The sequence below is a fragment of the Lolium rigidum genome, chromosome 1 (assembly GCF_022539505.1).
Source record: "Lolium rigidum isolate FL_2022 chromosome 1, APGP_CSIRO_Lrig_0.1, whole genome shotgun sequence".
NCBI classification, from domain to species: Eukaryota; Viridiplantae; Streptophyta; class Magnoliopsida; order Poales; family Poaceae; genus Lolium; species Lolium rigidum.
The window spans coordinates 294123391-294195479 of NC_061508.1; the positions used below are offsets into that span (position 1 = coordinate 294123391).

Sequence of the window (72089 nt, forward strand, 5' to 3'; positions counted from 1 at the left end):
CGGAAAGGCTCCCGCCCATAGGAGGGCGGCGGCAGGTTGTGCGGTTCATGTGACGGCGAGTTCGCCTGGCAGGTTGTGCGGCCTCCACACAGTCTAGGTTCCGGCGATGGCAAGCTCCGAAGCTCGCCGGCAGGGGCGCGGCCTCCAAGGTGTAAACGTGCGCCATTGATTTTGCTCTTCTCATGACCTTGTTCAGCTGTTTCACCGCAGATTTTTCAGGCCAGAAGAGTTTGGGGGAGATCGGGTCTGCGGGCTGCGGCGATTTAATTGGATCGGGAAAAGAGTGTTGGGATTTATGGGAGATTGCGATTGCGGTGGCTTGGGTCGAGCTTAAAGTCTACCAGGACTCTAGACACCGAAAGCCACACGATTTGGTTCCTGTTCGATTGCAAAACGCGTCGCGCGGTGACGGATGGAATAAAACGAACCGGTACAATGGCAATCCTGTGTATTATGCGATTTGGTGGGAGGGCAAAACGGTCCAAAAAAAACGTTGACGAAACTTTTTGGCAGAAACCTTACCTCCTTTATTATTAGGTATAGATGACGGATGTGGAGTTTACGAACTTGCTTTGTACTGTATTTATTAGCTATACAAGCTTTTAATCTATTCTACGTGGTAGATTAGTCAAATAGTTGCAAAGGAAACGGGAATAGAGAATTTCACAACTTATTCTCATCATCACATGTATAGTCTCCGCTTCCTTCCTTTGTACATATAGCATAGTTGTGTATCCGAATACAAATGAATGACATTTCAAAAAAAAGTGTAACTGCTCATAAATTGCTCTTATATATTTTATTTTCTATAGAATATGGAATAATATTTGCATGTTTCATGCTTCAAGTTTTAACTATAGTATCAAAACGTTTTTTGTAACATATCAACAAATTATTGTGCAGCAAGTGTTTCAATATTTTGTAGCTAATGTTTCCGCAACAACGTGCGGGGTATCATCTAGTTCATATAAATATGTGAACACAGGACCCTGTCTTTCCTCACTACTTTCATCTCACATTGGACGCCTCATTATTCGTTGGAGATGCTCCTTTCTTAGGTTTGTCTTTCCGCTTTACTGCAATCATGTGTTTTGATCTATGATTACATTGTCGCAAAAATTAGGTACCCAACTGTGACATATTCTTACTTGTCCTGGGAGTCTTCGTTTCTTCCACATATTCTTATTCACGGTTAACTCAGACCAGTTGTGTGACCTTCTTATTTCACAATGGTGGCTAGACAGGTACACTTGCTGAATCATTCGATTGCACCACTCTTTATAAATTATTTATTATTTATTTATCCATTTAAATTAACTTTATACTGTGTGGTACTATTTAGTTTGTTCAACCAAATATTTGCATCTAACTGCATCCTTCTATGTACCTCTTCGTAACCGTGTATACCAGAGGTTATGGCTGATGCGATAGAGAGCCCGCCTCCCCTTCTGATCTGTCGCTTGTGTGATTGAATCCCGTGTTATTCTTTCAGTTCCTGCAAAGCACTAATGGCTGTTATCGTGCCCAAATGGCCGGTTACTGTACACATGCCTCTCCTACCTTATATATTCTTGTGTTGCCTCAACCTCTTTCCAATTGTTTTCTGCTAGGTTGAATGTCTCTCCTGCGAAATCTCCATTTTCCCCATAACAATTGTACCCTTTTTCTATAATCTGAAATCATTTTCTTGCAGGTTGTGTTTATCCTCGTTCGGCTCATTTCATTCAGTAAAATCTTGGAATCTGGTCGGATTTTTTTGATTATATAGGATTGCTGGTCACCTCAGTATCTGCAATGGCTGGCAGTCAGGTCAGTTCTTAGATAACCTTATCTATCTCCTTCATATGTATTCATGTATATTTTGCTAAATTCCAGTCATTAGTTTCCACATATATGGTCTGCTTGTCATTGCTAGACCTGGAACTATGTCAAATCAATTCTTTAAACCCGCTCAAAGTTAGATAAGTTTTTTGTTGAGTTTGGACAGAACATGAAATGGAATCACATGGTACTATCAATTCTGGTTCTTGTATGTACTAGGTCAAATAGAACAACAAGAAGAAATTTTTGAGATCCTCCATAGTAATTTAGGCAAGTTTTGACTCTAGGTTTCGGAGGTTTTGGATTCATTTCGGAGTTCTCCATCTTGGTTGTACAAATCAAATTTGGATGACAGTGCAATGCATACATTTGGAAAGACCCCAGATGTATCCGTTGATATTACAGTAATCAGTTGATATAAGCATTCGTTGCCCTTAATGTGATCAATGATCTGAATGTGTGGCTATATTTTCCTACTGCTTGTCAGTTGGGTCTTCATTTCATGATAGATCTTCTTCTTTGCACATATTTATCTGATAGTCTTTCTAGAGAGGTAGAAGTACAAGAAAGCTACACAGTTATTTGTAATAGATTCTTTTCTTTCTCGGGAACCTGACATTTCGAGATCCACCCTTTAACCATATTGTTTGTAGTAGTTCTATCTCAGAACTTTTTTTCTTTATATGGTAAGCATTATTAGGGAAGCCACTTAGTTTATGAAATTCTTAATAGGACTGAACAAATTTCAACGACCAAGTGACTTTGTGTGATTCCTTATGGATATCATCCAGTAGCAGGTAGCAACGTAGAAGAAAATTAAAATTCCGAAAAACTCAATCAAATGTTCCAAAACAAACATACACATGTATCCTGTTTTCACTTACAGATAAGAGAAATTGCAATAATCCGTGTGTTGGTTCGAGGTTAATAATATGGTGTGCACTTGCTGAACTGGTATAATATTTATTTATTTGCATTCTGCTCACATCACTTTGTTCACTCCAAAACTGTAGATGGTATACACAGATAATATATCCATGTATGATGCCTTACAAAAATAAATCATTTACGGTTGACTACTTGAATCAATTCTGTAACTAGCATATATGCACGCCATCCGCATGTCCCGAGTTGGTAAGATCATGTTTCTCGATTCCCGTTAAAACTCTCATTGTTCTTTTCAGATCCTATTTCTGAAATGTGTCTTACAAAATATAATCCCGAAAGATTGTGCTATAATTGATTGTTGTTTATACCTAAAGCTTTGAACAACACTCTCACAAGTATTTGTTGCCTATACTGAAACATGGTACTGATTACTGAACTGTTTAATTTTCTGAGATATAGATAGTGATAACATGAGGTTCTTTTAATCAAGAAGCCATGGCTCATAAGTATTAGCTGTGTTTTCTTTATGTTTCTAGATGTGCATAATTATAAACTTAACTTATATTTGCAATTTCACTCTTATGATGTAACATTTGAATAAGAAAGCTGAAAGTTTTGTAGGCAGCAGATATGTTTTTTCGCACAGTGATTTGGCTTTTCAGTTCTCTCCACTTAATATATGATCTGCCATTTCTGAAATTGTCATATCGTCCAGCAAACATTTGTGGGTATAATATATACAAGTTTTACAATGTGTCATAGGAATCTTTTAGCTGTCTTCCAAACCCCCAATGACAAGAACAATCACTATTTCGTTGTCTGTAACTATGTCAACTTCTCATTTTGCAGGCTTCATATAGCAGAACTAGAGCTGATTCTGTTTGCTAAGAGATTTCATATCTATATGACAAAAATGGTTAAAGTGTTGGCATATAAGCTATTATATATTTGCAGAAATTCAGCACTGCAGAATACTTCTATGTTTTTCTGAATGTTGCACTGGATTAAACTTAATAGTGGTGGTGCTATTGACAACCGCTCAATTTAAGCAGGGTTGGGAGCTGTTGCAGCAGTGATGCTGTACATTTGGTTGGATTGGAACACACCTTATGGGTATGACAGAATGACCAAAACTGAGTTGGTTGGATTGGAACACACCTCATGGTATGACAGAATGACCAAAACTGATTTCCTGACTTTGCTCTATAACATCGCTCGTCCTGGGAGATGAAGTTAAGCCATCTCCACCAATCTCCAGGGATTCAGTCAGTTTGTGCTTTACCCGGCAAGAAGGAAACAAAGCAGCACATTTATGCGCTCGTGAAGCTCTTAGTTTAAACTCTGCAGCTATGAACTTCAGAGTCACCCCTGGTTTTGTGTTTGAGCTTGTACAATAAGAATGTATGTCGTCTATGGAATAAAATTCCGAGGCCGATTCTCAGAAAAAGAATTAGTCGTGTATGTTTATTGTTTACTATATTATAATGGTTCTTTCGTTTTGATCACTGCTATAGCGAGGTGATATGAATTTTTCGGAGTTATTTTGTTCCAAGCTTACATATAGGTTCACTTAACATGTTTATTTGTATTGCTATTGTAAATATGAGGCTGACTTGCTTCTTAATTAAATTCCAAACATATTTTCATCAATTCCTAACATTCTGCGGCTCTAATGGACGGGCGCGGCAACGCGCGCATACATGATCTAGTATCTCTATAAAAGACCAACCTCTAAATACTTTAGAAGTACCATTGTTTCTCTCCATTTTTTCTTTGTTATTCTATCACATCTATTTGCTGCCATGAGTGTGCCTTACTCGGACCAGGACCGTAGGCCGAGGAGGAAGAAGAATGCAACCTTGCCCCCATGGGATTCGAGCAGGCGTTTTCGTTGCGGCGATCTTGCGAAGGTGAAGGAGTTCAAAGATTTCTCTGTTATGTTTGGCATGATTTTTTTCAGGTGTGCCAACTATGATCACGATGCACCCGCAAGCTCGGCCTACCCTAGGCCTCTGATATGTTGTAAGCAAGTAGAATAGACACATTGTTCGTTTCATTTGTGTTTGAAGTAATATTCTTACGTTTTTGCAGTCTCCTCCGCCACTCTGCATGTGGTACCACTGAATTGACATGGAGCAGCCTGAGTAGGGTACCAAAGAGATTCATGATAGGCATCGTAGTGCGTGGTCTGATTTCATGGAAGAGGAGGCAGCAGAGAAGGCAACTGAAAAGGCCAAAGCAGCGTGAGAGAGATGTCTGAAGAAGCATCGTGAGGAGCAACGGGAGTGTCTTGATTACTAGTGGAAGAGACATGCGTAGGAGGAGGTGAAGTTGAAGGGACTGATATAGGTGCGCAAGGTGCTCCGTGAGGTGGAGATGCTGCAGAAGAGAGAAAAAGCGACTCAGGCAAAGGCAGCGGAAGAACATGGTGATAAGGCTGAAAAATGGCCACGAGTGAAACTCAGGACCACTAGATTTATGTATATTAATTTTATTTGTAGTGTAGCTTTGTATCTTAATATCAGTTATAGTGTAGCTTTGTATCTTAATTTTGGTTATATGTTTGTATCCTTATTTAAGCTGGAGTGTAGCTTTGTATCTTTATTCAAGTTGCATTGTGCGTTGATGTATCATTTTCGCACCTAAAAGTTCCCGCCAATTTGTGCGTACCAATATTTCCCGCCAAATTTTTCGCCCAAGATTTCGCATCAATTTTTGTCGCCCCAGATTTCGCATCTTTCAACAACTATCTGGGCTTAAGATCAACTTTCATATATATAAAAGTAAAATTTTCTGTTTTGGAAAGCCTAATGATCGAGAGGAACGCTATAAGAAAATTTTCGGGTGCAGGGCCGGTTCTCTCACTTTTCGATACTTGGGCATCCCAATCCACTAAACAAGACTTCTAAATAAGGAATAAAATTCAGTAGAGAACTGCTTTGAACCAATATGTGTTGCTAGCAAAGCAAGTTACTCTCGTACGGAGATAGATTAGTGCTTATTAATTCAATCCTAACTACTTTACTAATGTTTACGCTATCTTTTTGGTAGAAGTTTCTGTATAATAAAAACCCCTGAAATAGAACTTTGTCACAAGTGTCCACAAAACTCACTGAGTCTCTTTTCTGGACAGGACTAATGGAAGCTAAAGATGAGTTCTTCTCCGGGGATCTTTCAAGGTAGGCAACGGTCAGAAAACCGGGGTTCTTGGAAGACCCGAGCAACCACTAGCCTAGCAATATATGGTGGCAGACATTTTAACACGACCTCCATTGAATACCTATTTCAGAAGATCCCTATCCAACAATAAATGGGATGCTTGGCTGCACCTTCTCCATCACCTAATAAAGGTTAATTTGACGGAAGAACCAGATGTTATTGTTTGGAAATTAACTACCTACAGTTTCATTGTCAAATCTATTTATGCGGATATGATGAATGGGCATACAATTTTGGGTTTTCTATTTCTGTGCCCTCGGGTATTTAGTTGTACTCAGTTTTCCCTATCTCCTTAGTTTTTCCTCAATTTTCCCCAATCCCTTGTCTGAAACCCGCAGAAGGAGCTTGGACGGAGGATTTCCGTTAAGTTGACCGTTGGTTGGTGCTGGCAAGTGGGGCCATTGTTGGTGCTCCGCAGTGGACACATCTTCACTTATCCAGATCATCGTGGGACCCACAACTTGTCCACGTTAGTGCGCCGGACCCATAGCTTACCCAGGTGATCGTTGCAAAATGGGAGCCCGTGCCAGCCCCGCGCCCGTGCCCGTGCCATTGCTTCCCCTTTATTTCCTAGCGCCCGTGCCCATGCCATTGCTTCCCCTTTCTTTCCCCGCGCCCCATTGTTCTTCTTCTCCGCCAGCGGCAGCCCTTCTCCAGCAGGCGGGTGATGTCTAGTTTCTCTTCGACCTCCCGTTCTTCATGGCCGCAGTATGGACCCGTGCCTTTGACAAGATGCCCCGATCGCCCATGCCAGGAGCCTCTGAAGCGGTCGATCTGTAAGACGGACGACAACGGCAACCGTGGACGTGAGTTCCTTGCATGCGAGAGCTTGCCATATAGAGAGGGGGATATGGTTAGATCTCGCTCCAATTTCTCTGTTTTCTCTCGATTTTCTTGTTATTTTGGGATTTAGGGTTCACGTTGTTGTTTTCAGATCGTGAAGAAATGCAGGCATTTCGAGTGGATCGATGTGTACGTTCAGAGGCTTCAATTGCAGGAATCAGTTGGCGCTATTGGGGAGCGCAATTTGGGAGGGGGGACTTGCTGTAGAGAATGCAGCGGAGAGAGGAGCCATTCCGATTATGCCTAATGCTCCCAATGCATGACTGGTGGAAGTGAAGGGAGAACTGAAGAAAATGAACAAGCAGTTAAGGCAGCTGATCGAGTTGAAGAAGCAAGCTAATCTGATGGCTGGTTGTTTTTTCTGTTGTATTATTGCGATCGGATTCTTATCATTGCTCACCAGACGCTAGAAGTTGTTACAATGGATACCTTGTTACAAATCCATTATTCAGTTACATGTACTTGTGGTTATTTTCATAGTTAGTGTGTGCATTCACCGAAATTACCAACTATATTGGAATGCTAAAGAAAGTTGATAATTGTTAGAGGGGTGACAAATAATCCATTCACCGAAATCCCCCAAATATGTGAAATATGTATGTCTCATGTTTCTACCAAAATTACCAAAACTATATTCCCAACTATATTCCCTAAAAGAAAAGGAAAGCTAAAGATAGTTGATAATTGTTAGAGGGGTGACAATAATGTATTCACCGAAATTCGCAAATATGTATGCCTCATGTTTATACCAAAATTATACCACTTTTGGGCCGTTTCAAATTACCAAAACTATATTACCAACTATATTCCCTAAAAGAAAAGGAAAGCTAAAGATAGTTGATAATTCTTAGAGGGGTGACAATAATACATTCACCGAAATCTGCAAATATGTACGCCTTATGTTTATACCAAAATTATACCACTTTTGGGCCGTTTCAAATTACCAAAACTATATCCCAAACTATATTCCCTAAAAGAAAAGGAAAGCTAAATATAGTTGATAATTGTTAGAGGGGTGACAATAATGCATTCACCGAAATCTGCAAATATGTATGCCTTATGTTTATGCCAAAATTATACCACTTTTGGGTCGTTTCAAATTACCAAAACTATATCCCAAACTATATTCCCTAAAAGAAAAGGAAAGCTAAAGATAGTTGATAATTGTTAGTGGGGTGACAAATAATGCATTCACCGAAATCCGCAAACTATATTACGTGTCAAACTCGTTATTTCACATAAATAGAGGGGTGGCACTCTCCACCGACAGAGAGAGAGAGAGGGGTGGCCACGAAGAGAGAGAGAGGGGGGTGGCCACGAAGAGACGGAGAGGGGTATATTGCCCGTTAGATCAGTTGATAAACGGTTCGTGGAGTCGATCCGTGTGACAACGGTTCAACCAATCAGGATAAGTTTGGTCTTCTGAGAGCATTTGTGACAGAACTTGAGGGCAAAACTGAGTAGTACTAAGAATCTAAGGGCACATAAATAGTAAATAGACTAAGGGATTCAAACAAAAGAATTACAAAATGAAAATGCGTGTTTTGTACAATATAATTCATATTGGGCTACATCAAATTATTTGCAATTCAAATATACATGAGTGTGACAATTATGGCATCATTTAGACAAACTATGTTTTTGGGGAAGATGTTTTGCAAAGGGGTTTGAGTGGAAAACCATGCATCTTCATAGCTACACTAGTGATTATGAGAAGTGGCAATATATGGTAAAACTTGATTTATATATGTTTGTTAAGGTTTTCTAGGTGACAGGTTGCGTAGGAAGACTCCATGAGTAGATGCCACTATGTTTTTATTTTTTCGGATTTTTTTGCGCATGAAATGACTCAATTAGCTATGTTAATCTCATTTGTTGACTCTCTGTTGACCAGCTACTTGAGGGTAAAACTGAGTATATTGCACTTGCCAGTCTAAAGTACTCGAGGGGAAAACTGAGTACAGATAAAATTTCTGTATAAGGTCCGAGGTTATAACTGAGTACATCAAACGTCCTAGGGTTAGACTCGTATCGCGGTGCACGCTGCAGCCGTGCATAGCGGACGCGTGTTGCGGTACACGCCACCTTCGTCTTTATGGAGCCCTTTTTCTCTCCCTCGACGCACGTTCTCACTGCAACCGCCTCTCCTGTCCCATCATCTTCTCCACAACCGAAGAAAAAACCCCGAAGAAAACTGCCGGCGATGGAGAAGAATGAGATGCCCATTGTCGGGGCATCAGCCGTCGGCGCATCGGCCGCGGCCCCCGTCTAGGCCCCTGTCGCTGCTTTCAACGTAGCAGCCGGCGCATCAGCCGCCGACGCATCGGCCGCCGCCACCGTCCAAGCCCCCGTCCAGGCCCCCGTCGCTTGGAACCCGTACGAACCAGTACCGTACGTCGCGCCGGAGAACCCCTACGACACCAGCATCGTCGACGACGAGCCGGAGGTAACCCTTTGCTCCCTTGTTCTTATCCTATTTCAATCCTTTTGTGTTAGATCTAGCGTTATTAGGTTTCGTCTGTTCCTAGTTCAATCCATTTGTGTTAGATCTTGCGTTATTAGGGTTCGTTTGTTCCTAGTTCAATCATTTTGTGTTAGATCTTGCGTTATTAGTGTTTGTGATTTGCTTTTGTTTAAGATTTGTGCCGATGATGATAAATATTTGGGCACAAAATGATTCAGGGTTTGGTCAGTAAACAATTGGTGTGTGCAAATTTGTTGTGCATGATCTTTGGTTTACTGACTCAAATTCTGGATATAAGTGTGTCCAATGTAACTGAGGATACCTCTTTTTTTCGAGCCCATATTATCATGCATGACCTTTGTTCACTCTATGTTCCATCATCGTTGCAATTGACTACGTGTTTTTTGCACGATCTTTGGTGCTACGTGACAGGTGCAGAGCAGCGACGTCGACAGCGACGACGAGTCCTTCCACACCAAGACTCGTCACGTCCTCAGGAGGTTACAGTCCGGCCATTACGATGGCCCCTTTGCTCGAGGCATTTACAAGTGCCCCTTCTGCAACAGGAAGCTCCCCGCCACCGACATCAACTGTCTGGTGAACCATGTTGAATCCATTGGCAGATGCGGCGCTAGAGTTGGAACGATCATGAACGTGCATGCGTTCATGGCCAAACACAAAGCACTTGGGATTCACCTGCGCAACCTCCAAGCGAGTCACAGGCGCTATCTGGAGGCGTTGAACGTACCTACTGCACTCTCTGTATGTGACTGCTCTATCTGTAGAGCAGCTTAAATTCATGTAAAATGTAGCTTATGTTGTATCTATCGGTACTACTGTTGGATTTGTCGTGAATATATCTATGCTATGTTGGCTGCTGTATGCAGTTTATCCTATATTTTATCTGGATTTGTGCCCTAGATTTCCTACCTGCTTGGGTAAAAACGAAAGCATAAAGAAATGAATGGCGTTAAAAAACAGAAGGAGAAGCTGCTCTAGATTTGCTACCAATTTGGGCTATCAAATATGAATGAGACGAGCGAGAGAGGGGAAAAAGGTATATTAAAAACTGCTATCTGGTCGAAAGAGACAGAAACCACTCGTGCCCACGTCCCGGACCCACACGGCTCCACACGCTATGGCCCCACACGCTACGACCACACAAACACGGTCTCGTCCTGTCCCACACGGTCCCTTCCTACCAGCCCCACACGACGCGCCCCACAAACGATACGACCCCACTCGTCAACATGGAACGGTCAACTTAACGGATTCCTTTCGTCCAAGCTCCTTCTACGGGTTTCAGACAAGGACTTGGGGAAAACTAAGGAAAAACTAAGGAGCTATGGAAAACTGTGTACAACTAAGGACCCGAGGGCACGGAAATAAAAAACCCTACAATTTTCTTGTGGAAATGCATTTAAAGAGTTAAAGTACCAATAAATGTTAAGATCTTTATATAGTTTCTTTACAGAAAGTGATTTTTCCTAAAGATAACCTCGCTAAAATGAATTAGAATGGTTGTAATATATTTTATGATGCTGATGAATCTATCAAAAAGTTTATTCTTCAGTTGTCCGCCAGACTTATTTGGAGATGTACACTACTACTATTTAACTTTTTGACATAGACAAGCACATAGGGCATGAAACTAAATTATCACTACTGATGCGTTCACTTTCTACATTATATTTAGTCTATCTGATTCTTCCTCCAACCCGAAACAAATCTCCAACTCTGCGGTCACTTTCCGAACCTGCACTAACGATTGACCACGTCGGCTGAGAGCCTGAGGATCAAACCGGCAATTAACAATCAAACGACAGCTGTTAGTCTTGAGATCCGTCACAATACTCTCTGCCGTGGTTGCTTTTGCTGGCTCAGCAAGTCAGCATTTGTGCCAATCGTCAAGGAGATGGTGGACTTTCCTGGGATAAAACGGGCTGCTACTGCGACCGTGAGCCACCGCTTTTGGAAAGCTGATGACAGGGACGCTGTTCCAAAGAAACGTGACGATCTAGCTCCCGCACCTACATCCATAAAATATACTCCATCCATCCTGAAAAGAATGTCTTAAATTTATTTAAATTCAAATGTAAATATATATCATCTTTGCCGAGAAGATACCCGTAATGTTGCCCCCCCAAGGAGGTTACGACACCCACATGTATAGCCGTCATTGTCGCCGACACCACCTTCTCAAGGCCGTCAAATTCTCTCAAGTAGACACATGACTACTGCTAGGGCCAAAGCTCTCCATCAAGAGGTTAGCTCGCTCCTCTCAACCTATGATTTCGATACTTCCTTTAATGGAATACTACTTAGTGCAAACACACCCTTCGTGTCATCAGGTAAAATCCCCAAGAAATCCGTCCAACAGACCAAGGCATCAAACCCGGAAGGAAGAATAGAGAAGAAAAACCCGGAGCTTCCGGGAGAGGTACTACCGCCCGCACAAGCGGTACAACCGCCCCTGACACCCCAGGGAGGTATCAATTTGGCAATGGGGCCCCATTCCCCGATCCCGGTGGTTAATTCACCTATTAGGGGATAGTTTTGGTTAGTACTTGATCCCCGTGAGGGTTTTATTGGAGGCAAACTCTCCCCGTTAGGCAAGGTGGGGATGGATCTGTGTTACCACTATCTATACCCGATAACCGTGAAATCCCCGTTAGGCACATGACATGTGGCACTAGGGTACAAGATAGGTATGTATAGAGACCGGAAAATCCTAATCCTATTATGCTCACATTTCCCCTCTTGTCCCCAACCGCCGTAGCCCCCAAATCTCAAGTCCCAAATGCTCGCCTCTCCTTTCTAAACTCCCAGCCCTGTCATTCTACCATGTTGTCATTTTATTTTGGACTCATAGTTACTAGCTAAAGCGGGGATGGTTAACCGATGGTTATTTGTTTATCCGATGGGGATGGAGATGGTAAAATAACTGGCCCCATGACAGTTAGTGGGGATGGGGACGGAGAAAAATTTCCTGCACGGGGATGGTTATGATTGAGCAATAACCAGTGGTTACTGTCCCCGTTGCCATATTTAGGGAGGTACTACCATGTCACCTCCGTGCCACTACCGCCCGGCCCCAGGCCTGGTACTATTGTCCCTCCTACCGGCCCCATACCGCTTCAGGGGTTTTCACGCTCGGTACCCACACTAGCCCTGGACTAGCACCACCCCGGAACTACAGCTTATTGTGCATCGGAGAAGAAATAACTGGTACTACCGCTCTGACCCGTGGTACTATCGCCTATCCTGCGCAAGAATGCGTAAATGTGCTGGCCCAAGGCCCATGTTCCCCCCTATTATGGCTGAAGTAGCCATATTTCGTGGTTGGCCTATATAAAGATCCTACCCCCATTTGTAAACCCTACCATTGATGATGAATTAGACTTGGGCTCATGCCTCTACATCCCTAGTGGGAAAGCCCTCTCATAAGCTAATACTTTTTGAGTTGTGTCAGGGCTCCTCCATATCAATGATCTTTCCTTTTTGGTGAACTCTACCTTGGTTGATCTATTGTTTGTAATTATATCTTTTGGATATTTTGCTTGCAACCCTATCGATTTTGGGTCCATTTACCATTCTAGGATTCTATCTTTTGTTTGGCAATCTTTTTGTTCGGATCTCTACCGAAAGATCTCTTCCCGCAAACTCTATCGAGTTGGTGTTTTTGGCCAATGAGGAAAATTAGAATTTTGCATGTTTGTATGTGCATTTGTATCTCTGATACCATTTCCCTGTTCCTCATATCCATCCACCTTACTTATGAATTCACCCAATTCAAGGTCAATTCATAAGATCTAGTTACCCCATGTGGTTTAACCCACATCATAAGTGCTTTCACCCTGAAAAACCTTCGGACCACTCCCGATACTTCAGATCGCCCACTATCCCCGAGCCAGGCCTCCAAAATATGATTTGGGAGCTTCCTTTGCCAAAGTGTCGACAACACCAATATCCCTCATCTCCCACTCTACGCCATCCACATGAGCAAAGAGAAAGACTGAGTCTGCCTTCTAGGACCGCCACACGTGCCGACATCATGGACCATAGGCCAGGGAGCATAAAACATTACCGCAACATGCTGAGTAGTACCAAAATAGGAGTCTAGTGCCAGACATGGTTGTTAGCGAGGGTGTAACGAGCAGGCAACCATGACTATGTCGCCCGCAAGTCTCACCACGCAGAGCCCAGACAAGGATCGACTAGGTGGCTGCTAGATCTAGGTACGCTGGCTCGGATCTAGCGATCCATCCACACATCGCGACCAAGGTAGGGTGCACATATGCACATCGCCACAAAGTGTAACTGGCAACCGCAAGCTCTAGCCAGAGCCCGCTAGGCACCCAAAATCTAGTCGGAGCCACCTCGTCGATGCTTGTGACCCCGACCTCCCATCGCCTCCTGCTACGACGCCCCACGCCCCATCCCCAACAACCACCTGGCCATGCAATTGTCACGACGTCATCATTCGAACGGGCTAAGGTTACAGCCTTTTCCTGAAACTGCCAGGGTTGCCACGAGGGCAGCCGCCGCCATCTAGACGCGCTTGCACTCCGCAAGGCTGCCACACCATCGAAGACATCGCCACGCACCCCACACCGAGCACGCCTTCCACCACGGCATTCACCATTGCCTTCCCGCAAGGGGGAAAGGAGAGCCTTGGCGCCGCCAACGCTCGGGCGGCCTTCGCCCGACGGCGCCGTCCGACGGAAGCGAGGATGGGAGGAAGGGAGAGGAGGGGCTGGAGTTGGGGAGGTTAGGGTTTCCTCCCCGCCGCCCATGGTAGCAACGTGGGAGGGAGAAGGGGTCCTTTTGAATGTATCTAAACACTAAATTTTGTTTACATACATCTAAATTTTGACAAATCGGCCACATCTTTCTTTGGCCATTTTATAATTCTTGTCATGGATTTGGATGTATCTATCCAAGAATAAGTCTAGATATATTAAATTGGCGATAAGAATTATAATTATGGAATGGAGGGCATGAGTCTTTTTTTTTTTTTTTGACAGAAAGGGGACATGAGTTTTGTTTTGCTTTGGTTTCTTTAGATGTATCTTGAAACACATGGATACGGGATATGTCCTCAATCCTAGAGCAAGACGATCTTGGAATGTTTGTTGACTAATAAATTAGAATAGATTTTATACATACACATGAGTGTAGGTATGTTCTAGATCGTTGATTTATTTCTCGAGTTTTCTGCTCATCGTGATAGATAGAAAAAACTCTCTCTCTCTCTCCTACTTATATCTGAATCCCAAAGCGAAATGAACGGGGATGAAAATACTCATACCAATACAAAACCATGATAATAAGTGTTAGATTATATGTTTCGGTTAAGCTAGACTTGTAACGCAAGCTAGGGTTTTAGGCTTAGTCGGTTGGCTCTACTATTTATATCCCTTGTACCCCAAACAGTTTTGTATCAATTTGTGAGACATAATACAAACCCACATGGTATCAGACTAATCGATCCTGACCTATGGCGCCGCCGCCGCCGCCGCCTGGTTACTTCGACCAGCACGCCAAGGCCGCCGCCGCCGCCGAGGCCTCGGCCTCTTCTACCCCTCCCACGGCTACTCCTCTCTCCTACACAGACACCATAGCCGATGTCACCCCTTCATACCTATTACTTTAGATCTTGCCCAACACAACTACTACCATTGGCGCCACCTCTTTGAGGTTCACCTCGGCGCCGCAACCTCCGTCACCACGTCGCCGCCGACGCCGCCCTCGTCCCGACGACGCTCACCGGATCACAGATGATCTCGCCATCATCCAATGGATCTACACACGCGTGTCCACGGAGATTTTCAATCTCGCTTTCCGTGAGGTCGCCACCGCCGCCGCCCTCCGGGCGTCCCTCGCGCCGCCTCTTCCAGACAACTCGACGCCCGGATCAACAACCTCCACTCCGCGATCCGCAACACCCCTCGGGGGACTCCTCGCTCAGCGTCTACCGTCAGCCGCATCCGGACGATGGCGGATGAGCTCCGCGAACTAGGCGATCCTATGCCCGATCGCCGCCTTATCAACATCCTTCTCCAAGGGCTCAGCGACCGGTTCAAGACTCAAGCGGCCATGATTCCCTTCATGCGGCCTCGCCCTTCCTTCGCGGAGATCCGGTCCCTGCTGCAGAACGCCGATGATGACCTCACACGGCGGGAGGCGCGGCCTCACGTCTTCGCCGCCTCCACACGCGTGTCCACGGAGATTTTCAATCTCGTTTCCGTGAGGCCGCCACCGCTGCCGCCCTCTGGGCGTCCCTGCGCCAGCTCTTCCAGGACAACGCTGACGCCCGGATCAACAACCTCCACTCCGCGATCCGCAACACCCCTCAGGGGGACTCCTCGCTCGCCGTCTACCGCCGCCGCATCCGGACGATGGCGGATGAGCTCCGCGAACTAGGCGATCCTATGCCCGATCGCCGCCTTATCAACATCCTTCTCCAAGGGCTCGGCCGACCGGTTCAAGACTCAAGCGGCCATGATTCCCTTCATGCAGCCTCGCCCTTCCTTCGCGGAGATCCGGTCCCTGCTGCAGAACGCCGATGATGACCTCACACGGCGGGAGGCGCGGCCTCACGTCTTCGCCGCCTCCACCCGGCCGCCCCCGCTGCCTACTCCTCGCACCGGCAGGCCCGACGAGCCAGCCCACCGCCGCGGCAGGACCCCCGGTACCGTTTCCAGCCTCGGCCGGGCAGCCTCCTCCCGGCCGGCGTCCCAGCCCCAACTACAAGGGCAAGAATCCGATGTACCGGCCGCCGCGATCCGCCACTCCACCAGCCCGCCTCGACGCCCGCGCGCCGCCCGCCGCTCCTCCCGCTTGGCGCCCGCCACCGGCGGTACCGACGCCTGCGCCAGCACCTGCCGCGCCGCCTACCTGGCGCCCTCCTCATGATCCCTGGACCGGCATGGTTCAGGCTTGGTCCATGCCCTGGGCGGCCCCTCTCCGATCGGCGCTCCTCCAGCTTACACGGGTGCTCGGGCGCCGGGTCTTCGCCCCCACACCGGTTCCCCCGGACTCCTCGGCCAGCGCGCCCCGCCGAACGCCTACCACGCCGCCCCGGCCTACTACGACGGGCGGATGCCATACATGCCATATCAGCACCCCTGCATGTTTCAGCCTTCGCCCGTCCTCATGCCGCCCGCTCCAACCGCACCGCTGCATCAACCGGCCTCCGCTCCTTCACCGAGCTGGGACCAACTGCGTTCTTGCAGGCCATGAACAACTTCGCTGCCCAGGGAAACTCAGGTATGGACTGGATTTTCGATTCCGGTGCTTCTAGTCACATGTCTGCTTCTAGTAATATGCTGTCAAATTTTTCCACCACACCACTTTCATCCATAGTCCTAGGAAACGACACTACTATACCTATATATTGCACCGGCCAAACCACCATACCTACACCCACCAAACAACTCCTCCTACGTGATGTCCTTATTGCATCCGCGCTAATCAAAAACTTAATTTCTGTTCGTCAGTTCACCCGTGACAATCTTGTTTCTATGGAATTTGATCCGTTTGGTTTATCCGTGAAGGACTACTGCACCAAAGCGGAGATCGCTCGGTTCAATAGCTCCGGCGACCTCTACACTCTCCATGGCGCCGCCACCCACGACCCACCCACCTCCATGGCGGCGTCCGTCGACCTCTGGCATCACCGTCTCGGCCACCCCCACAACGCTACCTTGTCTTCTATACTTAGCGAATTTTCAATAAATTGTAATAAGGATAGTCATAATACCTCCATGTGTCCCTCTTGTCAGCAAGGAAAACATGTTCGCTTGCCCTTTAGTTCCTCTACTACCGTTAGTACCTTTCCTTTTGAACTTTTGCACTCGCGATTTATGGACATCTCCCCATACTAGTGTCTCTGGCTTTAAATATTATCTAGTCGTTCTAGACGATTTCACACACTTTGTCTGGACTTTTCCTTTACGCAACAAATCAGACGTACACACAATTTTCCTAAACTTTCACAAATATGTTGCCACACACTTCTTTCTTCCCATTAAATTTATCCAATGTGACAACGGCAAAGAATTTGATAACTTTCAAAACCGAAACTTCTTTCTTCAACATGGCATTCTTCTCTGATTTTCATGCACATACACTTCACCTCAAAACGGCAAGGCGGAACGCTCGCTTCGCACAATAAACGACATCATTCGCACTCTTTTAATCCACTCCTCAATGCCACCAAAATTCTGGGCCGAAGCCTTACGCACAGCCACCTACTTACTTAACATCGGGCCTCACAAGTCCAACCCAAACTCTACACCATTCTACTCTCTTTACCTTAGTCATCCCAACTACTCTGAACTTCGCGTCTTTGGATGTCTTTGTTTTCCAAACACTGCCGCCATCTCCACCAACAAACTATCACCTCGCTCCATTCCCTGTGTCTTTCTAGGATACTCTGATGAACACAAGGGTTATCGCTGCTCGGATCTCGTCTCCGGCCGCGTCCACATCTCTCGGCACGTTACTTTTTCCGAGCATATCTTCCCTTTCTCCACACGGACACCCTCCCAAACTCCCATTGACCCATCGCCTACCCTACATCATCCCATAGCTCACCCCGCTAGGTTTCCTCACCACTACACCGCTCCTACCGCCACCCCAGTGCCCTCCTCGCCTGCCGCGGCAGACCCTTCCGCCGACTCCACTGCCGCGACAGCGGGGTCGGCTGCTTCCTCTGCCGCATCCGCAGCTCCACCCGATACACCCATCTCCCCCGCCGCTCCTTCTCCACCTATTCCACCATCTTCGACGTCTGACTCATCCGCTGCGCCCGACGTCGTTGTTCATCCCACTCCACCTCTACCACCCCATGTCGTTCCTACCCAAGCTCCCACAAATGATCACACAATGCACACTCGGGCCAAAACGGGATTTCACGTTCCAAAAGGGCCGCGTCTCAATCTTCATGCCACCACTTCTCCGATCTCCCCATCCCTAAAACCTACAAAAGTGCTCTTCTCGATCCTAACTGGGCTGCCGCTATGCGTGATGAGTTTTCTGCTCTCATTCACAATGATACATGGCGCCTTGTTCCTCGCCCTGTCGGTGCAAATATTGTTTCCGGCAAATGGGTTTTCCGCCAAAAATTTCTCTCCGACGGAACTCTCTCTCGCTACAAGGCTCGCTGGGTTTGTCGTGGTTTTTCTCGAGCAGCACGGCATCGACTACGACGAGACCTTCTCTCCCGTTGTCAAGCCTAGCACTATTCGCACTGTTCTTAGCATCGACACTTCCTCTTCTTGGCCCATTCACCAACTCGATGTCAAAAATGCCTTTCTTCATGGTGCTCTCCAAGAAACTGTTTATTGTCAACAACCTTTAGGCTTCGAAGACTCCTCTCGCTCCCGATCATGTTTGTCTCCTTCAAAAATCTCTTTATGGTCTCAAACAAGCCCCTAGGGCTTGGTTCCAACGTTTTTCAACTTACATTCAAACAATCGGTTTCACTCCCTCTCTCACCGACACCTCTCTTTTTGTCTATCACACTTCCACACACACAGCTTATCTTCTTCTTTATGTTGATGATATCATTCTCACTGCTTCCACTAAGACTTTTCTTGATCATATTATTACACTGCTTAACTCTGAATTCTCTATGACTGATCTTGGTGTGCTTCATCATTTTCTTGGCATCACTGTTACACGTGACTTTAATGGTCTTTTTCTTTCCCAACGTCAGTACATTCTAGATCTTCTCAACCGCGCAGGCATGATTGACTGTCAGCCTGCTCGTACACCTGTTGACACTAGCGCCAAACTCTCTGCTGATGGCGAACCATTCTCAGACCCAACTCTCTACCGTAGCATTGCGGGTGCACTATAATACCTTACTCTAACACGCCCAGAAATATCTTATTCTGTCCAACAAGCCTGCCTATATATGCATGATCCACGAGTTCCTCACTACAATCACATGAAACGCACTCTTAGATATCTAAAAGGAACATTAGATTATGGCCTTCACATAAACACCACTTCACCTACCAGTTTGACAAGATACTTTGATGCGGACTGGGCTGGATGCCCCGACACTCGTCGGTCCACGTCCGGATACTCGTGTTTTTATGGGTAACAATTTGCTTTCATGGTCTTCTAAGCGACAGGTTACGGTTTCACGCTCGTCCGCAGAGCTGAGTATCGAGCTGTTGCACATGCGATTGCTGAGACAGTTTGGCTACGGCAGTTGTTGGCTGAACTTCATCGTCCCATCCAGCAGGCCACTATTGTTTATTGTGATAATATTTCAGCGGTTTACATGTCCAAGCAATCCAGTTCAGCATCGGAGGACAAAGCATATTGAGATAGATATTCACTTCGTCGGGGAGAAAGTTGCTTTGGGCCAAGTTCGAGTTCTTCATGTTCCCACTACAGCGCAGTTCGCCGACATCTTTACCAAGGGACTGCCGACACAGCCGTTTCATGACATTCGTTTCAGTCTCAACGTGATTGAACCCCACGTTGACACTGCGGGATGTTAGATTATATGTTTCGGTTAAGCTAGACTTGTAACGCAAGCTAGGGTTTTAGGCTTAGTCGGTTGGCTCTACTATTTATATCCCTTGTACCCCAAACAGTTTTGAATCAATTTGTGAGACATAATACAAACCCACAATAAGAACACGATGATTTTCAAAAGTATTTCCGATAATAAATCTCCTTTCTATTCTAAAAAGGAAGAAAAGAAAGTACACCTGTGATTCAGATTTTCAAAACTATGATGACAAGAACATTCAGTGAGTCAGATGTCCCACAGCCCAGGAGGTCATGCAACGGCAGGGGTGTGTAAATATTACAATAATTTCCGATCAGTTTTAAGGTATCTATGTTCGATTTTTTAAAATTCGGTGGATAAGGATTTCCAATTCTCAGGGGGTGCTCCAAATACGGTATAGTCTATAGTATAGAAAATAGCATGCATATATGAATTACTCAATATTTAATTAGGATTATTCAATTTTTTTAAAACCAGATATTTCAATGTTGAGTCAAAAGTCAAAGCCAATCTCACAAGATTATTACTTATCATGTTATCGAATTCATTTAGCTAGCATGTCTAGCTCTATGTATCTACCGCTGATGGATTGATGGTTCAACTATTTTGTTTTTATTTATGGCATGTCATCTATATTTGAGTTTTAGTGTAAATTGTTTCTTGTTTCATTAATTAATTGAATTCCAGAAAACTGTAAGTTTAAATCCGCCTTAGTTTGCAAGAATTATAAGAGCATTTTCAGTCGTCCTCCAAACGACATGTGGTAAAAATATGTAGAATTAGTCGTTTGGGTGGAGGGGGGCGTCTGTTCCTTGCCATGTTCCCAATACGACCCCAAAGAAAAATTAAGTGTAAAAGTTGTGTCCGGTGTTCCTGATAAAGCACTTATGTACAGGGGGCAGGGTGGGCACGCCGGAATATTTGAGACATGTATGGATCAAAGCGATGCTTGTGGCATGCGAATAGGGTATGTTAAGTGTCCGGTGATCTCCAAATCTCATTTGCGAACGTGACTGGAGATGGTCTATGTACCGATGAGAACATGTATCTAACTATTTTATTTTCGGTCCAAATCCGCTCTGTTTCGATTTAAATCTGCAATCCATATACCTTCACTCGAATCCGCAGTTGGTCAATATCCACCCCATCAAAATTCAAAAAAATGATAAAAAATATGATAATAGCAAAATCCGAATAGATTCAATAAGAGCACGTACAATGCGGTGACGTCAGCCTTCCCTTAGAAATGCCATGTTAGATTTTTGCTTAGTTGGATGAGAGAGAATGAAGAGAGAGAATGTTGCCTTCGCTTAGCTAAGGGATCATCTCTTAGGAAATAAGGGGAAATAAGAGAAGACTATTTTCTCCATTGTATCACATATGTCTTCCCTTAGCAATAAATTTCCTACCAAAATTTAATTATCCGTATTAATTGCTAGAGATGACTCTAAGAGATAATGCACTGTATACCTTATATCTAATGCCTTCTATAGCTGATGTGGCGGAATAAGAGAAGACATATCTTCTCTACCATTGTACATGCCCTAATGCCCAGCGCAGCGGGCACGGCGTCGTTACCGATAGAATCGATCGGGGAATTTTATAATATACCACACTTTACTTTGATTCTTTATTATTTACCACATGACCACCACCTGTCATTGTCACTTACATGTAGTGGTCACGTGGTAAATAATAGAGAATCAAACGAATCGATCGCATGGAAGACACCGTGCGTCGTACGGCGCGCACAAAAACAATTGCCGCGCCCTGGAGCACGAGGGGTTGAGCAGCCTGCTACGTTTATAAACTACTCGTCCGACTCCACTCGGCAGCGTCTGGCAGCTAGCCGGGTTGACTAGTGCCACTACATCAATACTCATCAGTATACTCACTGAGCAGAGTATTGTTCAGAGCGTGATCCAAGAGGCGACGGGCGGCACTGCGTTGGCGGCGGCGGCAGCGGCGGAAGCGGCGGAGCACGACAAGAAATGGCTGCCTGCACCGCCCTCCGCCCTCCCCGGCTACCAGGTGCGCCCGAGAAATGAATCTTGACCCAGTCTCTCTGATTCTGGCTGTAGTTATTCCTGGTTATTCAGAATCAGATTTTGATAGGTGGGCAAGAACCTTCCCTTCCCTTCCCTGCTCTTCTCCTCGCCCGAAACCTGTTCGATCCGTAGGTTTGTTTTCCCTGAGCTCGCGAAATTTTCTCGCCGTGTGATCTGGGTCTAGTTGTGTTGTGCTGTTATTCTGATCGAGAGGACGCAAACCAGCCGAACAGTAAGTCAGTAACCAAACTCAGATGGCCGACTACTGAATCCTGATATTATGACATCAACAGGTAGAGCATAGGTGATGATAAAACTATCAAACTTACTACTCCATCCCATCCATATTATGACATGTTGCTGGTTCAATACAACTTTGTAAAACTTGGTTGGGCAACTACTGAATCCATATATAGCATCAACATACAGAGCATAGGTGATGATAGACTATCAAACTTAGAGAGTAATTCTCCCCGCCCGTCGTTCCTGGAGTGTGTGTAAGGTGGTTATTTGGCAAAAAAATGGTGATCTTCGTTTTACAAGAAAAAACCAGGAGATCTTCTGCTCATGAGGGGCTGCTTGTGGAGCTGGATATAGGTCACAAAATCTTCAGTTAGATGTCAAGTCGACATCACGTTGGTCCAAGTTGAATGATGACTGATGAGTGTCTCTAGATGGATAAGAATATTGGTACTCAACCTAATAAGTCAGATTTCATGTCGACATATGTCATTATTTGACAAAGCTGGTGATCTTCGTTTTAGATGAAAAAAAGGAGATCTTCTGCACAACGGATCGATATTAATGAGGGACTTTTTTTGTTGAGAGGGGCTGTTTGAGGAGCTGGATATAGGTCACAAAATATTTAGTTAGATGTCAAGTCGACATCATGCTGGTCCAAGTTGAATGATGAGTGTCCTAGATTGACAAGGATATTGGTACCAGTAACTCTTAGTCTTTATTGACTAGGTTTCTGAATTTTGTTATGTTGTTTGGGACTGTGTGTCCAAGTCAGATGTCATTTGATGGACAGTTATCTATATTATTCAGTCCAGATTTAGGCCGCTAATCCAATCTTTTGTAACAATTGACAACTAGGCTCATTGGTTGCAAGTATTTCTGAATTCTGACGCTGCAAATATGAAGCTGATGCCCTGATAGACATTTCTACCTGCATTGCTTACAGCAGTCCCAGAGCAGGCCTCTTCAGTCCTTCGCTTACCAAAAAACAGAGTTGCTGTCACCGGTCGAAAGAGCTTTGCCAGTAGGGCCGGCTCGAATCTGGGCAATGTGAGCATCCCGAAGCAATGGTACAACCTCGTCGCTGACCTGCCGGTGAAGCCGCCGCCACAGCTGCACCCACAGACGCACCAGCCGCTGGTCCCCAGCGACCTGGCCCCTCTGTTCCCTGACGAGCTCATCAGGCAGGAGCTCACCGAGGAGCGTTTCATCGACATACCCGAAGAGGTCCGCGACGTCTACGAGCTCTGGCGCCCAACACCACTGATCAGGTATTACAAGCATGTGCTTCTTTGTATGATCGCCTGAGTGATAAATGGCCGCTGTTGGTGTTAGAATTCAGGTGAGTGTGGAGTAAGTTGTTTGGGATCTTGGCACGACAGGGCAAAGAGGCTGGAGAAGCTGCTCGGCACACCGGCGAAGATCTACTACAAGTACGAAGGGACTAGTCCGGCGGGATCGCATAAGGCGAATACGGCCGTGCCACAGGCATTTTACAATGCCGCGGCCGGGGTCAAGAATGTGGTGACCGAGACTGGCGCCGGCCAGTGGGGCAGCGCGCTCTCCTTCGCCAGCACCCTCTTCGGCCTCAACTGCGAGGTGAACCTGAATTTCTTGCCTTCCGATTGTTCAACTTTCTTCAATGCACCATCACAAATTCTTAGTCTTGATTGATTAGGTTTCTGAATTTTGTTACGTTGTGTGTGACTGTGTGTGCAGGTGTGGCAGGTGCGCGCGTCGTACGACCAGAAGCCGTACAGGAGGCTGATGATGGAAACATGGGGCGCCAAGGTGCACCCGTCGCCGTCGGACGTGACGGAGGCCGGCAGGAAGCTATTAGCGGCAGACCCGAGCAGCCCGGGCAGCCTCGGAATGGCAATCTCGGAGGCGGTGGAGGTAGCTGCCACCAACGGCGACACCAAGTACTGCCTCGGCAGCGTGCTGAACCATGTCCTGCTCCATCAGACCGTCATTGGCGAGGAATGCCTGGAGCAGCTGGCGGCACTTGGCATCACCCCGGACGTCGTCATCGGCTGCACTGGTGGCGGCTCCAACTTCGGCGGCCTCGCGTTCCCCTTCATGCGCGAGAAGCTCGCTGGCAAGATGAACCCGCAGTTCAAGGCCGTCGAGCCCGCCGCGTGCCCCACGCTCACCAAGGGTGTCTATGCCTACGACTACGGCGACACGGCTGGGATGACGCCGCTGATGAAGATGCACACCCTCGGCCACGGCTTTGTCCCGGATCCCATCCATGCAGGTGTTTTATCAGTGTGGCTTCTGTCATGTGCTCCTTGCTTGTTTCCACTAATTGGCATGTTCTTTCTTACTGATGCAAAACCATTTTCTGCAGGTGGGCTTCGCTACCATGGAATGGCACCTCTGATCTCCCATGTGTATGAGCTCGGCTTCATGGAGGCTATGTCCATAAAGCAGACTGAATGCTTCGAAGGTGCTGCTAATTATCTCACTTTGCTGTTCTCATCAGTTGCAACTTTTCTTTCACGGCATGAAACCGCCGTCTCTGAATTTTGCTGCTGATTTCTTTACCTTGACGTAGCATCTGAACTTAGACACTTGTTCATGAATTAACTGCAGCTGCCTTACAATTTGCACGGACGGAGGGCATCATCCCGGCGCCGGAGCCGACCCACGCAATCGCGGCGGCAATCAGGGAAGCGCTAGAGTGCAAGAGGACTGGGGAAGAGAAGGTCATCCTCATCGCCATGTGTGGCCACGGCCACTTCGACCTCGCCGCCTACGACCGGTATCTGAGAGGTGACATGGTTGATCTCGCACACTCGGATGAGAAGCTCCGGGAGTCTCTGGCCGACATTCCCAAAGTATGATGCTACATAGAGGTAGAACAATGGCGTGGGAACACAATAAGATGAACAATGTGACTCTTGCTTGGGAGTCTAGGCACGTCAGGTTAATCTGCTGGGGAATATGAGTATGCGGCCAAATAATTTGATGAATAAATGGAGTTATCCCTTTCGTAGCATTCACAGTTGGTTCCAGAAGGCAACATCCTAGCTTTCAAATTTCGGAACCGTCTTATATAAAAAAAAGTACCCTCTGAAAACTGCAACAAAATATAGTATGCCCACTGTTGAGTGTTGACTAATATAAGAAATTTTACCAAACTATAAGTTAGCTTGCCAAGACGGTTTATATTAGTGGGTCAGGCTATTTTGCTTTAGTTTTTCCTCTCCAAAGTTTGGCACCCTGTAGATGGCTAGGATCTCATGATACCCTTTCGTGGGCTAACTTATCACTTCAACTTTAATAGTTGAGAAACACGTGCATCGGCGTATATGGAGAAAAATACTTACTTGCTGGGTAGATGTTGACCTAGGCAACGTTTGTCCTCTTAAGTAAACATGCTGCTTTGGAATAGAAAAAAACAGCATATAGACACCAGATTTGACGTGCAAAACTTTACGTTTGTGGAAAAACAACGGACCAAAGCCACCCATTTATTGTCCACTAGTTGTAGATGTGGGATACAAGAAGCTCGTGTCTAGAGAGCACTACATTCTTCATACATTGAGAATTTCTTTCTTTCTTCTCTACTGCTGGCTAACCTAGAATTTCCAACACTTCTATTGGTGATGGCTGGGTGGGATGATTAACTTCTACCTTCTCTCATATGCAAAGATAAAGAAAAACAGGGCATAAACGTAATGGGTTGTGGTTTCTTGCACATGTTTAGGTTCATTAAAGGTTTCAAATTGTTCATATATCATCGATGCCTACGTTTAAGAGAAGGATATCCCAACACATCCCAAACTTTCCCCTTCCTCTTCTCCCAAGCTGCCACCGCGCTCAACAGATCGAAAAGGATTATGCATCATTTTGTAGTTGCAGGCAGCCACCTCTACAGTAGTGAGAGTTGTCGGGAAAAGTTGGGAGAGGAAATAGTAATGAGAGTACTTATGTGGGAGACGTCCACCATGAGATAAATAATCATCAAGCAAACACCTCGGCAGTGGTGGTCCACGCCAGTGGGACACACCTGACCAACACCCTCCATGGGACAACTGCGAACATCACGGAGAATCCATGATAGTAATTATTTATGCCTCTGCCAACCTACCCTGCATTACATAGCGTTGATCTGGACAGACACCTACTACGGTGCCAATATGGCTGGTATGGAATCCACCACAAATCCACTTTCATGTCGCACTAGCCTACATTACCGTGGCAACCCTTTCACTAAGCCATTAACGAAATGCCAATATTCCACAATGCTTCGATTTATGTGTAGAAGCGGTAGCAGTGAAGAAAATGGAGGGTGAAGAAAGAAATGATCAAACATGCGCCCATGTATGGACATTATCCTAAAAAAACATGAATAAGATTGAAAACATTAGTGCTTATCGGTGAGTGGACGGTGGGTGGCTTGTCTTAGGTGCAACCATCCATCTCCAAAAACCATTTCAATGTATTTCAAACTAACTTGAAGTTATGGAGTCCAAGTTAAACTGGCCATCTCAAGAATATTATTCAAGAGGAGAGAAGAAAAATGAATTAAACTCTTTCAAGAGTCATAAATGGCAAAGATGACTCGTTGCGTCCGACGAGCATGATGGCGACACATTGAGTTTGGCATTAGTTTACACAATAGGGGGGTGTAGACGAGGCGTGGGTATGGTGCGGTTACTCATAGGGGCGGCGCGGTCACTCATGTGGGAAGTTGATTTAGAATCCTTGTTAGGATTTTGACTCGGTGGAATAGGTTGATCCATATTCAGTTCTTGTTCAGTCTACTTTACCCATTTTGTGAGCCATATGTTGATCACTTAAGCATTTTTTTCTTGGGTTGATCATTTACGGTTTGTTTCCAACAAAACAAAAACTTTAGAATAAAAAGTAAACTTCCTCAAAAGTTAGGGATGAAAGTGGACTTTCTAAACCCACAAATGCATAAACAACCCTTAATAAAGGAAAAATCATAGCGAAGAGCCTTGCCCTCAAATTTCTCGCTAAATCCGTCAAATTCAGCAACTGAAGTGCCTACGATTACATATAGAGGATAAAACCACGATGAATCGCCGCAACAGTTGTCGCATACGTAGGATATATATTGCAAATCATGCCAACCATATCAACATGACACTGCCCTAATACGTAGTTGCACCAGTATCGCTAGACGAGCACAATCGTTTTTCTCGTGAAGGCTCGATGTAAAGGGTTGTTGAAGATAATATCGCTGCCAGCAATGATTCCTACAAATCAGCCGCGTCCATTGACAACAAGATCAAAGTTGTTGTTCATGAAGATCAATGTGAGAAAAACTTAAAAGCTCCTCGACAGTGATAGCAGAACGATAAAAGATTGGAGCAGGGTGATTTTAATTCAAGATAACACCGCCATCACCATCATTAGAGCGTCAACACTGCAACACAAAAAACTAATAATACAAGTCATCCACACACATAGCAAACGAGAGACGAGGATCCACTCCCATGTCTTGTAAGTAGATCCTACGATATCACCTAAAAGTTTAATCCCAATTTTTGTTAGGGAAACAACGGGAATCTACTGCATGGTTTTTATTACTCCCTCAATTCATAATAAGTATCGGCCTTTAGTTCAAATTTCTTAAACTAAAGTCCTAACACTTAGGAAACACTAGTTGCATTGGAGTTCACCAAGAACAAAACTATGAGGTTCATCAACCCAATTACAAGAAACATTATCATTAAAACAAGCCCTATCCTCATTTTGTCGCAATAAAATTTTGAAATAACTGGCTTAACGGAATGGGCCGTTCAATGTTATTTATCTATTAGTCCGGCCCAAGCCTTGAATCCCTCTGACAGCCCATCCCGAGGCTGCCAGGCACAAAACCGTCCCCTGAAAATGTACGGAGTAAAAAACGTACTCCGTATATTGCCTGTTTGGTAGGAATGGCAACGGGTCTGCCCCCGCGCGGGGATTGTCTTTTCTTCCCCGTCCCCGCGTTTGTGAAATTCTCCCATCCCCATCCCCATTCCCCACCTTGGGGACTATTTTTTCCCGTCCCCATAACCCACCGGGTATAGCAGACCCACGGGTTCCCCACCCCCATCACAAACAGTAGACAAATCATAAAAATATCTCATAAATTCAAGCTCAAAAATAACTTAATACGTGCAGACTGCAGAGTCACAGAACCACATAAAACATAACGAGTACTTATGTTTGACTCACATAGTTCACACGACGACACCACCGAATCACGTGATTACTAGAAGGTAAGCAAGCATTAGTGACGTGCGTAAATGCATACTTAGCTGAAATTAAGCAGGACAAGCTAAATTTGTGGATATTACCGATACATGCGGGGCTCCGCGGGGTTCGGGTATGGGGACTGCTAGAACGCTCCCCGCCCCGCTTTCCCCATCGGGGAGCATGTCTTGCCGTTAATACCCCATGGGGATAAATTAGATACCACACCCGGCCCCTAATAGAGGAAAACCCCGTCGGGTTTCGGGTAAACGGTCCCCGTTGCCATCCCTTGGTGGAGGACTCGAGGGTTTCCGCTCGAATCTCCTCGACGCCGGCGACCCGTGAGCGCGAGCTCCACCTCCGCGTCCGTCCTCTCGTCGGCGGCGTCTTCCTCCTTTCCTCGGTCCAGGTGAGGTCCCAAAGCTTCGCTCTTTTACTGCCTTTGCGATTTTCGAACGGAGTGACACTGACGCCGTTGTGGGCCGTGGGTAGGTATGAAGAGGGCCGCGCCGGCAGAGGAGCCGGTGGAGCTCTCTTCCGACGACTCGTTGAGCTCGGATTCCGACGATGAGGCCGGGAAGGGGAAAGGAGAGAACTTCTTTCGGCTGCCCAACTCCTCCAAATCTGCAGCTTCAGCAGAAGGTCAGAGCTATTTCGGTGACTGATTGTTTTCCGAAGAGTCGATTTGCACGCTCGTTAGTTGATATGATGTTTCCTAACGGCTCTAAGATGAATTAATTAATTAATTATAGATGCGTGCTTCGGATTTCCTTGTATGATTGGTGTGCAGGTCTTGGTAATTTAGTCCAGATACAGTGTTAGTTGCCGGATTCGTTAATTTCACCTTCTTAGAGTAGTAAGTATGTTTTTGGTCACCAAAAGTCCAAGAGGACTACTTTTCCCAGCCATATATGGATACTGTGGAGACTTGGGGTACCATCTTCTTGCTAGGATTTGATGTGGTAGTTAATAATTCTGTAATCTGCATGCCACCGAACAAACTTGCTTAGATTTTCATGCTAATCAAGGAGTTGTGTATTGAACCTCAAGCAGCTTACCAACCTACGTTTGCAACATATGGCCTGACTCCATATCTACAGACCCTTCAAACAAGTTATATGGCTTTCGTGTGATTGAATTAATTCTTAACATTTTGCAATATATAAATAATTTTTGATCTAATTCTTATCCCAGATGATCACAAGTTTTTTGGAGACATTGCCCATTTGTCCTTATAATAATCTTGACCATGAGTATTTTTTTTAATACTTGAGACTTGATAAGCCAGATACACTTTTTTTTTAGTTGTTACGGTTACTAAATGAGGAATACATTCTCAAATTAACCCATTCTCGGTTGGTTACCGGTTTAGCTTGTTTACTGGCAAAAACCAATATCTGATTATTGTTATTTGACCTTTTGTTTTTCCTGCAAAAAGAGCAATATCTGATTAGCCTGCTAATTTCCACAATTTTTGTTTGGTTTCTTTTAATGATAAATCTGTACAGATAAGAACACACTTATATAAAAAAATCCAAACTTCAATTCGTTTAGTTATGCAAATCATTAATTTCGTAATGTTCACGAGGGTAAAATAACTTCAGCATTTTTTCCTGTTCACTCCAAGGCATCGCTGAGTTGGGGGCTATACCTTCTGTAGATACCAATAGAATAAGACAGGAACTAGTGTCAGCGGAAATAGTTAACAAGTTCGCCTCCCCAAGCACTATTTGAGACCCTGAGCTAGAGTCTGCACCCCACCAGCCATGGACAGTAGAGTATTGCATTGATTAGCCCCTGTAGTTGTAAGATCATGTACTTTTTTCTGCACAGAGTTGCATATCTGTAGTCTTACTATAATGGGATACTGCAGGTGCACTGATCAGGAAGGCTGAAATGTATCAAGAGTACATGAAGCACATCCCAGTTCCTGAGCACTGTGGTTCCCTGATCCCATCCACATCATGGCTGGGACTTGGAAGATCGATGAAGCAGTTGTACAAGCAGCCCTTGCATTACCTTACCAACATCCTCTTGAGAGAGTGGGATCAACAGAGGTTTGGGAGCGATAATGAGCACCAGCCTCTGGATGTTATCATCCACCCTAGGAAAGCTGAAGCTCTCATTTGGGCCACTGAAGAAGTCCATAGGATGACCACCTCTAGCCACCACTTAGGGAAGCTCTGGGCATCAGACCCCACGTATCATGCTCACATAGATCCAGTGTTTCCCACCCTAAAGTTGGAGTAGCCTACATTGCAAGTTGGACTATCTTATGCTGTCTATTTTGTGTTTTACTGCTGTAATCGCGCACAATTTGGTTGTTGGTGAAGTAATATGAACCTGTTGTGAAAAGTACGATATTTTATTCTCAGGATTTATTATAGCCATGGTTTTTGAGTCGCTGTATAGTCGCTGAGTCATTTTTCGAAAATCATGGTATACAGCGACTTTGGTCGATTATACACTGAGTCACAGCCTTGGCGACTCACTTTTGAGTCGTGACACAAAAATCATGATTATAGCACTGATTTAGCTCTCTGAACAGCAGCCATGTCAAAGAAGAAGAAACCTGGTGGTGTGGATTTCAGTGCTTTGAGCCGGCATGGGTATCGTGGCGGTCCATCTGTACTGACAGTTGCTCCTCCAAAGGTCGAGCCTAACTGGACTTGGTCAACTGGGAAAGATCGCAATGAGAAGGAAGTTCTAACTGAGTCTTATGAAGAGCGGGAACGCACAAGGGCTGCAGTTACTGAAGGAGAGAAGCTTATCGGTGTGCGAAACCCCCAGCCAAGGCAGACAGAGAAAGAGAAGGAGGCTTCATTCTCGCAGAAGGAGAAGAAGAAGAGAGACCGTGGACAGGCCAGCAGGGGAAAGAACTATGTCGAGGAGGAGAAGCGGCTTCTGAGGGGAAGTGGGGTCTACTCTGGCTTTGATACTTGACATTGTCTAGAACAAGTGTAGTAAAGTTTGTGTGTGAGTGCAGTGGATGTGTCCGTGTTGTTACATTGCATCATCACTATTGGTGCCTTTGTTGACATGATGCTGGCGAAGGTGACTTGTGCTCAACGTTGTACCAGAGCAGTGTTGGCATTCATCGTCAATTCCCATTTCTATCTTCTCGTTTGTGCTCCCATATACATCTTTGGCTCCCATGTCTCTATAGACTATTCTTGTTTGTGATCCTGAGGTGTTGCGATCTGTGTGTTGTAACGAAGTGTTTTTTTCTTCTTCTCATTGTTCTTGTATGCTCTGTCATTGCTGTCTTGAAAGGCTCAACTGGCAACCCAAGTACACTACAAATATTATAAATGTACTTAAAAAATCACAAAGTTAAAAAAAACAGAAGAAATTAATTATCACACATAGCTTATAGTTCAAAGATGTACAGAAGCATCAATGCATACTTTCTTCCGATCAGAGTAGGCACCAAGACGGAATGAAATCAGATGTGGGGTGGAACTTTTTTTTTTTTTTTTTTTGCATCAATGCACCAAGGCATTGGTGTACATTTGATTTGGGACATTATATGCTTAACTGTTGGCCCGCTTCTAATATTTTATGTTTGGTTTGCTCAAATATCTCATGAGACTTCTCTCAAGAGATGTATCTATCTACAGACAACACAAACAAACATACTTTCCATGAACTTGCCTCTGTTCATCAGACATGAGCGAGTCGATTTCCCTGCCATGTTGCCGTTTCTTATCAGAATATGCACTTTTCTCTAGAAAACTGTGTTGTCCATGAAATTCTGCAGATGTGGACACATGTTTCATAGATGACTTGCTGCATGGCGTTTGAAGATCCCTGGTCATGCTGCAACATGTAAATTGGATCTCGCCAGCACCTAATAATAAAGTAGAAAAATGTGAAACAGAACTAGCACAAGTAAGCAATATTTCACATTTACAATGAGACATCTCAATTAAGGCTCGCTTACCATTTGTTTGTGTGTTGGTTATGTTGCTGAATGGGGTTCGTGGTGTAACTGGCAGTGAAGCAGCTGACATGTGAGACATGTCGACACTACTCCTTGCTGCATCTTTCTTTTGTTGGCGTGCTATACGCCGTCTCTGTAAATACTCCGCCTTATTTTCATCTGTGAACAATCGTGACCAGTCTATTGTTTTTTTTACCTTGACGACCCTGGTAATTACATTTGGTTGTAAGAACGTTAACCGGGACGGTCATACCATGTCGAGACCCAGATGCTCCAGGTTGATCGACTGTAACATTACTGCAGCCTACAATATCATCAACACCTGAAAACTGCAAACATTAGTACAGAATACATGGAACATATATTTCTTGTTCATTAAGAATACATGATGTCACATATTAGCTAACCTGATGTTTGGGAGAGTGATCCTGCCGTGGGGGCATTTCTTTGGCTTATAAGAATAGGTCTCATTCCTCGTGCAGTTCCCTGCATGTGATATGCATCATTTCTATGCATCCATTCAGCCTCATCGTCACAACCGACCAAAGAGATTGGAGATGCATCATGTTCATCTGGAGCCATACCTACAAGTCTGCAAATACATTGCAGCTACAAAATCAGTATTTGATATATGTGTATTTATATGTAACACATGTGTTCTATATGTTGCAAGTATAGAACACATGACCTTCACTTTGTATCTGTGTGACTCCATATTGTCTAATCTCCTGCATATCACAGAACTTGTTTTCGATATTTGCAAGGCCTGTTGGTGTTTTTTGAAGCTCCCTCAATTGTCGTCGGTGCTTTGAAATCTCATCTTTATTTTTTGCATACCTTTCTCTCTCCCTCTGCCTCTTGACTTCTTTTGGATCTACATGTACAACAAACTTTAGTATCTGATCCCATAATATTTTTCTCACTGTTGGGGTTGTTGTTTACTACCTTGGATTTGGCCGTTGGTTATATCCTGAAATGGAGTGCGCTTGGAAGATGACATTTGGATTTCTGGTTTTACTCTCCTACATTTGTAGCTGCATGTCAATTTATAGAACTCGATGTGAAGCACAACAGCATGGCAAAGGGTGTTTTGTTGACCCGCTTTCACCATTGAGCCACCAATCTTAGCAGAGCATCATTTGGTATCACAAACAAAGGTAGCTGCTTTCACATGTTTGTCCTCCCGCTGCGATTACCTTCCTTGAAGTGATGCTTCATAGTTGATTGTTTGCTGGAAACTGGTTTTTCATTACTGAGTGGATATATTTCTCGAATAGATATAGCAGCTGACTTCCATATTGATATTTTGTAACTGGTATGCATACTGTAGTCTTCTAGAGTAGATGATTATACACAGTTTCTGGTCATTTAAGTTTTATTATTTTGTACCAAAAAATTCAAGGTGCTTTATGTGGGTCTTCCCAATCAAAAAATCTAGCCGCACCAGCCCTGGAGGCTGCATACCAGGTATGTTACAGTAATATATGTTTTGTCACAATCAATATTATAAAACCATACTACCTTGCAGCTAGATTATATAATCATTTGTGTAAATTAAGAAACAGTTAGTATCTGAGTCCATAATATATGCATAGCTGTTGCGTTTGTTGTTTACTACCTTGGCTTTGCCCTTTGGCTATATTCTGAAATGGAGTGTGTTTGGAAGATGACATATGGATTTGTGGTTTCAGTCTCCTGCAATTGTAGCTGTATTTCAGTCCGCACGAGAACTGTGTGTTAAGCCCAGTAGCATAACACACGTTATGTTTACCAGCTTTCACCATTGATACAAATATATTAGCAGAGCATCCTTTTGCTGTCCAAAAAAGGTATCCGCTTCTATATATTTTTTATCCCTAGATGATTTGCTGTGTAGATGCGACGCTTTACTAAAGTGTGGTCATGCTCAGTTGTGCGTAGTTCATTGTTTCCTGGCATTAGGATTTTATTTGTTTACTTGATTTTTACCAACAATATTTAGAGAGCATGGAGCAGATTTCTTTTTCTTCATTGGGACTACTTAGGTCATGAAACATCATTAGACAGTAGTTGGCTATTGCATGAATCTAAATTGATCGTGTACCTCTAACACATTTTGTGTTTCAGCCAAGGAATACAGTTTCATCAGATTTGACATGATTTACTTGACATCGGCTCAAATCTTTTTATTCTCTGCAAACCTGACATGTTCAGTTTGTATCTTGATGGCTGGGATCAGCAAGAAACTGATGCAGCTAATAGCGTAATACTAACAATTGTTAATTATGTAGAACCGATGGTCGAGTCAACAGCTTATTGTTTCTAAAACTTTCACAACAGGTATTTGTCTTAAACAAAATCTTAGTGAATCATGATTTTGTTTAAGAAATTAAGGGCATGAATTTATACGGTCGTTGCAGCAGCTCACATGAAGTAGTTGAACCTGAAGAGTGTGAAGCTGGATGTGGCTGGAGCTTGTCGTCTGTGCATTGACGTGACGTCCAGGGCGAGCGTGGGTGCTATGGCGGCGCCAGAGTGTTGCGGCGCGTGCGCGGATGCCGACGGGAGCGCCACCCGCGCGTTCAAGGGACGTGCAGGGCGGCCTCCCGTTGAGGCTGTGGCCAATGTCTTGTTGGACGGCACCCGGCGTGTGTCGATGGCTAGGAGAACTGTTTGGACGGCGATCGGCGAGCGCTGGTGCAGGGCGGCCTCCCGTTGTCTGTCCACAGCTCCGGAAACTGCTTCGACGGCGATCGGCGAGCGGAAGTGCGGCGATTTGGCGAGCGGGGCTGGTATGCCAATCGTTTTGTTTTTCAACCGTTTTTTGGTTTCAGATCGTGTATCGTGGGCCCTATGTCAGAGGAGACAAATTTCTCCCATGAACTTCCGATTTGTGCTGGGCACCGGCAGAGGAGCACGACTGTAGGGGTCGCCCTTTTAAGGGCATGTGCATTGGTTCAGACGCACACTGTCTGCAACCTGCCTCCACGTCACCAGCAAAAAATTATACAGACGCAGTCTACAACAGGCTGTCTATTGTGGCCATCGGTAAGTACCCTAAAATCTGGATAAGCAGTTGAAGATTTAATCCTTGTGCGCTGCAGTGGACTAGTACATGCGGGAAAGAAAACGCGGGCAGGAGAGTTTCTCGCCCACGATGAACGACGACCTCCATACAACGGGTAATAGGCCGTCCATAACGAGCGATTTGTGCGGGACTCGCCCGTCTGTATTTCTACAGACGGATGTCTTCTCTCTCATCTCTTTCACTCTTCCACGTTGTACAGTTTTCCTATGTGGCTGCTTTTACAGACAGCTGATTTGGACTATTGTACATGCCCAAACAGTTAGCGTCGCAGACCACCTATGATTGGCACAAAGGCGCAAGACGGCAAGAGCTCATGTCCTGTCTAGTCGCGATGTCCGTTGTGCCGGCGCTGACTGCGGCGTGTCAGGGCGCCGGTGCTGCGGTCGCTGCTGCGTTGTGTCAGGCGCCGGTCCTGTTGCCGCGAATGCTCCACATGGTATGCGCCGTTGCATCAGCTCCCGGTGCGTGCACCACTATCCTGCTCACCTTGCACCGCACCAGGTCACGCAGCCTCAGCTCCAGCTTGCCCTGCTCAAACTTCCTTGCCGCTTGGAGCTCGGGGATCCAACACAACTCCGCCACCGATCTCCGCGGGAAGAAAATATCCTCTCGCGGCTGCCGTATTGCCATGCAAGTCCGTCGGCCGCCTCAAATTGGTCTCCGCTTCAAGAATTGCCGGGAGAAGCTGGTCTGCCACCGAGCGGCAGCGGCATATGCATGCTCAGGGAGTCGCTGAGACGAGTGATGGGGAAACAAATCCGCTACTCCGTATTGTTTTTTGTCTCCCTCCCACCCCACTTCCGGTCCGATCCGAGTGTATTGATAGTTGTATTGTTGATTGCATTAAACAGAATCGGCACTGCTATGGCACTATGGCAGAGACCACATCTCCCCCAGCCAATGTTCCGCCCGGAGCATGCGCAACTCGATTCATCCGAGCATTTTACGAGGGTTACATGCCTCCTAGGAGCTGAATTACAACATTTGTTACAAGACTAAGTGGACGTCCCAGGTGGCTGCGATGATCGCCCTGAGTCCAGCAGCTCCAGCTTTCGGCCAGAACGCTGCCTCCTCCCTAATTCTATCTAAAAGCAGGCCGACAGATGGCTGGTCCTTGTCAAAATTCCTTGCTTTGCCCTAACCGTTTCTAATCTTAGCTGTTTGGTTTGCTCAAATATCTCATGAAACTTCTCTCTACCTTCATCCTACAAAAGGTAAATATTTTCGATCATCATGCTCTTATGGCTCATAGACACACTATTATAAACACATGTGATGGCCTGACGGGTGCATATATACCAGCACAAACCATCCGCCTCATACACCTTTTACCCAGATCTCTCATGCATACAATTCCGTTCTGAACAGTACGATTTTACATATATAAGAGAAGCGGAACGCGCTTATGCAACAACCGGACTTGGTCCACTGACAAAGATCACACTATCTAGGACGTTTTAGCCGTGTCTTATGGAAAGAGGAAACGCACAAGGGATGTTACTAAAGGAGAGGCGCCTATCTGTTTGTGGAGTTCCCGACAAAGAAGAGAAGAAAAAGTTTTCATTCTCACAGAAGGAGCAGCGCGGAAGGAACCGTGGAAATGACAACGTGTGGAAGAACTATGTCGAGAAGGTAAAGCGGCTCCTGAGTCCTGAGGGGGAGTGCTGTCATCTACTCGGGCTTTGATCTGGCAGTGTCCAAATTAAAAGTAGTACTAGCGTGTTGGTTATTTGACCTTGTTAGTTACCATCGTAATTACTGATGCGTCTTTCAGTGTTTTTGTTGCAAAGGTGACTCATGGGTCAATGAGGTTTGCTTATTCATCCGTTAACTATGGGTCATGAGTCAGTTGTGTTCTGTGTTGGCTGTGTTGGGTTCGAATTTTAGACTTTGGACATGGCTACTATTTTACTAGAACAGTGCACCCATACGTCTGTACTCTGTACTCCTATATGTCCATTTTCAACTGGCCATTCTTACTGGTGAGATTTGTGGTCCCATAGTGAAATGTCTCCCCTCTTTCCTTTTACTGTCCACAAAAAATATTAGTTGAGGACAAAATAAATGACCCTACGCACTTGTAGAAAAAATAAATTCAGCAAAAAAGATAATATTATCCACAAAAGGAGATAAATTATCTTCAGAAGGTTCCCATAGTGCTCCAATCTGCAATTTTATTCTTCAGTGGGAGGCGACGTTCCCGTCGACAGCGAGGCGCCTGTGGTGACTTCGTCAATCTCAAGACCCGTCGGATCAGTTCTTCAACGCAGTCTCTTGGAGGTGCTCATAGGGGTAGGGTGTGCGTGTATGCGTTCACAGGGGTGAGTGTGTGCGCGCGTATGTATGAGCGTCTTTGATTGTACTGTGTTTCACAAAAAAAAATTCTAGGATTTTTTTTCTAATAAAATTGCATCGGAGGTATCAAAGTGAAGTAATGTGAAGCAACAGTCACAAAAGAAAAAAATAATTTTACAACCATCCTGAGCTATCACTCGACAAGACATACACGATCTTATGGCTGCGTGCCACACTATTTATAGTGACAAGTGAACGCTGCGTTCCAACACAGACAACTGGCCCATGCAAGTTTTGCATAAGAAAATCATAACGTGGTTCAGCTTCATTCGATTTGCTTTGGTCATCGTCAGATAAGGTAACACTGATCACGTCCTACTTTTTCCGAGGGAGATGAGCCGGACATAGATAATCTATGAGGCAGGCTGACAAGGGTAACTGACATCGACAAAAGAAAGTGAAGATTAGAGCACTAATTCTGTATGACCAATGTGCCAAGGAGGAGATAGCGACGATTTTTTTTGTCAATCTGCTCGGCAAGGCGAGTGCTCGATGGCATGACAGCACCCTCGCGAGCTTGGATTGCCAACGGTGGACCTAGCTGGGCTCGAGGCCCAACTCACCACAGAAGAAACTTGGTCTGCAATCTATTCGATGTCGGCGAACAAGTCGCCGGGGCCGGATGGATTCACCTGGGAGTTCTTTCAGTCATGCTGGGAAGTGGTTAAGGGCGACATCATGGATGCACTTCATGCCGTCTTCTATGGGTGAGGCCAATTCTTTGACGACCTAAACAACGCCCTAATTACCCTAGTCCCCAAGAAAGATGCGGCGCAAATATGAAGGACTTCCGGCATTAGCCTGGTCCATAGCTTCGGGAAACTGTTGGCTAAAATCCTTTTGCCACCCGTCTTTCGCCAAATATGCCCGAGCTGATCGACAAGAACCAAAGTGCATTTATCAAAGGGCGGTGGATCCAAGACAATTTTGTCTTGGTCCAGCAAGGGGCAACGGCGCTTCACCGGCGCAGATTTGCTCCTTAACCGACACTTCATGGTCTTATTCCCTGCTTGGAAATTCTGGCTAACAGAAACATTGCAACAAATAGTGGATGTCTTGTTTGTCTAGTAGGTTGCAAAGATATTGTGCATACTTTGTTTACTTGCTTACGTGCAACGAAAAATTGGGACAAACGGGGTGTTCAATCGGTTATAGATGAAGTTGTTACTTGGATAGAGCAGGGGTTGTGGTATTGGAGCATATTACCTGCACTAATTAAAGGAGCTTGGGATCCTCTTGGGGGAGTTGGTCTACCAGAGATTATTCTGACAGGGCATGGTACATATGGTGGGAGCATCGACAACATGTTCATGGAGAAAATGTTCAGACTACTCAACAATCAGCCATGTCCATTGAAGCCCTTGGTACTAACTATTGGCAAGCACACAAGAATCCGTTCAGAGAAAACCCGAAGCCTGGACTTGTCCACCTGAAGGGGAGGTAAAGATCAACGTTGATGCTGCTTACAGTAACTAATGAAGGATGTGGAAGTGTTGGAGTTATCATCCGTGGCTATAGGTAAATTCGTTGGAGCTCAAACTAAAGAACTTCCGTTTGTTGCAGAAGTTGAACATCTTGGCTTATGTCTAGCTCAACATCTTGGCTGCAACCAATTTATGGTACAATCGGATAATATGTTGATGGTGTAAATGATGCAAGATGGTGAATTCTCGACTACTTCTGCAGCATCGATCTTTCATGATTGGAACATTAATTATAACGATAGGGTTCAGTAAGGTTTCTTTTGAGCACTACCCTAGGGAGGCTAATTCGGCATCAGGCTGGTCATAGTGGTAAGTATCATATAGTAGTATCATGCATATGATACTACTACATGATATTATCTCTATAGTGGGTAGTATCATGGAGTAGTATCATAGTCATGCTACATTTATTGTTTTTTAGAATCTCAATGCAAATTTGTGTACAAGATTTGTTTAGCATTAATTTTTCTCGTTGTTTGCGCTATGATATAGTATCTACCTATGTTATTCTAATCTCCTCTCTCCTCCTTAATTAGCTGCCACATGAGTATTTTTGTGGGACCAATGTGCATGATACTAGCTATGATACTAGCACTATGGCCAGCCTCACACGAGCTTGCAAAGTTTTGTTTCCAATCTTTTAGTTCTTGTATCTGGGATGATGATCCGTCTTTCTTTATTTTGCCTCTTTTCATAAATGATGAAAGTGTATTTGATCAGCAATAAAGCTAGCTGAATAGCACTCCCTGAAAAAGAGGCTTGTGGTGGAAGGAGTCTGGAGTTGGTAGATTGCAGTGCGCTACTACATGTGATACCTGGGTTGGTTCGGACTTTGTGTTGTAATTGTGTTGTTTAGTTGGTGCCTTGTTTGGCAATGATTAAGAGGGGATATGGTCGGGGATTAGTTTTGGTGGTTAGTTCCTTCCGAGGTGGTTCAAGACGTCGTTTCTTGTGTCTCGCGTTTTCTTTGTGGTGTAGGGGAGGACTGCTTGACAATTAACATAAGAGTTGACTGGTCTTTGCTTAGTCCAAGTTCACTCTCTTGTCTCTTGCAATGTTCGCCATTAGAGTCGGCGCTTTCTAATCGTTGACACAGGAATTTTCCGGCATAAGTTTCGCTGGCTCCATTGGTGGGCGTTGAAGGCATTAATACCAACAACATTAACCCGCTAAATTTGTACAGAAGGTGTGGAAGTCGACTATATTTGATCGAGAATGTCTGCATGTCCAATGGTAGGAGGGTATTAAACATATTTTCTTCCAATAGGCACTATTCTTGATATTATATTTCTTCGTATTCGACCCAGGACAAGTTTGATGATCCTGCATCGATGTGACCACCTAAGGCAGTTATAGGAAATGGTAATTCTATTGCATCCAATGGGGCTTCCTCATATTAATATATTCCTTTTATCGAAAAAACAGATTCTTGATAAACTACACATCGTTCAACCAAAAGACCGATCTGATGGAGGAGGGCTAAACAATTATATTCAACACCTCCCCTCACATCTAAGCTGGTGGGCCTTTTTTTTTTGGTCTCACACGGGGGTTTAGATGTGTATCCTTCGAATTTTTTTAGGGAGGCCGTAAATATTTATTTTAAATACTGCGTTGCCTAGGATTTGAACATAAAACCTTGTAGGTCTGATACCATGTGGAATTGCATGCGCTAGCTAGTTCAACCAAAAGACCGATCTGATGGAGGAGGGCTAGATAATTATAGGAAAATGCTTCTTATCCCTCGGAGGAACAGCGCGCTCCGAACCTCCGCCTTAACAGTGCGCCACGCGTCCTCTGGGACCCACCATCTTCTCTCCTTCCTTATCTCTGTTTGGAATTGGAAATCCTGCGGAGCTTTTTGCGTGGATGGACATGGCCGCGCCCCGCCGCCGGCTTGATCTCCACGAGCGCAGCGCCGTCGGCTCCCATCTCCGCGAGCGCCTCGCCGCCCAGCTCCCACCTCCGCGAGCGCATCGCCGTCGGCTCCCACCTCCGTGAGCGAGCCGCCCCACGGGGATCCTCCATGGCCTCCAGCCCTCCTCCACGGCGAGCTGCCCCGCCATGGCCCTTCACCTCCGCGAGCTTCCTCGCCGTCGCTGCCCTCCACCGAGCGCGCTCTGTACTGGGGCCGGCACCGATCCGGCGAGGTCGTGCGCCGCCGCTTCCGTTCCCGGCGGCGGTCAACCTCTACAGGAGCGCGGTGCTAGCTCCTTTCCTCACGACGGCCAGCCTCGACAGCGCCGCATCCTTCCTCCGCGGCGTCGGCTTTGTCCGCCGCGATGGCCGCCGCCTCCTTCCCCCACGGCCTCCACCAGAGCTGCAAACGACATCGCCAGGAGCTGCAAATGGCATCCGGGTGAGCTGCCTTCGGCATGGCCGGGAGCTGCAACTGGCCACAGCTGGAGCTTCAATAGGCATCGACGGGAGCTGCAAATAGCCTCCGCCCGGGCTGCAAGCGGCCACCACCGGAGCTGCAAACGGCCTCCGACCGGGCTGCAATCGGCATGGCCGGGAGCTGCAAATGGACTTTGCCCGAGCTGCAACTGGCGTCCGCCGGAGCTTCAATAGGGCATTGACGGGAGCTGCAGACAGCCTCCGCCCGGGTTGTAAGCGGCCGCCGCGCCGGAGCTGCAAACGGCCTTCACCGAAGCTGCAAACGGGCTCCGGCTGACCTGCAATCGACATCGATGGGAGCTGCAAAGGACCGTCGACCGGCGGCGGCCGCTGCGCAACCCGCGTCGGGCGGACCCGCAAAGGAGCACCGCCGGAGCCGGACGCCGCCGCGTGGCGCATAGCGACAGGGTCGGCAGACCGCAGGTGACGGCCCTACCATCGGGTGGAGGCGGTATTGCAAGGAGAGGGCGTTGATGCTGCGGTGGTGCTGCCGACCGGAGTTGACGCGTCTCCGACGAGTTTTTTTGCTAGATGAACCATTTTATTTATTTCTAGATGAACCATTTTTTTTGCTTCAATGAAGCAAAAGCGGGACTTTTTTGCTGCGACAAAATAAAGTCTGAAGAATCATCGCAGCTCTTCTTTTATTTTAGTCGAACCGTTTTTTGCTTCAATGAAGCAAAAGAGGGGCTTTTTTGCTTCAATGAAGCAAAAGTGGGATTTTGAGACAAAACTGAGCTATTCTTCTATTTTTTAGTCGAACCGTTTTTTTGCTTCAATGAAGCAAAAGCGGGGCTATTTTTGCTTCAATGAAGCAAAAGCGGGGCTTTTTTGCTTCAATGAAGCAAAAGTGGGATTTTGAGACAAAACTGAGCTCTTCTTCTATTTTTTAGTCGAACCGTTTTTTTGCTTCAATGAAGCAAAAGCGGGATTTTGAGACAAAACTGAACACAGAAGTTGATCTAACGGTTCAAATTGATTTGATCCAACGGTGGAAGACCCGGAGGCTGGGGGGTTTGCAGCCTCCGGAGGATCCTCAGCACTTTCCATAATTATATTCAACACCTCCCCTCAAGTCTAGGCTATTTTAGTTCTTAACGTGGATTCGGTGCGGGCCGCAGAATCATTTTCCTTTTTATTTTTAAAACTGCGTGAGTAGGATCTTGAACTTGAGACCTCTTAACTTTGATACCATAAAATTCTGTAGATTAGATCCAATTAGCCACAAATAAATCCCCAGATCTAGGTAATCTCAAATCCGGCAAGAAATCTGTGCATCAGGACGCATGCATGAAATCTTCAGGATTCCCGATCGCCCGGCTCGACGTGCAAGATCATCAGCAGGCAGAACTGCCCACGCACGGACGTCGCTGCGTGCAAAACCATGCGGCTGCGCGCCTGTCGCTTCCCGTTTGGCAACGCGCGAGACCGCGCCGACGTCGCCCGCTCCAGCAGGACTCGGAAGCGTCGGCCTCCACGCGCGTGGGGCAGGGCCGTGACCGTGAACAGCGGTCTCCCCAAGCCAGGATTCATGGGGCACATGCATGTGCATGCCTCCAGCTCCAGGCGTCTGATCCATCCATGCTGCATGCACGACTCCAAGCTCCAGGTCAACTAGCAATATATACATGTAACTTTCAAGCTGCGTACGAACTTCATCAACACCAAGATCTACACTGCATCGGCTGAACTACAACGAACTCGAACAACTACCTTAAGCTGTACGACAACAATGTCGAGTTTTACATCGCCAACACATCATCGTCAAGGTCTACATCAACATGGTCTTCCTCGACATCCTCGTCAACGTTGTCGTCGCCGTGCTACGACACAAAACCCCCGCCGTCGCCACAGAACCGCTGCCGCCGCCGCGCTACGACAAAGACCCGCCGCCGCCGCCGCAGAACCGTTGCCGCCGCCGCGCTACGACAAAAACCCGCCGCCGCAAAATGATAGAAAACCCCGCCGACGCAGCAGATTCTTGCCGCTGCCGCACGAAACCTAAAATCCCAAGATCAAAAACGTGCATTTTTTGCGCCTTCGGTAAATACGGCTAGACCACATATAACGACTAAGACATCGACCATACCTCAACCATAGCTACATCACACTCGGCTACCTCGACATCGACATCAACAAAACATCTACGGCAACTCAAGAACTTCAGTCAACAACGTACGCATCGTCGCTTGCGCCTACGACACTCCTGCTGTGACTGCGGGAGGGAAGAGAAGGAATCAGCAGAGGACGCTGATGATGAGAAGGAGGAGAATGTTGAAAATATAAGCAAATATCCATATGAAATAATCCGTACAAGTAATTGATAAATCATGACTACGAAAATAATAAATAAACTAATCATGCAGACTAATAAGGTAGATGAACAGATCACATCTAAACAAGATAAACTGATCGCATCTACCACACAAACTAGAAGAAGAAACTCTAACAAAAACTGAAAGAGAAACGACAAGATCACATACTTTGCACCAGCGTCGTTGTCGCCCATGTTGATGTTGCCTAAGAAGTCGCTGAGGTCCGGGAAGAAGTTGTCGGTGTGGAAGAACTTGTCGTCCGATGACGACGTCGTGATGCCAGTAGTCGCGCCAGAGCGCTCCCCAAAAACCTGATTGCCCCTCACCCGTACAGGTTCACGAGAGGCAGGGTTCCGGAGGCCTACTATCCCGACAGTCGGTGCACGCCGACTGACGGAATGAGGAAGACGAAGGCGGCGGCGCAATGAACTGGAAACAGGTAGTCGCGTATGCGTCTGGTCACGGCGGCTAGGGTTGCGCAGGGTCTTATATAGTGCGGGTCGGGAAGGTCGTGGGGCGCAGCCCACGTCCGAGTCGGCACAGCCACGATCCAGAAAAACCGGAAGGCAAAACGGCTGAGTAACGTGTCCGTTAATGACTCAAAATTGATTACATAATTAATTTCCCAAATAACAAAAAGATAAGCTCGGCTCGGCAAGATTCCCGCAACTCGCGGCGCGTCGTGACGTGTTGTGACGAGGCGATGCGTGGCGTGGCGTGGCGAGGCGAGGCGGGCGGCGGAGGAGGAGGAGTGCGCGATGGCTCTCTCTCTTCTCACTCACTTACTAGGACTAGAACAGCCCACCTTAGATACCACTCCAACTCCCTCCCAACTAGCAATGTGGGACTAAACTTCAGCCCCCACTAGTGCTGCCACTGATTATTGGAATGTGCCATGTGAGTTTCAGAATTTGATAATGGGCCATGGGCCAAAGGCCAAATGCCCAAAATTCCAGCAATCCCCCACAAACTCTCATTTGCACTCATCAATAAGTTTCCAGTACATTGTTTTATATACCGGTATGTCGTGGAGACTGTTAAGTTGAACTTCCACTTAAGACTTCATATTACACTAGATTGCAACTTGGATAGTGGACTATGCCTTGAACTACAAGTTTTCTGCGCACTAGCTTCATACAAAACCTAGACCGATACTAGGCTGCCGCGAGGCTTCCTCGCGGTTTGGAGCTTATACGTCATACTCCAGGGCCTTTCATGAGTTTACTAGAGAGCACCCAACTCTCATAGATTGCGACGTTTAACAATCAGACTCATATAAGTGTGTTCTTCAAAAGATGTTCTGCAGGACAACATCTCTGCTAAAATAAGCCACTTAGGACACATTAAGATAATTATCAACCTGCCATGCAGATTAGGAGAGTATTGCATCTTACGGAGTGGTAAAATTGCTATAGGGATATATATACTCTCCTCCCAGCTGACCAACAGCTTGTCTCCCAGCTCTAATTCACGAGATCTCTGATCACATAAAGTGGGTTACCACCGTGGGCAGCTCATAGTGTGGGTCTCATACCCATCTCCCTCGATGCATTTTCTATCACATTTCATGATACTCCCTTTGTGAAGGGGTCTGCCAGGTTTCTAGACGTATGGATATAATCCAACGCTATAACTCCGGAGTTTCTCATTTTCCTGACAGTTTTCAGTCTCCTCTTCACATGCCTTGATGACTTCATATTATCCTTAGAACTGTTTACTTTGACGATCACAGTTCATAGGAATAGTGGGTATTGGTTTCTCAACCACAGGTAAGTCCATCAAGAGCTCACGAAGCAACTCTGCTTCAACAGTGGCTGTGTCTAATGCTGTGAGTTCTGCTTCCATAGTTGACCTCGTAATGATGGTCTGCTTGCAAGACTTCCAGGAAACTGCGCCACCTCCAAGTGTAAACAAATAACCACTTGTGGCCTTAGTCTCATCAGCATCAGATATCCAATTTACATCATTATAACCCTCAAGTACCCTTGGATACCCAGTATAGTGAATGCCATAACTCGCATTGCCTTTTAAATAGCGCAAAACTCTTTGAAGAGGATGTCAATGAACATCTCCAGGTCTAGACACGAACCGGCTAAGTTCACTTACAGCAAAGGAGATGTCAGGCCTTGTGGCGCTGGCTAAATACATAAGCGAGCCAATGATCTGTGAATATCGCAATTGATCTCTAGCAACTCTTTTATTCTTACGAATTATCACACTAGGATCATAAGGCGTTGGAGAAGATTTGCAGTCACTATACCCGAAGCGACTCAGGATCTTTTCCACATAGTGGGACTGAAGCAATGTAATCCCACCATCATCATCCTTCAGCAGCTTGATGTTTAAGATCACATCAGCTACTCCCAAGTCCTTCATCTCAAAACAACGAGATATGAACTCCTTGACCTCCTTAATCACAGTAAGGCTGGTCCCGAATATCAATATGTCATCGACATAGAGACAAAGAATAACTCCCTCTCCCCCACCATGGCGATAGTATACACACTTGTCAGCTTCATTTACAACAAAGCCTTCAGCGGTTAAAGTTCTTTCAAACTTCTCATGCCACTGCTTAGGTGCTTGCTTAAGCTCATACAAAGACTTCAGTAATTTACACACCTTTCCTTCTTGACCATCTACTACAAATCCATCAGGCTGCTCCATATAAATTTCCTCTTCAAGCTCTCCATTTAGGAAGGCAGTCTTAACATCCATTTGATGAACGAGAAGACCATGTGAGGCAGCCAAGGATAGTAGCACTCGAATGGTGGTCAATCTGGCAACAGGTGAGTATGTATCAAATAAATCTTCACCTTCTTTCTGGGTATAACCCTTGGCCACAAGACGTGCCTTGTACTTTTCAATAGTACCATCAGGCCTAAGCTTTTTCTTGAACACCCATTTACATCCTACAGGTTTGCACCCATAAGGATGATCAGTAATTTCCCAAGTTCCATTGGCTAAGATGGAATCCATCTCGCTACGGACAGCTTCCTTCCAGTAGTCAGCATCCAGAGATGCATAGGCTTCTGAAATAGAAGTGGGAGTGTCATCCACGAGGTACACAATGAAGTCATGTCCAAAGGACTTTGCAGTCCTCTGTCTCTTGCTCCTTTTGGGAGCTTCATTGCCATCCTCCACAGGATTATCAAAGTGTTCTATAGCCATGGTAGGTTCAGGACATAATTCCTGAGTAGATGAACCGGGCATCTCCTGAATTGATGAGCTAGACGTTTCTTTCATAGGAAAGATGTCCTCAAAGAAAGTCGCATCATTCGACTCCATAATTGTACCAACATGCATGTCGGATACCTCAGATTTTACTATCAAAAATCTGTAGCCAATGCTATGAAATGCATATCCTAGAAGAACACAATCCACGGTTTTTGGTCCAAGCTTGCGCTTCTTGGGTATCGGCACATTAACTTTCGCCATACAGCCCCAAGTTCATAGGTAAGAGAGTTTCAGCCTTTTCCTTTCTCATTCCTCAAACGGGGTAATGGTTTTATTCTTTGTGGGGACACGGTTTAGGACATGACATGCAGTCAATATCGCCTCCCCCCACCATGCCTTGGAGAGACCCGATGTATCTAACGTGGTGTTAACCAAATCAGTTAGAGTACGGTTATTTCTTTCGGCCACCCCATTTGACTGAGGTGAGTAGGGAGGCGTCCTCTCATGGATAATACCATGTTCCGCACAAAAAGAATCAAAATCGTTGGAAAAATACTCTCCACCACGATCAGACCTTAGCCGCTTGATCTTTCGATCAAGTTGGTTTTCTGCTTCAGCTTTAAAGATTTTGAAGTGATTAAGAGCTTCATCTTTAGATTTCAGGAGATACACATAACAATATCGAGTAGAGTCATCAATTAAAGTCATGAAGTATCTTTTTCCTCCTTTTGTCAATTCACCATTCATTTCACAAAGATCTGAATCTATAAGCTCTAGCGGTGCCAAGTCTCTTGCCTCTGCAGTCTTGTGAGACTTACGTGGTTGCTTAGCTTGCACACATACTTGGCACTTGGATTTCTTGACAATAGCAAATTTTGGAATTGTATTCATATTCGCTAGCCGCGTCATGCACCCAAAATTAATGTGATAAAGTCGTGAATGCCAAATATCGGACTCACTATCATTGCAAACGTGATTAATAATTTGAGTACATAGTCTGACAAAGATAAACGGAACAAGCATCCGCACACATAACCCTTTCCAACAAATTGTCCACACTTGGAAATTACAACTTTATTGGATTAAAAAACCAACTTAAAGCCATCTCGACATAAAAGCGATCCGCTAACGAGATTCTTATTAATGGAAGGAACGTGCTGCACATTCTTCAGCTGGATGGTCTTTCCCGAAGTAAACTTCAGATCCACCGTACCAACACCACGAACAGAAGCACGTGAGCCGTTTCCCATCAGCACGGAAGAAGTCCTTGCGACCTGATAAGAAGAAAACATAGAGACATCAAAACATACATGTGTATTGGCTCCGGTGTCTATCCACCAATCAGGAGAATTACATACTGAAAGGACAGCAGTAGAAGTACCGTACCCAACGTCCTTCATCTCAGTATCAACACCAATAACAACATTTGCGGACTTGCCGCTGTTCTCACGCCGATCATGGCGTTCTGGGCAATCAGGAGCCCAATGTCCAGGAGCGCCACAAACATGGCAGTTCCTTTCTTCTTATAAGGAGTCTTCCTCTTGAAGTTGGTTGAGTTGGAGGCTTTGTTCTTCACGTCAAACTTGCCTTTTCCATTGTTCTTATTCTTAGACTTGTGAGATTGGAAGTTCTTCTTCTGACCACATTGGCAGCAGGACCTCCCTCAAAACTACGAGCGCGTGTGTCCTTTGCTCTCGCCTTCTCTTCTACATGAAGCGAGCCAATGAGATCCGAAACGAAAAACTCTTGTCTCTTATGTTTCAGAGAAGTAGCAAAGTTCCTCCACGAGGGAGGAAGCTTGGCAATAATGCCGCCGGCCACAAATTTGTCCGGTAAGGTACACTTAAACTGCTCGAGTTCTTTGGCAAGAGACTGAATCTCATGAGCCTGCTCAACCACGGAGCACTCATCAGTCATCCTGTAGTCATAGTATTGCCCCATGACATACAATTCAGTGCCAGCGTCCGAGACCCCAAATTTGGCCTCGAGCGCATCTCACGCATCTTTACCATGGTCGAAAGCCATGTACGGGTCAACAATGTTGTCCCCAAGAATGTTGAACAAGGCCACCTTAAACATGGCGTCGACCTTCCCAAACTTTTCCTGCTCCTCTGCAGAGAGAGGCCCCTCAGGTCTAGCATCTGTGGCGCTAAAACAGCCTAGGTTTGTAAACCATAGAACTACCTTTGTGCGCCACCTCTTGTAATGCATACCATCAAAGAGGGGAGGTCGAGTAGCGGCAGCAACGCTGCTTGAATTGATTTGCCTAAAATCAGGTTTTTGGATTTTTGAAAATATAAGCAAATATCCATATGAAATAATCCGTACAAGTAATTGATAAATCATGACTATGAAAATAACAAATAAACTAATCATGCAGACTAGTAAGGTAGATGAACAGATCACATCTAAACAAGATAAACTGATCGCATCTACTACACAAACTAGAAGAAGAAACTCTAAAAGAAACTGAAAGAGAAACGACAAGATCACATACGTTGCAGCAGCGTTTCGCCCATGTTGAGGTTCCGAAGAAGTCACTGAGGTCCGGGAAGAAGTTGTCGGTGTGGAAGAACTCGTCATCCGATGACGACGTCGTGATGCCAGTAGTCGCGCCGGAGCGCTCCCCAAAAACCTGATTGCCCCTCACCCGTACAGGTTCACGAGAGGCAGGGTTCCGGAGGCCTACTGTCCCGGCAGTCGGTGCAGGTAGTCGCGTATGCGTCTGGTCACGGCGGCTAGGGTTGCGCAGGGTCTTATATAGTGCGGTTCGGGAAGGTCATGGGGCGCAGCCCACGTCCGAGTCGGCACAGCCACGATCCAGAAAAACCGGAAGGCAAAACGGCTGAGTAACGCGTCCGTTAATGACTCAAATTGATTACACAATTAATTTCCCAAATAGCAAAAAGATAAGCTCGGCTCGGCGAGATTCCCGCAACCCGCGTCGCGTCGCGTCGTGACGAGGTAGGCGGCGGAGGAGGAGGAGTGCGCGAGGGCTCTCTCTCTTCTCACTCACTTACTAGGACTAGAACAGCCCACCTTATATACCACTCCAACTTCCTCCCAACTAGTAATGTGGGACTAAACTTCAGCCTCCACTAGTGTTGCCACTAATTATTGGAATGGGGCATGTGAGTTTCAGAATTTGATAATGGGCTATGTGCCAAAGGAAATGCCCAAAATTCCAGCAGAGAAGCGATAAGAGCGCGTGACTTCTCCGGTCGCAAGCATTCGCTTCACTCCGCTACGAATGAGGGGGATGTTAGAATACATGTACGACGGAGATTAGACTAGGATTAGATCTTCTTGTAGTCTAAGTCTTCTCCGTCATTGTACCTCTATATATATCCTACATGGTCATTGCAATACAACACACAATATTCTATGGTTCTATATTTCCAATATTGTGAACCGTCGCAACGGCGAGGAAAGGAAAGAACACAACGTCTATCCTCTGATCAACGACAGCTCCATCCGTGAAGCCAAGGGGCAGATCGTCAGCGCCCACGGCGAGCACTGTCGCCTCATGTAAAGGTATCCACCTGGTCCGACCCGCATCGGCCCCATGTAAGCGTCGGCGATGTAGAGGTAACCGGACTCATAGTGGAACCGCGGAGGGCGCAGACGGTGGCTCCGGCCAGCGCCGCTACCACCGAGAGTGGAAAGCAGTGCAAGCAGCACAAAGGACAGCGAGATCGTGAGCAACGTCAGCTTCCTCGCCCACCCCATGGTCTTGAGAATACGTACGTTCTTCCGTAAGCAGAGGTGCACAAAAGGCATCTGCTTTATTGATGGATCGCTTCTGCCCCCGTTGGTATATATGGTTTGGTGAAGTAGGCCGAGTCGGAATGTGATTACGAAATGGAATCGGTCATCAGTTGCACGCATGGCCTCTGCTTTATTGATGGATCGCTTATTACGAGTCGGAAAGAAGAAGAACGTGAACCATTCACAGGTTTCGTCGCTCTATAAAAGGCTTAGCAGTTAGCTCCGAGAGTTTAGTTCTGCATGACAGCATGAGGAGAGTGCCAAAACTTGATGTGCTACACTCATGACTCGATACGAATGTTGCAGCAATATATATGAAGACGCCTTGCCGTCCCATTGATCAGTTCTCCTACATGTCAAAGATTTATGTTGTAGAAATGTTTGGTGTAGATCTTTGAAGTGTTATGTGGTGGTGAGATATTGGAGTAGGCCAAATAAAAAAGATATTCGTATGACAGTCTAGGTAGGTCCGGACAGTGCGATGTTGTTGGCAGCGGGGGCTGGAGGAGGAAGCTGCACCGTCGCATTGTTGTTGGCGGAGTGCCAAGGAGGAGTAGGCCGTACCACCACATTGTTGGTGACGTGCAGGCTTGGAGGAGGAATCAGCGCAGCCTCGTTGTTGTGGCAGCTGCGAAGCGGCTGCACAATTTTTGCTGTTGGGATTCATTGACGCGGAGCTGATAACGCCGAGAGGTAGTAGGACCAGCAGTTTTTCTGGTCTCGTTCAAGACGCATATCGTTCTGAGAAGGAGGTAGCGAGAACTGACATGAAACTATTCTTTTCCTTTTTAGTATATGTACTAGGAAAATGCCCAAAGTTGTTGCATTTGTGTTGCATTTTCCTTTTTAGGCAGCAAAATGATGACCCCAAAGTTCAGTTTATATAAACATGTGCGGTAGGAAATCCTAATGTTCCACGTCAAAAACTTTGGCAGTGTGGTTTATCCGAAATCATAAATCCGAGAAGAAGGCAAGACAATTGCCTCTTTTGCCCTCTGCAACTAAACAATTGCACATGTCCAACATTGAGTATTACAGTGCGCGCAAAAACACAAACCTCAACTGTGGCAACTTAGGTTAGCTTTAAGAATATGCAGAAAGAAATACAGCTCCACATAGACTGTCGCAAAAAGCCTCCTATAAAGTCTATCAACGATCAGCTCTCCCGACAAACCAAGACGCGTGATCAATCCATGGTTTGATGTAAGCCTGGTTCAGCTGGGCGATCAACCTGTCGTGGCGCAGAGACGCGTCCCAATGTTTGTCCGTCCAGCCCGAAACCTTTGCTGATTCACGACCATATAAGCTTTCCGATAATCTGACTACTATGGCTACATCTCCGGATGCACCGACCGGTGTTGTGAAGTGTCACAGCCGCGAGGAAAGCAACGCCTATCCCGTGATCAACGACAGCTCCATCCGTGAAGCCAAGGGGCAGATCGTTAGCAACCACGGCGAGCACTGTCGCCTCATATGGAGGTATCCACCTGGTCCGACCCGCATCGGCCCCATGTAAGCGTCGGCGATGTAGAGGTAGCCGGACTCATAGTGGAACCGCGGAGGACGCAGAGGATGGCTCGGGCTCCGGCCGGCGCCGCCGACGGCCCTCGTGTCGCAGAGAGTAGAAAACGGTGCTAGCAGAACAACGGCGGCCGAGATCGTGAGCAACGCCAGCTTCCTCGCCCACCCCATGTACTTGTGCTTGCCAATACGTTCTTCCGTGACCAGAGATGAACAAAAGGCCCTTCTTCCGTTGATGGGTGAGTTGTGCCCCCGCTGGTATATATGCTTCGCTGAACTAGGCCGAGTCGGAATGGACTACGAGCTGGAATCGGTCATCTGTTGCACGCATGGCGTACAAAAAATCAAGCCCATTACGAGTCGGAAAGAAAACCACATGAACCGATCACAGGTTTCGTCGCTCTTCTGAAAACAAAAAGGCTAAGCAGTTTGCAGCGAGAATCACTTATGCATGACAGCATGAAGACGGGGCCAAAACTTGATGAGCTACACTCATGACTCCATACGAGTGGTGCAGCTATATATATGAACACACCTTGCCGTCCCATTGATCATATCTCCTGCATGTCAAAGATTTATGTAGAAATGTTTTGGTGTAGATCTTTCAAGTGTTATGTTTTCGTGAGATATTGGAGTAGGCCAAATAAACAAGATACACGTATGATAGTTTTACATGATAATGGTTTACCGTTTCGTGAGAAACTACAGTGAGTAGGTCTGGGGGCACGATGTTGGTGGCGGCAGGGACCAGAAGATGAGGAAGAGACGTCGTCTTGTTGTTGTTGGTGGCGGGGGCAGGAGGAGTAGGCGGTGCCTCCACGTTGTTGGTGACAGGCATGCTCGGAGAAGGAATCGCTGCTCCCTCGCATTTGTCGCGGTTGGGAAGGGGCGGCGCTATCTTCACCATTGGGGTTCATTGGCACTTCGGAGCAGAGAGAGTCGGGAGGTCATGGGACCCGCAAAGTGTTGGGAGGTGATGGGACCTGCAGTTGTCATCGTCACATTCAGGACGCGTGTCGTTCTGAGAATGAGGAGGTAGCGAGAACGTGGGATACTCTGGATGGTTTCACCTGTTTTTGCTTCACCTGTTTTTGCACACCCTTACTCCGGACGAAACGTGGTCTTTTCCCCCCTCTTTTTATGTGCTTGTATAGTGGGAGTAATAACACCACCTTTTTTTTCTTGTAAACAAAGATTTTGATAAAACGTTGCAAGTATCATCTTTTTACCGATAACCATGCCGTGTTTCATCACGGTCGTCTCTCTGGCTTGGTGAACTGGTGATTCGGAAATGTGCATAGAAACATTGGTAGCACGGTGAAGTGAATGGCCATCCCAGCTTCAGGTCTGCTGGCCGTTGAGTACTCTTTCAGGAATATTTATTTAATTTAGTTCTCGTTTTTATTAATGAAACTTTTGTTAGAAAGATGGAGAGATTACATTGCACATCATCAGGAAAAGAGTTCACACTCGGTCAAGCACTCCTGCAACAAGCCACGATACACAATTGACATTTCTCCTACTGAATTGGTCCAATTCATGAACAGCAATGTTGGAACCTCTCTGAATTTCTACACGGGCATGCGTCTGGTAGAAGCTGCATAGCAACACTGATTCATGAACAAAGATAGAGCAGGAGCTCCTCCTTTTTTTATTTATACAGTTCGAAAAAATTATAGCTATATGCAGTAGGAACTACAACTGTTTCGCCTCAAAATGATTACACCAACCAGTTTCGCAGCAAGCCTGAACATCAAAACAAACAAACAAATAAGTTTCTAGATATCATTCACCATCATAGTCTAGGTAGTAATTAGCCTCAATTACAGCATACTGCAAACAATTAAACCAGACGCCATGACCAAATTAACGGTCTTACAGCTAATTCAGTTACACCAGACAAACAGACTCACTTGAACGGTACTGCTTATCTGAAACATAGTCTGGTTGCACACCCAAAACCTACATTTGTCTTGCTGATACAGGCTGATACACGCAGCAAGAGAGTCCTTTACAAGTCCAGGACTCAAGTAAGTATAGCACTCTGGAATTTTGACTTCCACTAACAGAGGATGGTTCAACCTTCATGACTGCATTTCTCTTTCAGACAGAGAAATGCATAGGGCATATGCAGAACCTTCAGAACAATATTATATGTTAGAACGGTTAGACCAACGAAACAGAAATCTAGTCAGGTTAAGTACCCAAAAAAATTGAAATGTACCAGTTGCAAAGCTAGTACTGCATATAGATACATGTAGGAAGATCACATTGAACATATCTTAATAGTAGTCACTACAATCATCTACGATTTTCAACAGGTTATAGCATGCAATAAAATGTTGACTGGCATCATAGTATGGTCCAACCATCAAGTGTACATTTTCTTTCAGAATTAAGATATGCACAGAACCAAGTTGGAATTCAGAACCTTGCATCCATACCTAATCTTACCAACAAACGAAGAAAAGTCCACCAAAATGGCAGCCAAGTCATGTTGATGAGCTCACATGTTCAAGGCAGTGGTGCTTTATGCCCATAGAATGATCTGAAAAGATAGAATACACACACATATGAGATGGCAAATCTTCCAATATCTCTATAATAAAATTCTTGAGGACAGGAACAATATATCTATACTTTCATGTCACTAACTGAAAGAAAGTACTTACAATCTGCCAAAAAGATAGTTATTCGAACAAGCATAGATTACTTGTAGGTGTTTGAAACAGGTAGGTACAAGATCAGTTATCAGTACCTAGAGTGTAGAAGCTGGTGTAGGGGATGATTTTGTCCGTGAATCTCATGTTGGTTAACTTCCTGACTCGGCCCGAAGTAATGTCAACGGTGTATGATCCAGCATGTGTGCTGGGGAAGATGACGCCGTCTGCGGATCCAACCAATAGGCCACCCGAGATGCCATCCCAGTCGGGCGTGCTGCAGCAGCCAGGACGGGGCACCAGCATGTCGAGACGGATGACCCTGCGTTGCGCCCACTCCACAGCGCCGTCTTGGCCGGCCTCCCTTGACCACACGCGCGTGGAGGGTTGAATCCTCCAAGCCGGCGAACAGAAGCACGCCGTCGTCTTGGACCGCGGGCGACGAGGACGGCGTGCCACTGGTAGTACTGGTGGAACTGGGTGTCGATCACCGACAGCCGGTTTTCGGCAATGCTGTACTCGAGGATTCTGTTGCTCATATTGCAAGGGACGTAGACAGTTTTCCCGTGTAGGACAGTGAAGCCGAGGCCGCTGTCCATGAACCTCGTGAACTCCATGCCAGGGTACTGCTCCATTGCGGCATCCGGGTAGTGGACGAAGACGGTGTCGGGATAGTCGACGGAGGCCGACGAGTAGACGGAAGCGAAGGCGTGCCTGTCGAGGCCCGCGAAGACGACGAGGAAGGGGTCGACGTGGTCGCAGCCGTCCGTGGCGCAGAGCAGGGTGGCGGTCCAGGAGCCGCGCGTGGGTGAAGTCGGGCAGGACGAGTCGGCACTGCTCGTCCGTGATGGGGTCCCAGACGACAAACTGGATGTCCGGCTTGGGCGGGAAGCTGTAGAGGAGGACGCGGCCGTGGCGGGAGTCGAGCACGATCCAGTTGCGGCGGTGGGTGCCGCCGGGCGGGCGGAAGGAGGTGGTCGGCACCAGGACGCAGTGGTGCGGCTTCGCCGCGCTGCCCTTGTTGTGGATGAATCCGAGCAAGGGCTGCGTCCCGCGGTGGAGCTCGCGGTAGGTGCGGCAGAAGACCGGATCCGAGAGGATCCCTCGCCACGGCTTGCAGCAGAGGGAGGCGCGGACGAGGCGCCTGGGGTCGTCCGGCGGGGTGCGGAGGAGTATGTCTCGGATGGCGTCATCGGGCAGCTGCGGCGGCGGCGAGAGGCGGCGGCGCCGGCGAGACGAACTCATCCTGCTCCGGTGGGCTTTGGGTGCGGCCTGCGAATGGGGATTTTTTTTTCTTTGGCATTAGCATTATTATGATGAAGCAGAGACACTTTTTGGCAAAAAAAAAGTGATTTGAGATTCCCGCCCCAGGGAGCCGCACTGAATCATCGGATTTTTTCACAAATATTCGAAAAGTGTTATTTCGTTTTCTGTTTTTGGAGTGATTTTTTGCAATATTAGTCCGTTTTGAATTATAAGATGTTTTACCTTTTTTTCTGAACCGTATGTATCTAGTACATGTATTTCAATGTGTATGTTTAGTCTTCTTAATATGTATGTTGTCTTTTCAAAATATTTTATAATTAGTACATGTATTTTGAAGCGCCTCTGCTGTCCGGCCACCGCGCCGCTGCTCCCCGGCGACCGCGCGCCGCTGCTGTCCGGCCACCGCGCGCTCCCCGACGACCGTGCCGCTGCTGTCCGGCGACCGCGCGCCGCTGCTGTCCGTGGCTCCGCCCTTACCCGCAGAGATCCCAGCGGCTGGAGGCTTCCCCTTCCCCTGCCCAGGCGACCTCGTCGACGGAAGGTTCGAGCTCGCCGACGGAAGGCTGGAGCAAGGTCGCGCCGGTGGAGGGCGCCGGAGCGGGGTAGCAAGGTCGCAAGGACGCGAAGGCCGCGCCGGTGAAGGACAAGCCGTCGGAGAACTGCAGCGCTTCCAACCTCGCCGGAGTATCCTCGTCGCTGCTGCCCCAAGGCAGGTGAGCTCGCCCTCTTCTTTACCTTGTGTTCCCGACTCATCCCGACGGCGAGAGAGGATCGGCTTCTTGGCCTGCATTATCATTTGACAGAAACAAAGGCTCAATATTCCTGCCCCATCTTGTTGGCAGAAACCAAGGAAGACATGAATGCATGCTTAGAGAAAATACAAACAGGCATGCAACTATTTATCAAGACAATGTCTCTGTTAGAGCAGGTCTAACAGGCCCCTTATAACCCGCCCACCCCGTAAAATTCCGGCGACATACGGGGCAGGCGCGGTTTGGGCCGTCTAGCAGGCCCCGTATTCGGGCCGCCCCGTTTCGGCGGAATACGGGGCCCAGGAAATCGGCCCTCCGCCCATTATTTATACTGGGCGCAGGTGCGAGTGAGGTGTTAACCCCTCACTCGCTACCCTAGCTCCGCCGTGCGCCGCCGCCGCCTCCACCCTGCTCCGGCGAGCAATTCCTTCCTCCCCCGCGCCGCATTCGACCCCAGCTCCGGCATGGACGCCCGCCGCCGCAGTAGCGCCTCTCCGGCGAGCGGATCGAAGCGATCCCGCTCGCCGGACAACGTGGAGGACGCGTGGCGCTTGAAATGCAAGCGCTCCGCCGTGGGTAGCCGCCGTGCGGCCTGCAAGTACGGCGGCGCGTACTACATGCCGGAGTCGCTCCGGTACTTCGCCGCCGGTGGGCGGTGGTACCGACAGGATCCGCCGCTCAAGCCGATGAGCGGCGCCGACTTCGACGCGTGGCGCGCTGAGTCGGAGCGTGATCGCGCGGCGAAGGCGGCATGGGCGGCGCGCATCGGCAGCACCAGCGGCGGAGGAGGCGGAGGCGAGGAGGAAGCGGAGGCCGGCGAGGAGGAAGCGGAGGCCGGCGAGGAGGACGCGGCATTATTGCGAGCGTTGGCCGAGTCCGAGGTGGAGGCCGCCGAGAAGGCGCGGGCGGAGGCAGACGAAGAGGCGGGGGCCATCGCCGCCGTGGGTGAATTCCAGGCGAAGGAGGCTGCCGCCAGGGCGGAGGAGGAGGCTGCTGCCAGGGCGGAGGAGGAGGCTGCCGCCAGCGGGCCTTTCGTGCCATACATCATCCTCGAGTAGCTAGGATCGCTATGTATATGTATGATCCAGTGTATGATCAATGAAGATGAACTATGGTTTCATTTTCCCGGGGTTTTAATTTTTAAAAATACAGGGCGAAATACGGGGTCTGCTAGACGGAATGGTTCAGCAAGACGCACTTTTGGGATACGGGGCGAAAAACTCGCGTTATACGGGGCAGAGAAATAAGGGGCCTGTTAGACATGCTCTTAGTTGATAACCTCTTTACGCTTCTCAGCACGCTCCTCCAAGCGGAAACTAAAACCAGAGGCAGCAGCATTCTTGCGTTGAGTATTGGTACTCCTGAAACGCAACGCCGAATGACAGCATTCTGTGTTAACATCATAGCACAAAATAACTGGCAAGCAATTATATGAACACAAAAGAAGGCTTTACGATGTAGTGGAGTGCACATCATCCTCCAATTTTGCTGGAAGCGACTCCCTGTAAGGTTTAGTAGTGTTCTCATTTGACCTGTTAAGGCATGTCAAACATTTCAGCGTAAGAAAACAACAAGACCTGATTAAAAAAAACGCCTTCATACCACTGATCAGTTAGTCCAACACTGCAGTGGATTAAAGCCTTGATAACTGGGTACAGATTAAGCAATGATCGAAATTGCAAATCCAAAAGCAAGAAAGAAAAAAAAAAGATGACCTATAATGTGGGAGTCTGGTCATTACAACCGAGCAAAATCAGAGACCACAAGCAACTCTAACTAACCATACAAGAGTTGACTGCACATCTTCAGGCTAAAAAAAAAGTGGGTAGAGAAGTGATTCACCTGAAGCCTGGTTTTGATGGTGTCGATGGGGTACACAGCCGTCTCCACCACGACGCCGGCGGTCCCTCCGGCTATGACGCCCTCTGCGAGCAGATTAAGCGAGTGCACGGAATCAGTCCCCTTCATCGGGTAAGAGGGGAGGAGGATTGGGGGGAGTTGGACGCACCTCCACCTGTCATCCTCTTGAGGATTTGTAGCGGCAACACTGGTTCAATAGCATGCCCTCCATGGCTCTCCCATCCTGCTCTCTCATGCCAAGCAAACTTTGGACGCACCTGGAGGAAAATGAACGGCTTCTCTTCTCCGCCGCCGCCCATGGCTTGGGTGGTGTCTCTCCCCGCCGCCAAGAACGCACCACTATGCAGGGAACAGAAGCTGGAGTCAGGTGAAATCTTTGCGGGAACAGGGGAGGTTCGCTGAGTTGTAGCTAGAAACAAAAATCTGCCGGAGGGAGAGAGGATTCGTACCTGAGGAGGGGAGCGGAGGGGAGCGGAGGAGGGGCCGCGGGGAAGAGGATGCAGGGAGAGTGGATTGAGGAGGAGGAAGAAGGGGCCGCGGGTCCATTTGTGGGACGCCCCTCCGGTTGCGCAGCTGTCGGCCACGAGCACGGCGATCGGCAGACCCTCCTCCTCCGGTGAGCTGGACGACGGCGCCGGCGAGGATTTGTGCAGCCGCCGTCCAAAAGAATCGAAATTGGATCGAAAAACATAGCCTTAACTGAGCCTCGGCTAGGGTTTGTGGAGGGGCTGCGTAGCCAAGCTTCCAGGCCATGGGATATACAGGGAAGGATGCGGTAGCTCTAGGCGGTGGTCACGCGGCGAAGGTGGTGGGCGGAATCGACCGGAGACGGCCTGGCGCCGGCGGCGGGTGAAATGGGGAATGGGAGGCGGACGGGATGAGACGAGGACGTACTGATTTCTTCAGGTGAAAAACTGCGGGGGCGTTTTCATAAAATTACCCGTCCGCCCAGTTTTTCGGGTCGGAGGGAGTACATGTATTTCAATGTGTATGTTTAGTCTTCTTAATATGTATGTTGTCTTTTCAAAATATTTTTTAATTCTGAAGAGTGTGAGTATTATTTAACAAAAAGTACCGGTACATAGAGGCCATCTATAAATATCAGGAAGTTAGAACTTTTGCAACTTATAACTATCCCTTCTAATTTTTCAAATATGTCGCACAACATGTAACATTCGAACAATTTATAATTACCCTCATAATATTACAATACCAACAAGCCTCGACAGATGATTTTCTCTTGTTATCATTACAAGCAATTTATTTTATTTTCATCCTAAAGATAATGATATGTTTCATTCATTTGCAGAAAGTTGCCTGGATACTTAGTATTTAGCTTCATGCTCTCATGGGATGGTAAAATATTTGTTCCTCCAGTTTGCACTGTGAGTATTCTATGTTCATGTTCTTACATTTTTATGTGAAGAAAACTTCATGTTAACATGATACATTGTTTGTGCAGGATGGCTAGGTTGAGGAAGAAGTTTTTAATACACATACTCAAGTACCTTACTAATGAAGTTGAAGACAACATTCCCGAGGTTGTGCGAGAATACATTACGCGCATCAAGGGACCATGGCTTTAAGAAAATCCGGGATAATATGTCGGTTCTTGTATTTTATACTCATTACATTGAATTATGTGAACTACACCTTAAGATCTTTTAATATTATGTGTTTTTATGTACTTAAATATTTTTCATTATACTTTACTATTTCTACACATTGTTTACACGTGTAACATGTGTGACACTAGATATAGGTAGGGAGCCGTGGCGGAGCACGGGCATTCCACTAGTATTTTATAATTCGAAACAGTGTGAGTATTATTTAACAAAAAATACCGGTACATAGAGGCCATCTATAAATATCAGGAAGTTAGAACTTTTGGAATTTATAATTATCGCTTCTAATTTTTCGAATAGGTCGCACAACATGTAACATTGGAGAAAAAATAAAGCGCTCTATGTTATGGTTGCCTCTAGGCATCGAGCGGGAAGCGATGTTGTGAGCGAGTGCTTTGGATTAGCTGTATCTGGAGTGTCTGACCAAATCTAGGATCTAAGTTGTTTAACTATTGTTGTGTGCCTCTCTTCGATGATATATTTTTATATTTTCACAATATCATCGTCATGTGAAAAACTAGAAAAAAATACCGTCGCAACATCTCCAACACACACATGCACCAAAAATTTGTGTGTATGAAAAAAATCCCCATTTTATTGCAGCAATTCACTAAGAATGAGCATCACGCGTATGCAGTATGGAGACGAATGCTTTCAACACTATGAGAAACTATTGCAACATAAACACGACATGTGTAATGAACAATAGAGTCGTCACAACATCTCGTATGCATGTTTACACTAGAAGACACATGAGTTCGCTACAATGTAGGTCAAATTTATGGGAACTTAATATCCGAAAATTGCTAAAATCTGTGATGAAGCACTGACCTTGCCTGCATGTCTCGTCGGTAACAAATTTGGGCTCACCGGGGACTAATCTAGGTAGCCCGAATTCATTACTATCACGCCTTGTGTTTCCTTGAGCTAGCTCTAGCAGGTGTATGCCTTCAATTTTGAAATCCAACTCGAGGTCACCATGAGGACGCCATGGCAACATGACGGACAGCGTCGCATGCGGCGAATAGTAGGGGCCTGGGGACGATGGGAATGGATATCGCCGGCAGTAGGGAGGAATTGGGTGGAACTGTGTAAGAGAAGAGCTTCATCTTCTTGACCAAACATGCTGAATCATATACGATTGAGATCACTTCAGGCCAAGTCAGGAAGTTAACCAACACGAGACCCACAAACAAAATCATCTCCTACACGAGATTCTACACTCTAGGTATATAGGTACTAACAACTGATCGTGTACGTGTTTCAAACACCTAGTACAATAATCTAGGTTTCTCCGAATAAGTAATTTTAGTCAGATTTCAGTGCTTTGTTTCAGATAGCGACATGAAAGTGTATATATTGTTCGTGTTCTCAAGAATTTTATTATAAATATATTTAGTAGATTTTCCTTCTCATGTGTGTGTATTTTATCATTACAGATCATGCTAGGGCATAAAACATCACTTTCTTGACATGTGAGTCCATGAACATGTCCTGGCTGCCATTTTAGTAGACTTTCCTTCATTTGTTGTAAAGATTAAGCATGGCTCAGAATTCCAATTTTTTTCTGACGGCTCTGCCTATGCAAATCATAATTTTGAAAGAAAATGCACACATGAAGGGTTGGACCATACTCTGATTTTATAGCAGGCAATAACCTATTGAAAATCTTCGATGATTGTAGTGGCTACTATTAAGATATGTTCAGTGTTATCTTCTTGGGTGTATATATATCCACTACTAGCTTGCAACTGGTAGGTTTTCGCCTCGCTTTTTTGGGTGCTTAACTTGACTAAGTCTCTGTTTTGGTGCTCTAACAGTTCTGAAATCAAATTTTGTTCTGAAGGTTTTGCCTAGGCCCTATGCATGTCTCTGTCCGAAAGAGAATGCAGACATGAAGGTTGAACCGTCCTCTGTTGGGGGAATTCTAGATATCAGAGTGGTTACTTATCAGCCTGAATCTGCAAGACCGGTGAAGTCTTTGTGTGTGCTACTGGACCAAGTTTCAGATAAGCGGTAGCGTTCAAGTGAGTGCGCCATCTCTGTTTGTCTGGTCTGTGGTGTAATTCAATTAGTTGTAAGACAGTTAATCCGATTCCTGTAACTGAGGCTAATGACTGTTATGGTGAATGATATCTAGAGACATGTTTATTTGTTGATTTTGATGTTCAGGCTTGCTGCGAAGTTGGTGGATCTAATATTTTTTATGCGAAACACTAGGATGTCTTACTGCATATAGTTATAAAAAAATTCCAAGTGCACAAATAAAAAAACGGATGAGCCCTTGTTGTGTGTATGTTCGTGAATCAGTTATGCGGTGCAGCTTCTACCAGACGCATGCAGGTGCAGAAATTCAGAGAGATTGCAACATGACTGATTATGAATTGGTCCAATTTGGTAGCAGAAATATCGATTGTGTATGGTGCCTTGTTGCAGAAGCGCTTGAGTGTGAACTCTTTTCTTGATGTGCAATGTAATCTCTCCCTCTTTTTAAGAAAGTTGTCCGGAGTATTATTAATAAGAAGGACATGAGGTTGTGGATTCGTTCCCCTTTTCGAAAAAATAAAAAGAAGGTCTAAATAAATATTCGTGAAAGAATACTCAACGGCAACCTAGGATCGATGGCCATTCAAATCAACGTGCTGCCAATGTTTCTGCGCACATTTTCAAATCACAAGGTCGCCAAGCCAGAGACGACCGCGATCAACCACCTGTGGGAGATGGATAAAAAGATGTACTCCACTTGCAATGTTTTATCTAAACCCTTTTTTAGAAGAAAAAAAAGTAATGTTATTACTCCCAGGTAGGTTCTGTACACAAACACAGTACTAATACTACAGAAAAAGGAAAAGACTACGTAATACCCCACGTTTTGCTACACCTCCTCCTCGGAACGACACGTGCCCCGAAAATGATGAGAAAAACTGCAGGTCCAACTACACCTTATTCTCTCCCAAGCACCAACAAATCCCAACAAAGAAGATTCCGCCGCCGCTTCCTAGTCCGAGCCCGCGCGTCACCAGCAGTGTGGCGACGCAGCTCACTCCTCCGGGGCCTGCCACCAACAACAACTCGACGGTGCCACTTCCTCCGATCCTCCGGTCCTGCCGCCAACAAAATCACGCCACCCGTACCTACTTACTATAGTTTCTCAAGAAACGATAAACCACCACCATGTAAGATTGTCATACAAGTATCTTGTTTATTTGGCCTACTCCAATATCTCACGACATAAAACTTCAAAGATCTACGCCAAACCTTTCTACATAGCTCTTTGATGTGTAGCAGAAGTGATCAATGCATGGGATGGCAATGTGTGTTCATATATATAGCTGCAACATTCGTATGGACTATGCATCAAGTTTTGGCACTCTCCTCATGCTGTCATGCAGAAGTAAATTCTCGGAGCTAGTAACTGCCAAGCCTTTTTTTTCAGAAGAGCGACGAAACCTGTGATCTGTTCACACCTGGCTCTTCTTTCCGACTCGTAATAGGTCCTGCGTGGAACGGATGACCGATTCCAACTCGTATTCACATTCCGACTCGGCCTACCACACGGAACCATATATAGTACTAGCTAGCGGGAGCACAGCTCGTCCATCAGAAAAAAGCAGAGAGGCCTCTTGTGAACATCTGCTAACGGAAGAACGAATTCGCAAGTACATGGGGTGGGCGAGGAAGCTGACGTTGCTCACGATCTCGGCCGCCGTTGTGCTGCTAGCCCTGTTTTCCACTCTCGGCGGCGATACTAGGGCCGACGACGCCGACGCCGGCCGGAGCCACCGTCTGCGCCCTCCGCGGTTCCACTACGAGTCCGGCTACCTATACATCGCCGACGCTTACATGGGGCCAATGCGGGTCGGGGCAGGTGGATACCTGTACATGAGGCGACAGTGCTCGCCGTGGTTGCTAACGATCTGCCCCTTGGCTTCACGCATGGAGCTGTCGTTGATCAGGGGATAGGCGTCGTACTACACATATTTTACTTTCCTCGCGGCTGTGAGTTGTGACGATTCAAAACACCCGTCGAGGCATCCGGAGAGGTGGCCATAGTACTCAAAGTTCACATCAGGTTCAGATTTTACATCGGACTTGCAGATTATCAGAGGGGGCATGCGTCTCTGGCCAGCAGGTTGAACCAGGGTTACATCGATCAAATCATCGATCGATCATATGTCTGGTCTGTAGAGAGAGTTGAAGTCGATGGGCCTTGATCTCAGTCCTTGTGGAGTCGTGTTTCTTTCTACATATCCTTAGATCTGAGATGAGTTGTTTCGGCTGACATTTTTCATGCACACTTCCTAATACTCAGTGTCGACATGCGCATTTTTTTGGGTCCACAGAGCAAAAGATGCAACATGATTGTTTATTTACTTCAGTGACGCTCCGTCGAGAGCCTCTGATGGCTATCGATTACCAAACTGTCTTGCTTTTGTCCAGGATTCATATATAGTTTAGAACAAACAACATTGCCAAAGTTTTTGACATGAAACGGTATGATTCATATCGTGCATATTTATATACTTTGAATTTACAAAATCTACAAAAAAGAAAGAAAGAAAAAGACGTAATTAAAAATACAAAAGGAAAAAACCGACCAGGCATGACCTCCCCTAAACTATTTTGAAAATGGCAGTTTCGTCCTAATTCCTTAAATCGTCGGTAAATCTGTTTGCTTCCAGCATACCTAAACGAAGTTTCTATTACACGCTAATCGTGCGTCATTATGCTTCAGAAATAGCCTAATAAAGAAGATATGGTAGGTCACTAATCAAAAATATAGGTCATGCTTCAGTACAACTTAGTTCTTGCTTTGACCATCATCAAACTGTGCTTATTTTGTCTTCCAATGTACTACAACCCAATGAAAACTTCAAAGCTCAACACAATATGTTCCAATTACTGTTATCACATGCCTTTTTTCACTGATGTAATAAATTCACTAGCGACAGATCATATTCAGATCGAAGCAGGTTTCAGATATTTTGGAAGCAAATTGTAATAATATTGGAAGCATGATTGCTTGCAAACAAAGCATACTTACATGCCGTGGAAAAATATTTGTCTCCAAAACTCAAGAACGCAAGAGTTCAAAATCGGGGGCAACTAATTGCAAATCCCATGTACTAATTAACATCACAGGGTTGTTAGTTATTACGGAAGCATGCAATTGAGTCCTTGTATCACGGAAGAGTCATCCGGACCTGTTTTAAAATCTGATGTCGATCTAGTGGTGCCCTAAAGTTAATTATTTTCTACATGTTATTTCTAGTGATATACTCCCTCCATCCACAAATAAGTGTACATGCATCTTTTTCCAAGATAAATTATGAAATGAAGTGAAAATAATATTGAAAAGATGCAAAACAATATCTCTCCTCTTTAGTTATTTCACCTCCAATGAGCTAATTGAGTGCAGAAAATAAGGAGAGCATATGCTCAATATTATTGGGTTCAATTTCTGTGCGATGAGAGAGAAATAATTTTTGCTACTTTAAAGTGCATTGAGAAGATATGGGTACACTTTTTTATGGACAAAATTTATAGCTAGATGTTCACTTATTTAAGGACAGAGGGGGTAAGTGTTTGTTGCCATATTAAATACCATATGGTCACAAAGCATGATCGAGGCAGTTCGATTCCTCTTCTGTTAACATCTAGTAATACTCAAATGATGAGGTTCATTCTAGCTTAGGAAAATGAAGATATTTATCTAATCGCATACCAAAAATTAATTCTAGGCAGGTCAATACACTAGAGCCGAGTTATGCGTGTACAAGTGATGCTTCGTAAATCACATGAAGAAGCATATGCTCTAAGTTGAGCAAGCATATGCACATGGTAAAAACTCATCAACAAAACGTGAAAGTTCATCAATATACGCATGACAATGTGAAAGCTCATATAAATGGCCAAGGAGTCTTGTTCGCTAGGTGGCATTTCATGAAAATCAATTCTACGTAAACATCCAAATGGTAGCTAACTATCTAAGTTCCCATTCCATTAAATTCTTCAGGACATTGTAGTAAAACCAAGCAAATCCATGTACTAGTTGCCGTGAATTATGCCAATCCGTTATGTTTGTGTTGATAGTGGATTTCTATGGTTTTAGGACTTGATCGATAGAAGGCGCGTTCGCCGGGGCCGGCGAATCGAGTTATGCTAGCTTAGCTATGGTGAAAGCCATCATTGTTTGCAATGCTCTTTCATGATATTGTAGACTCTCAAGCAGTTTGATCATTTGTGTGTAGGAAATTAAGCGTAAGAGTAACATTTTATCATAATAGTAGCCGGCTTCCTCATGTGTTTTTTCTTTTCTTTTTGACTCATTAACATTTTCTCTTAATTAATGGGAGAAGCAAATTTTGTGTCTCCATTTAAAAACTCACTTTTGTGAAGTTAGGTGCATTTCTCATAAAAAAATGAAAGTTATGTGTTGCAAGCAATCATATTGTAAGGTGCTCTAATAGTTTTCTCTGGGCCTCTGCAGTTGAAGATTGCACATATCAAAAGTTGCTAATTACAAAATATACAAAAGACATGTACCAACCACAAGACAAATCAGCTATGAAGAAATACTATAGCAAAATTAAATCGAATTTCAGGCTCACAAACGATTTCACGCAGCCTCTGAGAAAATAGGCAGCGCATAGAAAGGGAGGCATGATCAACGAAATTCCGTTCCTAATTCAGCCGAGGATCTGTTTGCGTGTGTAAGCTTTGGTTAGGAGGAGACGCACGCCAACGTTTGGGCCTTCAGCTTCGGACCCTTTGCTGATACATCATACAGGACCTGACTGAATTCTTGGTACAACACCTCAACTACTTTTTGTGTGAACCATGAGCTCATATTTGGTAGGCATATTTGGTAGGCTGGGCCAATATTTTGCACCACTGTACTAGTGGAAAGAAACCACCCGCGCGTATGAGACGGACCATGGGCCAGAAAAACCATGTTGTTTGGTCGCTTGGGCCGCTCATTTTTGCACCGGGTAGGGAAGCGAGCCCCAATTATTTGGTTCCTCGCATATTTTTTCTAGCCTCACCTATATAGCAACATAGTGATCATACCTCACCCATCACAAGTATGAGCACGTCGCCGACCACGAAGCAAGCAACCACCATGGCACCGCTGGTCACAAGCATCACCACGTGGCTGGCCACGAAGACGAAGACCACCATTACAACGCTGGTCACGCCGGTCACAAGCATGGACACGTCGCCAACCACGAAGATGAAGACCACCGTGGCACCGTTGGTTACGCCGATCACAAGCATCACCACGTCACTGACCACGAAGATGAAGACCACCATGACACCGCCGGTCACGAGCATGGGCACGTCGCCGACCACGAAGACGAACACCACCATGATAACGTTGTTCACGCCCGTCACAAGCATCACCATGTCGCCGACCATGAAGATGAACACCACCATGACACCGCCAGTCACAGGCATCACCACGTTGCCGACCACGAAGATGAACACCACCATGACACCGCGTTCATGCCCGTCACAAGCATCACCATGTCGCCAACCACGAAGCTGAATACCACCATGTCACCACCCGTCACGCCTGTCACAATCATCACCACGTCGCCAACCATGAAGACGAACATTACCATGCTGCCACCACCATGGATTATCACCTCTCACTTCTCACCTATCATCACCACATCGCCGTCCATAAAGATGGCAAGTGAGAAGTTGAGCAAAAGTACTCCAAAACATACTCACACATATGTAAGAATTACAATATACTAGCGAGTCATTTATCTATCCGTCTATGTCCACCGAAACAAAAACCTTTCAATACGAAAGTCATGCGAAATGGTGAGGTGAACATGCACAAAGAAATTTCAAATGGTTGAGCGTGTGCGACGTATTTGGCAAAATTCGCTCAAAACTTCATACATGAAAATGACGATTTATGACCGACGAAACTCGAAGCTGATTGTCGGAATTGATTTATATCATCGACACACATCTTTTTCATGTACTGCTTATTTTGATTTGGAGTATGATTGTGTTGATTTGAAGAGAGGGTGTGTGAAGTAGTTTAGGAGAGAGTGGGCCTAACCAAGTCCGCCTAAAGTTGCCATCAAGGTAAGACTTAGGTGACACAATTCATATTTATTTTGAAACTTGTATACCCTTCTGATTTTATTCAAGCTTTAGAGTTTGATAAGTTTACTCTTATAAACAGAAGGGGCAGCTGTAGTTGAGTTGCAAGTATTTCCAGTTTTAAGCTATTTTGAAAAGAATAAAGGTTTTGTCCATACTGTATTTTTTTTGACTGGATTTTGACCAAACTGTAGACGCATCCAAGTCTGAAAAACCCTAGCCTACCTAACGCCCCCTGAAGCGAAAGGGCACAACGGTCCGCTTCCAAGTTGAACATTGTCGCCTCATCTAAGAGAAATTACTTCATTGTGAGACATTCCACGCACGAAACCACTATGTTTTACCGCGTTTTAGTATGGCTCAGATATCCAAACATTTTTTAATAATGGAAATATATTAATAAAGATATCAGTTACATCCAACAACGCATCCCCGTAATGGCAGTACGGATACACACAGCTAAAAAAGAGAAAGGAAAACTAAGAAATAAAAGTCCCGCTACATTATCCCAGGCCTATCAACAACAGTACATCCACCACCAAGACAACACCTGAAATACAGACTCTCCAAAAGCGACGTCTCCAAGAAGGGAACAGTACACCAGCATCATCGTCACCCGATCAAACATCTTAGGTTTACACCCTAAAGATAGTCTCTGCTCTCAAAACAATGCCTCCAACAAGATCATTGCCAGACACAACCAGTTAAGGTAGACATTTGTTTTTCACCATGAAAGGTAGGACTCTAAACTTCACCTGTGCTGTCGCCCCCCACTTTCATACCACTGCTGCGATTACCGGAACACCAAGCAATCTCCTCAACATCACGAGGACTTGAACCTTCTTTAGCTAATCCCTCAATCCCGCCTTCATGATATTCTCTGCTTCTGACTTCACCATGGACCAAAACTCCTCTTGATGTCAACACAGAACAGAGCTTCGCGCCGCTCCCTCCGGAATCAAACGGTCGGAATAAAAGCATGGATGCGCGCGACCGAGTACCACCCGAATATGTGAACTCCAGGCAAAAGATACACTGCTACGTTCGCTTCGGAGCCTTCCGGTACTCATCACTCCGGCTAGATGAAAAAAGATCGGAATCTAGAACGTCTCCATCTTCACGAAAGAAGAACCTTAGGACCACCACCATGAAAGCCGGAATGGCTGGCCCCCACGCTGCCGCCATGGCTAGGAACCACGGTCCATCTTCCTCCTCCAACCCGGCCGGTGGAGGCCGGCAGCCATCGGGATAGCGGCTATGCACGCCCTCGACGCGGAGACGGACGGCTGCTGCCTGCCAGGAAAGCCTGGCCGAGCCTCAAAGCCGCCGCCTCACGACCATGTAACTTTCCATCGCTGACCGATCCTGCTACCGCCCATCCTCCCCGCCAAGATCCGCCACACCACCGCGTCCACCGCCATGATTCGGGTGATGTAGCCGAAGGCCACCACCACCAGACCCGCCATCCACCGTCGCCGCCCCTGAAGGACCCCACCTCCGCGCGAAGGGGAGTCCATGGGCGAGCCACCATCGCCCTACCTTTGGCAGCCGGACGCAGCCGCCACTGCCGACCCCGACGGCGGCCGCGGTCAGGAGGAGAGAGATCGGCCGGCCTCGATCTGGCTAGGGTTTGAGTCGTCGCCCGAAGCCACCTCGCGCGAGACGATCCGGGGCATGAAGAAACTTAATGGTACTTGGCAGCACAAATGTTCAAAGAAAAAAACAGTGTGAATTAAATGCAAGTACATGCACGGGACCTCCGGATAATCACCGCTTCCGTCATGTAGAGGTACCTGCCTGGCCCGACACTCACATTGGTCCTATGTAAGAGCATCTCCACTCGTTTGCCTTCCCCACGCCGAAATCCGGGGAAATTTACGTCCGGATTGGACGTAAATTTGGCGTGGGGAGGAGTAGTTTCCCAGCCGCGATCTCAGGCGAAGACGGCGATCTAAATTCGAAAAACGGAAACTTGACAAACTACGGCATAAAACGGTCGAATTTAGACTAAGTTTAATGATATTTACTATATAGAGGGCGAAGATCATACATAGAGGCCGAATTCGACTATATTTCGAATTCGGCTAGGGGAATACAACTGTAAATATTAAAACACGGCGCTCTACATGCCGAAATGGCGGTAGAACACCGTGTAGTCCATGTCGCCGTCGCCGCCATCATCGTCGGAGCCGTCGTCGTCGAACTGCGGCGGCGCCGAAGCCGCCTGGCTGCTGCCTTGGCCGGCGTCTCCCCACCGGCCACTGGTGCGAGGCGGGGACGGCGATGGCATGTATAGGTCATCGTCTGAGGCTTCGAGGTCGACGGCGCCGGATGGAGGAGTCGCAGGCCGGCGGTAGCGAGCGACGTCCTCGAGGAGCCTCGCCTGCCGCTCCTCCTCCTCCTTCTCCCACTGCTCCCTCGACCAGGCGCAGGCTGGTCGAGCGGCATGGCGTTCTCAGCGGGGACGAGGTCCTGGAGGGACCTCGCGATGACGGCCTCGAGGATGGCGGCGTCCTCGGCGCTTTCGGCCTCCTCTACCTTCACCTTCGCCGGCTTGCGCTTCCGCTCGCCGGAGGTGTCATCTTCGCGCTTGGGGTGGAGCCGTCCTTGTGCCATCCAGGGCTCACGGATGACGATGCCGCCGCCACGCGTGCGGTTGCTCGGCGGGGAAGCCGGCTCCTTTTTCACCGGCGCCAAGGATGGCGCCTACCTCGACCTCGACGCCGATCCGGAAGACGACGAGCTGGCAGCCATGCGCCGTGGCTGCCAGCTGTTTCCCCGGCGGCGGCTGGCCGATGCCCTCGATGGAGGGGGCATCGTGAGCACCGGGGAGTTGCCGCCTGATACGTCTCCAACGTATCGATAATTTCTTATGTTCCATGCTACTTTATTGATGATACCTACATGTTTTATGCACATTATATGTCATATTTATGCATTTTCTGGAACTAACCTATTAACAAGATGCCGAAGAGCCAGCTTGCTATTTTCTCGCTGTTTTTGGTTTCGTAAATCCTAGTAAAGAAATATTCTCGAATTGGACGAAACTTTCGCCCGTGGTCCTATTTTTGCACGAAGCTTCCGAAGACCGAAGACCTAACGAAGTGGGGCCACGAGGAGGCCAGGGGTGGCCGGCGCGGCCCAAGCCCCGGCCGCGCCGACCTATCCCCCGGGCCCCTCGTGTGGCCCCTCGCGTTGACCCTCCGCCTACTTAAAGCTTCCGTCGCGAAACCCCCAGCACCGAGAGCCACGATACGGAAAACCTCACGGAGACGCCGCCGCCGCGAATCCCATCTCGGGGATTCTCGGAGATCGCCTCCGGCACCCTCGCCGGAGAGGGGATTCATCTCCCGGAGGACTCTACACCGCCATGGTCGCCTCCGGAGTGATGAGTGAGTAGTTCACCCCTGGACCATGGGTCCATAGCAGTAGCTAGATGGTCGTCTTCTCCTTGTTGTGCTTCATTGTTGGATCTTGTGAGCTGCCTAACATGATCAAGATC

General features: G+C 46.5%; 3 protein-coding genes across 7 annotated transcripts; 2 read left to right on the plus strand and 1 right to left on the minus strand.

Annotated features, from left to right (window-relative positions):
* The first annotated feature begins 21564 nt into the window (after nt 1-21564).
* LOC124696334 (tryptophan synthase beta chain 2-like) lies at nt 21565-25065 on the plus strand. 3 transcript variants are annotated; one of them, XR_007000676.1, is made up of 7 exons: nt 21565-21803; nt 23007-23331; nt 23443-23659; nt 23780-24317; nt 24411-24509; nt 24656-24964; nt 24996-25065. XR_007000676.1 is itself a non-coding variant. In XM_047229069.1 (6 exons), exons 1-6 carry the CDS (start codon nt 21764-21766, stop codon nt 24904-24906), a joined length of 1470 nt encoding a protein of 489 aa, XP_047085025.1. In that variant the 5' UTR covers nt 21566-21763; the 3' UTR covers nt 24907-25065. The 3 variants fall into 3 exon arrangements, 2 of the variants coding, with proteins under 2 accessions (XP_047085025.1, XP_047085037.1); XM_047229069.1 differs by having other exon boundaries at nt 21566-21803; nt 24656-25065; XM_047229081.1 differs by having other exon boundaries at nt 21731-21803; nt 23010-23331; nt 24656-25065.
* A 3505-nt stretch (nt 25066-28570) lies between these two features.
* LOC124696351 (protein RDM1-like) lies at nt 28571-31477 on the plus strand. Of its 3 annotated transcripts, none has more exons than XM_047229092.1 (3): nt 28571-28685; nt 28769-28918; nt 30825-31477. In XM_047229092.1, the coding sequence occupies exons 2-3, from the start codon at nt 28771-28773 to the stop codon at nt 31217-31219; spliced, it is 543 nt and encodes a 180-aa protein (XP_047085048.1). In that variant the 5' UTR covers nt 28571-28685; nt 28769-28770; the 3' UTR covers nt 31220-31477. The 3 variants fall into 3 exon arrangements, with proteins under 3 accessions (XP_047085048.1, XP_047085056.1, XP_047085062.1); XM_047229100.1 differs by having other exon boundaries at nt 30828-31477; XM_047229106.1 differs by lacking the exon at nt 30825-31477 and adding an exon at nt 30150-30662.
* Nucleotides 31478-54355: 22878 nt separating this feature from the next.
* On the minus strand, nt 54356-56205 carry LOC124660371. Its single transcript, XM_047198181.1, has 3 exons — nt 55829-56205; nt 55059-55794; nt 54356-54848 (listed from the first exon to the last, which is right to left on the minus strand). Exons 1-2 carry the CDS (start codon nt 56203-56205, stop codon nt 55113-55115), a joined length of 1059 nt encoding a protein of 352 aa, XP_047054137.1. The 3' UTR covers nt 54356-54848; nt 55059-55112.
* Between the last annotated feature and the right edge of the window lie 15884 nt (nt 56206-72089).

Coding starts and splice junctions, on each gene's coding strand:
- LOC124696351 (XM_047229092.1), top strand. CDS start 28,771: ATGAAGAGGGCCGCGCCGGCAGAGGAGCCGGTGGAGCTCTCTTCCGAC. Junction 28,919..30,824: donor ATCTGCAGCTTCAGCAGAAG/GTCAGAGCTATT, acceptor CTCTCTGAACAG/CAGCCATGTCAAAGAAGAAG.
- LOC124696334 (XM_047229069.1), top strand. CDS start 21,764: ATGGCTGCCTGCACCGCCCTCCGCCCTCCCCGGCTACCAG. Junction 21,804..23,006: donor CCGCCCTCCCCGGCTACCAG/GTGCGCCCGAGA, acceptor CATTGCTTACAG/CAGTCCCAGAGCAGGCCTCT. Junction 24,510..24,655: donor GCAGACTGAATGCTTCGAAG/GTGCTGCTAATT, acceptor AATTAACTGCAG/CTGCCTTACAATTTGCACGG.
- LOC124660371 (XM_047198181.1), bottom strand. CDS start 56,205: ATGAGTTCGTCTCGCCGGCGCCGCCGCCTCTCGCCGCCGCCGCAGCTG. Junction 55,795..55,828: donor CCGCCCAAGCCGGACATCCA/GTTTGTCGTCTG, acceptor ACGGACGAGCAG/TGCCGACTCGTCCTGCCCGA.